This window comes from Bidens hawaiensis, unplaced genomic scaffold (assembly GCF_021521415.1).
Source record: "Bidens hawaiensis isolate Kalapana, Puna unplaced genomic scaffold, B.hawaiensis_p1.1 tig00025093_1, whole genome shotgun sequence".
NCBI classification, from domain to species: Eukaryota; Viridiplantae; Streptophyta; class Magnoliopsida; order Asterales; family Asteraceae; genus Bidens; species Bidens hawaiensis.
Window position 1 is genome coordinate 14,107 of NW_027493991.1, and position 71,659 is coordinate 85,765.

The following is a 71,659-nucleotide window of genomic DNA, read 5'->3' on the forward strand; positions in this document are numbered from 1 at the left end:
GTCATTTGAAAGTATATCTGAAAAAGTCAAAGTAACTATAGTCATAAAAGTAACCGTCTCATTTGAAATATAACTTTTTTGTTTAATGATTTATGTCAAAATACAAATACCTACTTTACCTAAAATAGAGGAAATAGATTTAAAGCCATTAAATCTTAACTTACAAGATAAATCATTACTGTAATCTAACCATTTTTCCCCTCTATTATTATTTTCAAGTAAAAATGTAGTCAGCCATCATTTCATAAGCATGACAAATTCTAGTAGGATTTATAATACAATTAATGCTAAAGAAGGTAGTATAAAAAATTACAAAATGCAAGGAGAATACTTTGATATAAAAAAGTTCTCTCGGAAAAACATATTAATAGATACAGGTGCAAATAAAAACTATATAAATTGTAAACTTTGTAAGAATTTTACCCACCCACCGGCCACTATAAGTGAAAAACCTTATTACCCAACCTAAAACTATTTATTTGTCGTATGTTGAACTTGAACTCAAGACCTAATATTTAAATGAAACTTTTGGCATATCAATATTTTGATTTTGCTATTAAAAAGTATTTTAATTTTGATATGAAGAAAAGTAAATATTTCAATCTGATTAATGTACAATAAGGAACTCAATATAAAATATAAGAAGCACCAAAACAATCCACAAAAATGACAAACATATAACTTTTACTAATAAAAAGTTTGGGTTGTAAAAACACTAAAAACAGTTCCGATTATTAAATATGTATTAGTATGTATTAATCTTAATGTTTAGTCAAACCTTAATCCTAATGAATGTAAATTAAAAAAAAAGCACATGTATATTAATTAAACAAATGTTAAGGTGCTTGATCAGAACACATCTTATATTTACTAATAAAAGTTTATGACATGTAAATACATTTACTGTGTATTCACGCGCACACATATATAACATTTTCGATACTTTTGAAATTTAATTTTTAGTTATTATCAAGAAAATCTGTTTAGAATGAAATAATTATTCTCGGAGGGAAAGTAAATAAGTTTATATCATAAATATAGAAAGGCTGACAACATAATATACACATAATTGTATTAGTTTTCAATAGTAAAAGGCAATTACATGTATTTGATAACCCAAATAAATTGTTTTAAACCTATGAATATATCTAGAATTAAGGAGATTAAAGATTTTAGAAGGGAAAACTTGATCACAAATCAATGAGACTGACATGTGGCAATCAGGATTTTCTTTTATTAGTAAAGTAAGATAAGAGATTTGTTAATCTTCAGTTTTATATGCAGTTTTTTAATCGGAAAATCTCGTATAGTATATGGGTCTCAGTCTAATAGATATAAAAAGAGCCCTAATTAATTTATAACTTCAGTCAATCAACTATTGAAACAACTATGCGTTTATAGCAAATAATGCTAGAGGAAGGTTTAAAAAATTCTATTTTGGTTACCTTTCGACTTATCTTAAATCTTAAAAACATATAAACGAAACATAGAGCTCACTGGTTGCTTCCTATCTTCTCTCAAGTCACCAGATTACTTTATTTGTAAATGGAGGCTTCACATGCCTTTGACACGAATTCACAGGTATGAGTATTACCAAACCCAGATAACTCTAAACGGGTTATAACATCTCATTATATTAAAAAATTTATCTCATCAAATATTTGATATGAAAATCCTATAATATAAGGATATACTAAAAAATAATATCCGATATAAAAAAATTATTTATAATTAAGCAACAATTTTATAGTAAAAAAAATAAGCAGATCACGAGTCTCACCAAATTCAGATGTCTTTTAAACGGTTGATAACATCTCATATACCTATTATATGAGAGGTGTTGATTATGCACTCCTTTTAAGTTAACATGTTACACTCCTCTTAAGTTAAGAGGTGTTTACTTTGCACTCCTCTTAAGTCAAGAGGTGTTTACTTTGCACTTCTTTTAAGTTAACAAGTTTTTAGTATGCACTCTTCTTAAGTTAACACGTGTTTAGTATGCAATATTAACTTGATTACTATTTTATGGAGTTATCATTTACTAATCAAATTCACAACAAATACTTCCAAAATTGCATTCATTTTGTGTCCCTACTATTAATACATTTATGTGATGGAATTGGAAGGAAAACGGGTCCAGAAAAATTTATTGTGGACGGATAAATATTGGTGTGTGTCACAATTGCACCTTTTTAGATTAATTCCATAAATCAATTCTGGGTTGGTGCATAGTGGTAACCGTTAGGGTGCCTCTCTTTTTCTTTATTGGGTCAAGGGTTCATCAATTGCCGGCTAAAATTTATGGTTGGTTTTTCTTGAGTTTGACTTAACTCACATATTTTTTAAGGGAAAATCCTCAAAATAGCCTATCTATAAAATGAGATTTCAACTTTGTCTTCTACACTTAATATTTCTAAAAATGGCCCTCTATAACTCATCTTTGACCATGTATTAGGAAATCTAACGCGTCTTTGACGACATGTTAGCATAACACGTCGTCAAAGACGCGTTGGATTTCCTAACATATGGTTAAAGACGCTAACACGTCATCAAAGACGCGTTAGATTTCCTAACACATGGTTAAAGATGAGTTAGGCCTCCAAACACGTAGTCAAAGATATGTTAGCATCAAACGCGTAGTCGAAGATATGCTAGCTTTTTTGTTTGTGTTTTTAATATTATATTTTTATAACTAGTTAACTTATATTTGTTTTTCTTTTATAACTTTTAATATATAAAAGTTTTATATTATTTCGAATATACCGACGAGAAATGCTTACTTTTACCTACTGACCGACATAAACTAACTCAAACTCGAGCCGTGCCAAATCAGTATCGAAATATTCAATAAAATTTGACCCCACTCGGTTTTAAATAAAATTTATGTCGGTCTGTAGATAAAAGTAAACATTTCTCGTCTGTATATTCGAAATAATATAAAATTTTATATATTAAAAGTTATAAAGGAAAAACAAATATAAGTAAAACTAGTTATAAAAATATAATATTAAAAAAACAAACAAAAAAACTAACATATCTTCGACTACACGTTTGATGCTAACATATCTTTGACTACGTGTTTGGAGGCCTAACTCATCTTTAACCATGTGTTAGGAAATCTAACGCGTCTTTGACGACGTGTTGGCGTCTTTAACCATGTGTTAGGAAATCCAACGCGTCTTTGACGACGTGTTATGGGGGCTAATATGTCGTCAAAGACGCGTTAAATTTCCTGCTACATGGTCAAAGATGAGTTAAAGAGAGCCATTTTTGGAAATATTAAGTTTAGGGGACAAAGTTGAAATCTCATTTTGTAGATGGGCTATTTTGGGGATTTTCCCTCCCATCTTTTAATCATACTATATTAAATCTCAGTGGCGAAGCTTGGACGAGTTCGTCGGGGATAGGGGGCTCAAATTTTAAGTTGAAAACGGGTATTTACACCACGTAAAAAAATTTTCTGACGAAAACAAATAAATTTACACAACTGCGCAAAAAAAAGGGAGGGAGGGGGTGTGCCCTCACTAACCTTCGCCCCTGTTAAAGCTACAACTTTGTTTACTCTACAAAACCTTCAACCACTTAAGAACGATCATCATTGAATATATGCCTAATTACCACAATGCTAAAATTTATAGTTAGGCCGTTAGGTGTGGTCAACGGCGAAGTATGGACGAAAAAAGGAAAGAGGAGGGAAGACTCAATACGTATAAAAAATTTCGGACGAAAAAAAAACGAAAACTTACACTACTGAGTGGGGTGTGGGGGGGGGGGGGGACTGAGATTTTTATTATGTAATGTTTTTAATTATTATTGTATAAAAACAATTAATGACATGATACTTTTCACATGGTGTGAAAAGTAAAACCATGTCTTTTTTTTTCTGGCTTCATGTGAAAGTGGTGTGAAAAAAAGGTTTTTATTACATAGTAGTATCCAAACCCTATGAACCACACCACCGGCACTGCGGCACACCTTATGGTCTTAGTCGAGGTTTCCTACATAAGTCTTCAAATTTGTTAATGGTAAACTATACAAGCTAATTGAAATTTTTAGATAGCGAACGAAAAAAACATAAACAAATTAAATAAAGGAATGCGAAGACATCTCAAATCCATTCATTTATGTTCGTCTACTTAAATGTTGTTGTTAGTTACTAGGTATGCAAATTGGTCAATCAGACATTAGCCCTCATCAATACGACCAAATTTTGATACCAGGCCTTGGTTATCCGTATGGAATTCTAAGGTTTGGATATTGTTGTTTATGTATAGTTGGTGCTCGATTATATTCATTTGTGTTTATCTATTTATGTTCGCTTAGAATGTTAACGAACAAACACATTTAATTTTTTAACGAACTACTACAAACAGAAAAGACCTTTGTACAAGTGTGCACATACATCCGTTTGTTCGGTTAAGTTAAATGCATAAACATGTATAAACTCTCGTCCATTTTCTTTAGGTTGATATACATGTTTAATTACTTGTACAAGTAAATTAAGTGCAAAAGACAAAAACTAGTAAAATGTCAATAAAATACAAACTTTGAAACGGTCTAACTTCTAAGAGCATTCCCATCCATTCCTCAATATTCAAATCCAAAATTACACTAAAAAACATTACATTTTCTCTGTTCTTTTTAATTAAATAATATTTTTTTCATATTTTTATCGTTATATTTTCTATTTCATTCACTTACAACCATTTTCAACAAATATTAAAAACTTATAGGGATGAATAATAACTTTTTAAATTTACAGAAAAACCACTGTATTTCTCTCTACTCCATTCACAACACCCTAAACTACTCTTTATATAAAAAAAATATCATTCACTAAATATGATAGGCAGGATATGAATACTGTAAGATCCAACTTATTAAATAAAATGAAAGAATATAAGATATACGTATTAGGTAAAAGTATTGAAATTTGTCTCTTCGAGTCAATAACATTGACGATTTCATTGAACCGTTGACCGGATAAAGTGACTCAACTATCAACTATGAAGAAAGGGGCTTGATATTAAATTCAACATTCATAATTATGTGTTAGAACTTACAAGTATTGGTATGTGAATACTACTTTTAGGTTCTTATCTTTAGTGGGTTTGTATTCACGCTTTTCTTCCCCTTTTTTATTTTCAACTTTGTTGAAATTTGAATAAATCAATATATTATTATAGTATTACCACTAAATTATAATAAGATTATCAATGTATTCTTTGAACTTGAAGATGACAAAAAAAACAAGAGAATAGAAAGATATATAAAATCAGTAACTTTCGATGTGTGTTATTTCATTGTTACATGTGGTAGATATATATACACTTTATAATTACTATTTAGGGGACAAAGGTAATTAATTAGCTTGAAAATCTTTCATCCATTCACATGGATAACACGTTTATAACATATATTACTTTGTTACATAAATAAAAGGATAGCAACCGAAAAAAGACCCAATATTTGTAAATCCAAAATATTTACCCAAATAGGCATCCAAGCTGCCAACTGACAGGTGGGGTTGGGTGTGCACGATTCGATTATGTTATTCCTGAGTCGAAACCAAATCATCGGTTAATCTACTTTATTAACCAATCGGATCTTGGTTAATCGGTTTGGTTTATTCTCTTAGTTTGTGGGCTTACTGGTGAGGTTCAGTTAATTTTGGTCAATAACTAACACCAAAGTTGGGCTAAAATTTTTGCTTACAAAACATGAAATTAAGGTATAAATACATGAAATTGAGGTGTATAAAAACTAGAAATATATAGTAACATCAATGGTTCAATTCGGTTAATTTCAGTTAGCCGAGGGTAAAAAGAAAACATATAATCGGCTTTTGGTAAATTCGGTTATCGGTTAATTTCGGTTTAGTTTCCTCGGTTTTCGGTTGGGTTTCGATTAAAGATTGGTTACAGCTCACCCCCACCGGTAGGGATGACAAACAAACCCAAATCCGCGAGTAAACCTAAAACTTTTAGCACAAGTACTTGGTATAGAATTAGTTTTCAAAAATTTAATGAGTATGGCACCAGTATGATAATATTAATCATATGATACCCGATCCAATCACCCAAAACATGACTCAAACTAAACCAGCAAACATTCTTTTTTTTTTATATCATTTGTTCTTGAGTAATAGAATAATCTACTAATTCATTAAACTTTAGTTTTTATATTTCTAATTACATTGGGTATGCAATTACATAGGTATTTGGAAATAACAAGAAATGCATTTGGAAATCCCATCACATAGTTTTTAACAAACTAGTGGATATACCCAATACCCGAAGGCATTCATACACAAGGGCGAAACTTAGTGAGTGCCCGGCACCCCCAGGCCCCCTGATTTTTTTTGCAGTAGTGTAAATTTACCCGGTTTCGACCGAAAAATTGTATGCGTAGTGTAGAAAATTTGAGCCTCCCCCCCCCCCCCCCCCCCCCCCGTTTATGATTTTTTAAGATGCATTTTGAATCCAGCCCCCGACGAACTCGTCCAAGCTTCGCCATTGTTCATGCGCGTGGTTTAAAAAGAGAGAACTACAATGAGCCACCAGTCAACTATTGTCTGTTAACCTACTAAACCAAATGACAATTAGTTAACCCCCTAACCCAGTTGTACCTTAAGAGACATACATTGGGTGATTATTAGAAAAACGGTTAAAGTATGCAAACCGAGGCCAGCGGTTTCTTAGTCTAAAGACATGAAGGTAAGTTGTTATAGTGTAAAAGCAGTTAAAGAAACGAAAACACACTCTTGAACACGTGGAACGGATCTGCTACTTCCCTTATTCAGCTGCTGTTGCCAATGAACAGCATTGCCTGTTCCTAAACTTGGAGAGTTTTGCTCCTTCTCTTGAATAAATGTTGCTTTTGGTTGCGGTTTCACAGGTGCTGGATCTAAAATGATTATATTTGACTTTGCATCTGCAGGTAAGCCAAAGCCAAAGTCAAAGTTAGTATTGGCTGGCTTGGAGCTTATACTCTTGATCTCATCAACTCGAGGGAAGCTCTTGGCTTTCTTTCTTATATGTTCAAATATTTTCTCGCCAGTTAATGTGGCAGATGAAACGTGTTTGTCTGGCTCACTTGATTCTTCACATGGATCAAAACCATCAGTGAGGTTTAGAAATTCTTCAGCGTCATCGAGTGCTATTTGTTTATAGTGTGTACGCTTTCTTATAAGATTTAATGTCTCTTTAGATGGCGAATATTCAATAGTTGGGTTGGCTGCAAAAAAAGGCAAGCTTTTGGCTTTTTCACGTATGTGGTCGAAAACGGTTCTTTCAGTAATGATTTTGCAATCATCATCACCATCACCATCAACAGCAGCAGCAGCAGCATTATCATCATAATCATTGTTGATCTCAACAATGGGCTCACCTGAGTCAACAGATTTTAAATGATACTAAACTTGAACCATAAATTATGTGTGTTTTCGTTGTGGTTTGTGTAGATAATCAGAAACTTTACCTTCATCTGAATCTTCATCCAGGAGTTTGAAACTCAGCCTGATCACCAAAAGGAAAATTGTTCAACAAATGAAGATGTGGCCAAATGGGCAGGTCAGTCAGGTTGACCAAAAACACACTTTCTCATATTTTTTAATAAATAACTAGTGTCAAATATGTTTACTAAAAACATCATATATTTTAAGAATCATCAAAATTTTAAATAAAATGATATAGAAGGTTTTCGCATTAAAAATATACTTTAGACAACTCTTGACACAATTTTTAAAGCTTTTTTTTTTTATTTTACGGGTCAATATTGCCACTTCTAAACAAAGGTGATACTAATGAGCTATATAGGTGAAGGACGAGAATGAGGCAGTTGACAGTTAAAAGCATACATGGAAGCTTCTTCGTTTTTCGATTTGGTTGACTTGTCGTGCTTGCCAGCTGAGATTTTAGGTGCATAATCATATTCAGGATCAATTATGCAAACATCGGCTGGCTGAGGCAAGGAGAACCTTTTTGTTCCATTTATATGATGGATATCGTAGCTAGTATTCTTCATTAGTATGGCTTTCTGATGTAAATCAATCCCAACTGCATGAACAGACAAAAGTAAAATTAATGAAATTACATAAATAAAGAAGTTGAGTATAAAACTTACTGAATCCTTCAAAAATCAGATCTGCCTTGACAGTCAGCTTTCCTTGCAGAGGGCTTGTAACTAGTATTGTTGCACTATATGGGCTGCACTCATATTAGCAAAAAACTAATTTGTAAAACAAAGATGATGAATAATGTAAAAATTAGCCAAGATAATGCTTAATACATAAGTTTTTATTTGGTGCCTTGGTGGAAAAGATGCATCTACTTACCTTGTAAATTCTTCCACTCTGCAGAAACAAATTGAAAAATGTTGTCAAGTCACCATTGCAACATAATGTGTCAAAACACCTCAAGTGTTAAACCATTGTCATAACAATTGTAGTTCAAGTTCTAGTTTTATTACCTTATCTTCTCGTGGAAAACTATCAAGTTGTCTTCCTCTACAGCAACAATCTATGAAAAACATTTCTTTAAAAGGTGCTGTTTAACAAGTATTATCTTGTAAAAATATTAGAGGCGCAAATAAGGTCATGTTTGGTAACGGGTCAAGACAAGTATTTTTTGATACTTTTTTTTCTCATAAATTCATTTGTTAAATATGATTGACTTTAACTTCTGAATAAAGCAATTTAGTAGGTTGTATGCCTTATAAAAAACACTTTGGCAACTTTAATTCGTTTGACTTTACCCACTTGACCTTTTAGAAATAAAACATAAACAGAACCAACATGTCCATTAGTTAACAGGTCAAGATTTCCACCTCTAAATAATATGTTCATAATCACATACCATATCAGCATAATGTCTTTTAGTTTGTGGCGACTGCGACAGTCTTGTTAATGTCACAGCCAGCTTTGACTTCCCATAGTTTGGACATGTGATCTCTTCAACCTTCATATCAACTTTTGGTGGAAGCGAAAGCAATGATTCCTTAATGTGGTTGCCAAATGGGAACTTTCGACCAGTAGCCATCTCTATTTTCCTTGGATCTGCTTCAGAAAGGGATTCAAATGACTTTACTCCCATAGATTGTAAAGCCTGAATATAAACAATAGGTCGGTGGATTATTAGACTACTAATTTATACACAAGATAAAAAAATAATTTTGCTGTACAGATCTTGAGGTTCATAGAGAGAACGAAACCTTTGATGTCACCATACCAATCCCAGGCAATTGTTTTAGCAGATATGGACTGTCTTCCCAGAGTTTTTGAAGCAAAGATTTTGCTAAAAGTATTGAATTTAAAGTCCCCTTGTAATTCTTTTTATGTATAAAATACTCTTTCATGCATTTCGCGATTCGACAACCATTTGAGCAAACAGAGTTCATGTCCTGTAAGTGACCAATTGTTATATGAAGCGATGATATGAAAACTATCAGAATTTTATAAGCTTATAGAGGTGAAAATTTTAACCAGTTTATGAATAAGAGTCAACTTGGGCTATAATTTTTTTTCTAATGGTTCAAATAACTTAAATTTAAAAAAAATGAGCCAAAATAGGTTATGGGTTGATCAGGTGAAATGTGTCTAACGGATCAAAAGTCACCTGAAGTGTATTCAGTGTAAAAATCCTCCTTAAATGTTATATTTCTAATATCTGACTTTTATTGTAATAAATATATTTCATATTCAACTACATAGTTATTTATGGAAGTCTAGAATGGATCAGAAATAAGTGCTTTGGGGTTGACCCTGACATGTTTTCACATGAACTAAAAGTTGCCCGTTTTGGCCCGTATTAGACTATGTTGGCTATAGTTTCAGTTTATTATTTTAAGTTCTATATTGTATAGGGTATCTAAGTGTATTTAGTATCTCTATATAATTGGTTGTAATTGTATCTCATAATATTCAATAATACTGATTATCTTTTCCTAACTGATTTGGTATCAGAGCCAAAATCAGCTTCTTTTTTTTTCTCTAACCCTAATCGGCTCAATCTGCCGCCCAGCCCCTACTGCCTCTTGCCGACGCAACTTCCGGCCAACATAATCTTCAATGGCAGCCATAATAACCTTCTCCAATCAAGAAAAGACTACCCACAACTCTCATAAATTCGCCTTTACCCTAAAGCCTACCAACTATGGCTACTGGAGGTCGATGATCGAATCCTTCCTGACATCACATAATCTATTTCATTATGTTGACGGTACAATTCCGTGTCCAGAACAGAAGGTAACCGTTGGAACTGCAACAACAGACAATCCTAGTTATACTCCCTGGATTTCTAACATGCTCATATCTGCACGTTGCTCATCTCCACTGTTTCTGAGGACTCGTACCAGCATTTTCAGGGCAAGACATCTCGTGAAGTCTGGTTATCTCTGGAACGGGCTTATGCACCAATCACTGCTTCTCATGAATTTACTCTCCGTAGCCAACTACTACGTATCACTATGAAGGGTGATAAGAAACCTATTGACTACCTCTGTAGGGTACAAGAATATGCCACTGCCCTTGCCAACATCGGAGAACCAGTAAAAGATAAAGAACTTGTTATGCTTACTCTTGCAGGGCTACGGGAAGAATACAACGGTCTAAAAGGAACACTATTGGGTCGTCAACCACCTGTCGTCTTTCATGAAATCTTTGCCTTATTAAATGACCATGATTTTGTGGTCACCAAACTTGTGCAAAACAACCCGCAAGCACTTCTTGCTGCTACCTCTACTCCCTCACAACAGCCCTACACTGCTCCTGGTCTCTTAAAATCTCAACCAACCCTTGAAAACAACAACTCCAAAATATCCAGCTGATGGCCTCTCAGTTGGGTCACCAATGACCCAACTGAATCCGAATCTTTCAGCACAACCACAAGTTTTTTTTGGATCTCGATCATACAACACAAATCGCGGTAACCGGAACAACCGTGGCCACTCTCGGGGCAACTCACGTGGCTCTCTCAACTCACGTCCTAGAGACAATGGTGGCAGCAGACAATTTTTATGGGCCTCCACTCAAAACACCGTGTATGATCACTGCAATCATTGTGGAATTGGGCATCTACCTTCTCAATGCCCAAATCAGCCCAATCAGTAGAATCGGCCCGCTCCACAGGCCAATTTTTCCGCCTTTTCGGATGGAGCTTCTTCTTGTGGAAGTGCTTGGAAACCCGACACGGGTGCAACCCATCATGCCACTCCAGACTTAACTAGCTTGGACAACTCTGAGGCATACTATGGTAATGATTCATTATTTGTTGGCAATGGTAATTCCATACCCATTTTACACATTGGCTCATCTAAATTCCACTCTTCACACAAAACCTTTAACCTTTCAGATATTCTTCATGTTCCTGAACTTAAACAAAATCTTTTATCTGTGTAAAAATTTTGTCTTGACAATAATGTATTCTTTGAATTTCACTCTTCTTATTTTGTTGTGAAGGACGAGTCTACACGCAGGTGCCTCCTCACGGGCCCCAGTGAACAGGGTTTGTACTCTATCCGCCTTCCACAACTCAAGTCTCTGCCCAAGGTTGCCTTCACTGCTGTCAAAGCTTCCTCGAATATTTGGCATCAACATTTGGGACATCCTCACGCTCAAGTCTTTAATTCTATTGTTTCTTATTGTTCTTTACCTATTTCGGACAAATTATCAAACACTTTATGTTCCTTTTGTCAAATGGGAAAATCAACTAAATTGCATTTACCTGATTCTAATTTTCGTGGTTATAATATCTTGGATCTTGTTTATTGTGATGTTTGGGGTCCGTCACCGGCACCATCGCTTGATGGTCACTGGTATTTCCTATTATGTGTTGATCATTGTACTCGATTTATGTGGTTTTATCCCTTAACTCAAAAATCGGATGTTTATGCTATATTAACAAACTTCATAACCATGGCTGAACGCCAATTTAACACTAAATTAAAATGCATCCAATCCGATTGGGGAGGTGAATTCCGCTCCCTCACCAACCTTTGTCGCAACCTTGGCATCATCCATCGCCGTTCTTGCCCACACACTAGCAAGCAAAACGGAATTGTGGAACGCCGACATCGGCACGTTGTTGAAATGGGTCTCTCTCTATTGGCTCATTCATGTCTTCCCCAACGTTTCTGGCACTTTGCCTTCGAAACAGCCGTTTATCTAATCAATCGGCTTCCCTCACGTGTCTCCTCTAACAAATCTCCATTTGAACACGTTTTTCACCGTAAACCTGATTACTCCTTTCTAAGAGTTTTTGGTTCTCAATGTTTTCCTTATCTCCGCCCATACAACCGTCACAAAATCGAGTTCCGTTCTACTCCTTGTGTCTTTCTTGGCTGTAGCCTTTCTCATCATGGCTATCGGTGTTTTGATCCTTCCACTGAGCGGATTTACATTGCTCGGCATGTTCGATTTAATGAACATGTCTTTCCGTATACACCTTCACCAAAGCCGAACCCATCTCCACCTACATCCTCCCCGTACATCTCTATCTTTCCTAATCCACCGCCCGGTTTCTCACCAGAACCTAACACACCAGCCCCGACCTCGTCCCCAGCCAACGAACCATCTCCACCACCTTCACCATCTCACCCGTCTCCTGCTAACCCTACCCCCACGGCCCAACCCTCTGCTGCCCAAACTGCCCAATCCTCGGCTGCCCAAACTGCCCAACCCTTGACTGCCCAAACAGCCCATCCCTCGGCTGCCCAACCTGCATCCACGGCTGCCCAACAACAACCCCCAGCCCCTCCCCCCTATGGATACTCGTTCAAGACCCCCCAACCTCAGACAACACCCTAAATGACCAGATCGATATAACCCGGCTGCTAACCTAGCCAAGACCACCTCCTCCTTACCCATTGAACCAACCAGCTTTACTATTGCCAACAAATATGCTGAATGGCGCCATGCTATGTCCGAAGAATTGGACGCGCTTCACAAAAATGGCACGTGGACTCTTGTGCCTCCTGTAACTAACGCTAATATTGTTGATTGTAAATGGGTTTACAGGTTAAAAACTGATGAACATGGTAACATCAGCAGGTTCAAAGCCAGATTGGTTGCGAAAGGCTTTCATCAACAACATGGCGTGGACTATCATGAGACGTTTAGTCCTGTAATCAAACCCGGCACAATTCGGACCATATTGTCCTTGGCTGTTACGAATAAATGGTCCCCGAGACAACTGGATATTCAGACTGCTTTTCTGCATGGTGATCTTGAGGAAACCGTCTATATGTGCCAACCGCAGGGGTTCGTTGATCCTACAAAACCGGATCATATTTGTTTTTTGCACAAATCCTTATATGGCCTCAAACAGGCTCCCCGTGCCTGGTTTAACAAACTGTCTGGTGCTCTTCATCAGTTGGGGTTCTTTGGGTCCAAAATTGACCCATCGTTGTTCATTCTCCATTCTCCGGGTTCTCTGGTTTATCTCCTAGTTTATGTGGATGACATCATCATCACCAGTAACAATCCTGACACGGTTGCTAAGCTCATTACCCGCCTCAATTCACTTTTTGCTCTTACAGATTTGGGGCAACTACATTATTTTCTCGGGGTGGAGGTTGTTCACAAGAAATCAGATTTGGTTCTTTCCCAACGAAAATATATTTGCACCATTTTACATCGGGCGGGTCAGGCTGACTACAAACCAATTTCCACTCCCATGCACACCTCTCATGTCTTACTTCCTGATGATAGTCCTCTCTTGGACGATCCCTCTCGGTATAGACAAACAGTTGGCGCCCTTCAGTACGCGACCTTACTCGTCCTGATATTGCGTTTGCAGTCAATCGGGTGTGTCAATTCATGCACGCTCCAACGGAAAATCACTGGGATGCTGTCAAACGCATCTTGCGTTATATATAGGGTACTATGAATCTGGGTCTTTGGTTTCGTCACAACACGGGCTATCGGCTACAAGCCTTCTCTGATTCTCATTGGACCACCAATGTGCAGGCCTTCTCTGATTCTGACTGGGCTGGTTGTCCCATCGACCGTCGCTCCACGGGGGGATTTGCTATATACTTGGGTTCAAACCTCATCTCCTGGTCAGCTCGCAAACAGCAAACAGTTTCTCGCTCCTCTACTGAATCAGAGTACAAGGCCATTGCAGATACTGTTGCAGAATTAATTTGGCTAAAGTCTCTTCTTCGTGAACTTGGCTTACACAGCGAGGCACTGACACTTTGGTGTGACAATCTTGGTGCCACATATCTCACCGCCAATCCGGTGTTTCATGCCCGTACTAAACATATCGAGGTTGACTACAACTTTGTTCGTGAACAGGTTACTCAAGGCCATCTCAATGTCAAGTTTATTTCAACCAATGATCAAATAGCTGATATCTTTACGAAGCCCTTGTCTTCTCAAAAGTTTGAGTTTTTACGGTCCAAGTTACAGATTGCTAACCGCCCTGAACTTGCGGGGGAATATTAGACTATGTCGGCTATAGTTTCAGTATATTTTAAGTTCTATATTGTACAAGGTATCTAAGTGTATTTAGTATCTCTATATAATTGGTTGTAATTGTATCTCATAATATTCAATAATACTGATTATCTTTTCCTAACTGATTGCCCGTTATCTAGCCTGACCTGTCCATTGTTCCACCTCTATAACATTATAACAAAAAATCTGACCTGTGTTAGAGACAAATCATGGGCTAAAGGATCTCCAGTCAAGCAATCGTTTGCCAAAATAAATAGTTTCTCTTCTCTGGTTTGTATGCGCTTTTTTATCTTCCCTCTATCTCCAAGTATGTGGAAACGAAGCCTACCATCTTTATCATTATTTATGTCATTTAAAAGCTTCTTCTCATTCCTCCTTAGCTGTATCCCTTCATTCCAGGAAATGAAGTCAGTTCCATGATATTATTTTCATTGCATAAAAGCAATTAAACATATACATACAGGAAATTTCCTCTGCACGACAAACAATATGAAGAGCGTCTTCTATGCTGCAATTTGATGGAGCTTTCATAATGTGTTTCATTGTGTCAAATTTTAAGTAGTATTTTGTCATCAACCTTGCAGGCTCTGTGAACAAGAAGGTGGAAATTTGTTAATATATATGTATAATGTATACATGGAATTTGTATGGCTATGGCTATAAAAATCTTTTGGCTTGAAGATACCAAGAGGCTTTAAGACAAAACCATCTTCATCAATCCAAATCATTTGATAGTCCGATAATTCATTAACTTTTTGAACACAGACATCTGCAGTATGTACATAAAATGAATCAAAAAACCGAGACGTGCAAACAAGAAAAGCTTATCTTTGTTTTGCAGTACCTTGCATATGCTTCTCAATATGGCTACCAGTTAATCCTTTCTTTATTGCATAATTTTGAGGGTTCTAAAATTGAAGTAAAAAAAGTCTCCAGAGTTATCCATTGAAAAAGAGTAACTTGATAGTTTCTGACTATATCAGATGAAAAAGAGTAACTTGATAGTTTCTGACTATATCAGATTAACAAACCTTTTTCATTCTCACATACAGATATGAGCATTTCATCCATTCTATTGCCATGTGTATATCTGGGACAGTCAACTGAACTATCTCTGCAGCTAGATGCTCAGTAACACATGGAAGTAGTCTGAAAAGAAAATGAAGCATATTAACTAGTCAGGTGGCATGAATCAAAGAAACAAACTTTTCAAAGACTGGGATGCAGACTTACTGAGATTCAACCAATTCGCATCCACCAAGTAGATTCTCATACAAATGGGCCTATCATGTTAAGTGAACATATAATCTATCAGAAAAAACGAAGTATATAATTTTTTTTTTATGATCATTGTCAGATGCTGAGATTCAACCAATTCACATCCACATAGCAGGTTCTTTCTCTCTATATTATTCTCCACACACACACACACAAAGGGACATTACCGTTTCTTTTCTTGTCATGATTATGACCATTCCGGTATCATCAAATGGTGGACGGCCTGCTCTCCCACACATCTGCATAGCCAAAAACATCTTAGTATGTTCTAATAGGGAAGTCTATCTGAAAATTAGAATGATGTGGAGATAAATGCTAGAAACAAATAGTTTAACAGTGAACTATATAAATAGGTGTCAAACCTGAAGTATCATTGATCTATCATATTCTGTGTACATCCCTTTCTCTTTGTTGCTGAAGAAAAAGGAAGGTACCATGTATGGAAGCAGTCAGGTGGTAAGAACGTTTCCCAAAAACCTAAGTAAAAGGAAGGTCAGTACATACTAGTATTGTGTGGATTTGATTATAACAGTATGTGTAGGTTAATCCCATGGGCAAGAGTGTTTGTGGTGCATAGAACTTGAAGATCGCCATTGAGAAATAGACCTTCAATCAAGCTGCGATCCTTAGGGGAAAGTCCACCATTGTGATAACCAACTGAACAATCACAATCATGACAGAAAGCTCAGACCGAATGAACACTGTGCAAACTTTATTAATGTTATTTTATTCATTTAAAGAAAGTGAATGAGCACTTGCCACCATAACAGATGTAAGATTGCATCTGTTTGTCACCGCATGAGAGTGAAGCTTCCCTTAACCTTTCTTGTTGTTTCCTGCTTTTGATGAAAGGGTTTGAATAACCGTGAGTCATAGCAGTCTGGGACAGCAGTTGTGCTGCTTCTTGCGCCCCCTTTCTGGTTGAACAAAATACCAGTGCAGACTTGCGACTAGAATATTGCATAAGGAGATCTGCATTCATGCTTTGGGAATCAAGATTTTTCTCTGTGTTCATTCTCCTTACCAAAAGACACTAAGGGCATAAGATTTTTGTAAGTCTCCACTCACCAAATAGGTAGTTTTGAAGTCTCTGAATCATAGAAGAAAGAAAATGAAAAGGGTCATTGACTTTTTAGTATTCAAGTTGATAAAAGATTGAATAAATAAAATCAGGGCAGGGAAACTTAAAAATAGAAAAACATTAAGTACTTGCCTTCTCAAACAGAAAGTCATTTTTGGCTGGGGTGTAACCTGCAAGCAAAGAGTTCAACAGTAAGTAAATGACAAAGCAACTAGCATATCCTGATTTGTATTTTCAGAATTTAATTAAGTAAAGATGCTTAAAAAACAATCATGAAGATATTAGGATATTGCGATTACCAAAAACCTTGGTAGTCAACTTTACAGGTCTCATTTCCTCACCAAACCTACACAAATGGTAAAACAGTTGGTTTCATTAACAAAGTTTAGCAGCCACCCATCAAGTAATATCGCATATACCTTTTAATCCCTTCGATTGGAACCATAAGCCATTCAGCTGCAAGAGACAAACATAGTCAACGACTACCTTATGGCCTAAATTACCAGAAAAAAGCTCCACTAGTTTAACACAATGGAGAACAAACAACATTACCAAGGTCATCAATATTGGGGATTGTTGCAGAAACAGCTAGGATACGCACATGTGCCAGTGGGCTTGTTTCTATTTGAGGACTGCGGCTGATCATTTTTATTCTACTAATTATTGCCTCCAAAGCAGCTCCACGAGGATCATTTAACAAATGAACTTCATCGATAAGTACTAGTGATATATCACTAAAAAAGCTTAGGCCACCATCTTTGATGCCAAACCTAGTCACCGAGTCAAACTTCTGCAGAAAAATAACTTTAATTATTATGCAAATGATGAAAAAAAAAGGAAGTAAATCTGTGTAGTATATATGACCTCAGGAGTAGTCAGGACAATGTCTGCTTCTTGTATATTTCTTATATTGTAAGATTCATTATCCCCAGTAAGCTCCAAGCAATTTATCCCCCATGACCCAAGCTTTTGGTTCCAACTCCTGAATTTCTCTTGTACCAAAGCCTTCGATGGGGATATATATATCTTCACACCAAAAGAAGATAAAGCTAATAAAGTAAAGCCATCACTCTTTGTAGCCATAAACTATTGAATCTAACACAATATGTGTTCATAATCACTATAGGATAGAGTTTCACTAACTAAGGGGTGATGACAATAGATTCTCATATATTAATCATAAACTTGTTAAGTACTTTTGGTGATGCCAGAATAAAAGCTTACTAGGCTGAGAAATATTTTGAAGATTATTGTGAAAAGAATTTATTTCCTAAAGCAGAAAAGGCAAAACCAGGTATGTAGCCTACTGTTTTCAGAGTTCCCTTTGTATGAACAAATTTTCCTTCCTGAGAGATGGACTTTGTCAGAAGTCTCAAGATGCATAACTCAAACAGCACCGTCTTGCCACTGCCGGTTGGCGCACAGATAACCATGTTGATGACGGATTGAAAACAAGCAGAAAAACATTCACTCTGTAGCGAGTTAAAATACCTGTATCTCAAAGGATACAGCAAACAAAAAACACTGATATGAGGCTTACTAATATAGAAACAGTAATTATTATTCTATTCTTGGAAATAAACTTGTCATAAGGTCGATCTTCAGCACTTAATTATCTCACTGCAGCTTGGAATAATTAGTTAAACCAGTGTTTAGGAAAACAAAATTGTAGAAACACAAAATGTAGGACTGAAGTGCCACAATTTGAGGCACAAACAATCAACCAAATCAGTGTTGTAGAACTCGCTAAGGATTAATCAGATTGGAATTTTAAAAGAATTTTTTGAAGCTATATGTATATATACATACAATACAAAATTTATCCAGATCTTATATATAATTTTTCAAACTTAATAATCAGATTGGATTATTAAGTATAACCTCTCAAATACTTCAAGTTTTGGACCAATTTTGACAGATTTTGACTCAAATTTGACTGAATTGGGCCAATTTTGAACCACTTTCGACGGACTACTGTGTCCTATTAGCTAAAATCGAATCGGTCACTCACCAATTACCGGTTAATCGCAACTAATCTGCAACTAATACCTGTTTTACAACACTGAAGCTAATATTGTGCATAAATTCAATTTCTAACAAGTGAGGTACCAATCAAGCGTGAAACTAAAAATCATAAATCTATAAACACCTAATTTCAAGTAGCAGATTCAGTATCGTCAAAGACATACCTGAAACTAAAAGTTGAACGAAACGGATCAGGTAGATCTGAGACCGACTTAAGCGCGTATGAATCCATAGACGACGAGTGCAATTGAACTGCGAATAAACGTGTTCGTACTGCACGTTACAATCAGCAATTGATCACGAACAACAAGTAATTGATCGATAGGAATGCACAAAACGAGTAGGATTTGCGGAATTGAAAAGCAAATGAAGCATGTGAGCGGAATATACCTGAACTGAAGACAGAATTTGAGTAGGTCGTGAAGGATGATCTATGGCGTGATTTCAGATCGAGATGATACAAATGGAGAATAGTAGTAGTGGAGATGATGCATGAAGAAGACGTTGGGAGATATTTACGTGGCGGGAGATATTTTGGTATTGGCCATTGGAAAATGGAAGTTTTGTTACTCAAATCGGTTTAAAAGTGAGCCTAGGTTTTGGGTTTATATGAGATCAAATATGTAAGTTTGTAAGAATTATGGGTGCAAACGAGCCCGAGCTCGACTAGGCTCAGGCTCGAGATCGGCTCATTTATCTTACACAGAGTTCGAACTCGAGTTTGGCTCGTTTCGAGCTCAATTTTCAAAGCTGGAGCTTGGATCGTGAGTGGATTCTCAAGCTCGAGCTTCGCTCGGTCTCGGCTTTTTTACTATTTATCAATTACTTATTATATAATTATAACTGTTTTTATATATTTTTCTATTATAATTTTATGTATAAAAAATATATATTATTTAGTTATTTTTATTTATTTTTCATAACATTGTATATATTAACTAATGATTAATAAATAATAAATATTTTAAAACATTATATAAATGATAGGCTCGTATAGACTCGCGAGGCTGCTCGAGCTCGATAAGTGAAGCTTGGGCTCGATTATTAAACGAGTTTACTTTTAGGCTTGAGCTCGATTAAGTTCAGTTCGATCGAGCTTTTTAACGAGCCGATCTCAAGTAGCTCGCATGCAGCTCGGCTCGTTTGCACCCCTAACTCTAATCAACAATCAATACAAATCCTATTTCTGGTTACCGACGGATCTAGAAAAATTTTTCACGACACATGGAAATTTATAGAGGACCGGTTTCTAAATTTTCTACGGATCGGCTTCAAAAACTTTAACGGGAGCGATCACAAAATTTGGGGGGGGGCTCGGAATTTTATGTATCTATAATACTAAATTTTGTTTTAAGGGGGACGCCCATGACCTAGTTTGATCGATTATATTTATACATTTATAATTACGTCCAACTTTGTACAATGAGTTATGTACCTTGTGCGTGTAGTGTTTATACGTTGCTTTCCCTAATTTTGGATTGTCAGTTGTCCTTGCCTCTTGTTTTATGCATATACAGATAATGTGACGTTTATGTGAAAGAGAGAGAAGACAAAGGGAGTCTTTCATTTAGGGGAACAAAACGCAAAGTGAGGAGAGGGAGAAAGAAAAAAGAAGAAAGGGAGGCAGAAGAACCTTGTATTTGAGTATGATTTTCATTATTCGCTTTAGATTTGAAATACAAATTCGCATTTGATTCAAATCAAGTTTCAATCACAGTTACAGTACTTAACAACCCAAATTTAGAAGAAAACCAATGTATAAGTACCATAATATTGGTTTGGGTCTATTTTAAACTTTAACCAACAATGACCAAAAGTTTCTGGAGGATTTTGAAAACCGTTTGGTTTTGTTAATTTGGTTTTAATTAATTAAGCTTGTTCTGTTCACAAAGAAAAAAACCAAAATTTTCAGCTTTGATTAAAAAAATTTTCAACTCACTTTATAAACTTTATACTTTTACTGAAATCTTAAATAAGAAAACAAGTATTTCTATTCGCGTGTTGTGGCTTAACGGGCTAATGCATTACATGTTTGAAAACTATTCTGCATTATGGCGGAAACATGACAGCAAGTCGGTAGGTATCAGTTCTATTCGCTGTGGTAAAACTTTTGTGGCACAAGTTTCATTACCAAATTTGAGGGGTCAAAACGTTAAGATGTTAGTTGAAATGCTAAGGTAGCGTTTGGTATGCATGAATTATAGGGGGAATGGAATGATTTATTACGTAAGAATGAAAAAAGTGGTGTTTTGTTGCTCAATGGAAAGGAATCATCTATTACACATGGAATCACATTCCATCAAAATCATTACTTCCGACCCCCTTCTTTTTTTTCATTCCATTCCTCCTTCACCCTATTTTATCTACAACACCATCACCACCTAACAACAACTACCATCGCCATCACCGACACCTTACCGCCACCATCGCCACCACCACCGCCTCCACCACCACCACCTTACCACCAGCGTAACCACCGCCACTGCCGTCGCCACCATTGTCGCTGTAACCACCAAAAACATTGTAACCGCCGCCGCCTGGCCATCACCGCCACCCTACCATCGCCATCACTACCAATGCTACCACCGCCACCCCCACCACCGTCGCCATTGCCACCACCATTTTCGTCACCGGAGCTAACACCACCACCATCGCCATTGTGATTTTTTTTTGTAAAAAAATTATTTTGAGATAGGAGTGTTTTTATTATTTCTATTTCAATCATACAATTTTTTAGGATATCAAACAAAATAAGTAATAATTCATTTCATTCCCATAAGTTAACCAAACAAGACAAAGGAATGGAATGATCCATTTCATTCCCTTGTCCATTCCATTCCTTCTTCCATTACATCCCCCTTTATTCCATTACCTTCAACCAAACATACCCTAAAAGTTTCATTACCAAAATCGATGGGCCAAAAAGTATATATATGAAACAAAAGTTCACTGGCCAAAAATCACATATCTAAAACTTTTGTGGCAAAAGTTTAATGAATCAGTGTTTGAGGCATTTTCTCGGTTACAAGACAAAGTGGCAATGATCTTATTTTAGTAGGGGATGTTCGGGTAAGCTTTTAAATTTGCTTATTTGTTATTTGAAAAGCAAAAGCCATATATGCATAAAAAAATAAACAGTCATACACTAATCATCCGAATTGGAAATCAAAAACTTGAAATTGAGCATCCATATTCAATACGAAAAGTCAAAAACCGAAGTCGAAAATGAAGTCAAATCGAATTTCAAGTTATTCGAGCCTCATTCGAATAGTGAACACCCAATGAAATTTGTAAGAGAATCTAAGTCATATTAATATTTTCCTCTTGTTCAAGTCACCGTTTTACGTCTTATTCTTACAATACAATGCACAAGACTATCGACAATTGAATACATCGATAAATCGTTCATCCATCAATAAAGGTATGATCAATAGTTTTCTAGTAATATATTGAATTATTAGCATATGATAAAAGGTAATAGCATAGAAAAGATACTATCCTAAACTCAGTTAATAGATACCTTAAATATTTAACTGATAAGTAAAAAAATTTAAAAATATATATATTTCTCATATAAGACTAATAAAAGAAAATGACTTATGTTATATAAACTATGACATTTATATCCAAAAATTACTATCCTGAACAACTTATGTGACAATTAAGAGTAAAGTGTCAAAATCGTCCCTAAGGTTTGATTAAATATGCGAATTTCGTCTAAATAGTTTATTTTTTGCTGTTGAACCATTGAGGTTTCTCATTTTTTGCCAATATCATCGAAATCACTAACAGCGCTAGTTTTTTTAACGTTAAATGAAGGGTAAATCCGTCTTTCAAGTTTTTTTTTGTTATTGTATTGTTTTTTACCCACTTTATACTTATATATTCTTTTTAATTTTTATTCTATCTTTAAATCCTTATACCCAAACGCAATCATCATTCACGATCGGCAAACTTGATTCCTTATGCCCACCAACAAATCAGAAACCAACAATTTCTTGTTTTCTTCGGTAGCAATCAGGATTGATATGTTTTGGAGCAAATCGGAAAACCACAATTCCGGTGAACACCAATCGATTTACATTTTAGGGCAAATTGGAAAACCAAAGAAAGCAGATCTGAAACTGTTAGCATGCTCAAAGTTTGCTATCGATTGGAGCAACAACAAAACGTAGATATGTGGTCGTTGAAGTAACGAAACAAATTTGTTGTGAAATGATATCTGAATCGAATTAGGAGCAAAAGTTTGTAGGATCCGCTGCTGTCAATGACGGATTCCGAATAGATTCCGTTCACACTTAATCCGCTATTGACAATAGGGGATTACATTATACACGTTCCTAACCCAGTTAACAAACCCCACTAACCAAACTAACCTAACTATAAACAACCAACCTAACTATATCAATGACGGATTAGGAAGAAAAACTTATTTATAAAAAACCTAATCCGCTTTTGAGAATGGCGGATTAGGAAATAATTTTTTTTTAAACAAAACCTAAACCGCTCTTGCAAATGGCGGATTAGGAGTTACGAATTAATGGCAGCTTGTGTTTGCTATGTTCATCGTCTTCTTCTTCTTCATAAACAGCTCACACGGGTCCATTGGCAGTAGGCATGTGAAACCTTTATACTTTTCAGCCTTGCATGTGAACAGATAAGGGAATCCAAGGCAACCTTACAATAATGGCCTTGCATGCATGCAGCTTTACAGCCTTGCATATGGCAGCTAATGGACACCATCACCATTCAATGTTTACAGCTTTACAGTACAATAATGGATGCAGTACAACACATATCTCTCACTTGTTCTCAGCCATTTGATCTAGTTAGGTTGGTTGTTTATAGTTAGGTTAGTTTGGTTAGTGGGGTTTGTTAACTGGGTTAGAAACGTGTATAATGTAATCCGCTATTGTCAATAGCGGATTAAGTGTGAACGGAATCTATTCGTAATCCGTCATTGACAGCAGCGGATCCTACAAACTTTTGCTCCTAATCCGCTATTCTCAATAGCGGATACACCAAAATCCTTTTTTTTTTCTTGACTTCCCCGTTAACCTAATTTTTTTCCTAATTCACACAATTTCAAAAAAAATTCTTATTAAAGGTATACCCTTTCCCGGCGAGCATCAGATGGTGGTCTTGAGGGTCTGTTGGGAGAGACGGTGAGTGGTTCAGGTGTGAGACGGTGATGTGGAGGATGACGAGGGCTCAGCGGCATGCTGGTTGTGTTGTAGTGGCGGTGGCGGTAGCTGTGGTTGTGTGGTGTCCGGTCATGGGATGGGCTTAACAAACTAACAATGGTGGTGACTGGTTACCATATCTGATACTATAAAACTTTTTGAATTTTGAATTGAGTTTACATTTCTTTGTATATATGAGTTATTTTAATTTAATTTGATGTAACTTAGTTAATTATAGGTTGTATATATTTGTATTTTTTTTTAAACACTAAAATAAACAATGGAATAAACTAATAGGAAAAAGACTAAAATACCCTGACTTAACATGAAAAAACTAACGGAGTTAGTGATTTGGACGATATTGGCAAGAAATGAGAAACCTCAATGGCTCAGCTGCAAAAAATAAACTATTTGGACGAAATTCGCATATTTGATCAAACCTCCGGGAAGATTTTAGCACTTTACTCGACAATTAAAAAAATATATATATACTTAGAACCCATCTTTTGCCATATTATTTGAAAAGTTATTGTGGAATTAGTTACGAATACATAAAATATTTATGAATCATCTATATCATTTTGATAAAGACAAGATGGATAAGCTATTTTCCATCCGACTATTTCGAAGTATGATCCCAACAGTCAAAAACTCAGAACTAATAATCTGTGAAGATGGCATTAGCTAATGAATATAACAACTAAACTTTACTACTTACAGCTGTTTCTAGTATTTGTAGAGCTCTGCTCCTAAATCCAGAAAGAGCAGACCGCAAAGACGTAACTTCAAAAACCCACCAACCACCCAAAATTCCAACTAGAGTGTACTTCTGATCTCCGATTCAACCTTAGCAATGCACAACACCATGTAATCCTCAACTTCAACTTCTTTTGCGTACAATGACTGCATTATATTAATGATTGTCACATTAAAAGAAACAGACAGGTAGCAAAACGGATGTGTACGAAGATACACGAACACTATTTTATCTAATATTAGAAATAATGTACAAATTAAATATGATTACAAACATAAGATACAGTATTGTGCTAAGCATTGTAGAAAACCAAGTGCTTAAAGCCTGAAACACTAACCTTGAATTTGTGTAAGAAGGGGTGTCGGCCCCTGTATTGTTGCTGCAACTGAAATATTGGCAGAATAAATTAAAAAAGTTAAAAGCAATATTGTTAAATATGGGCCGAACATCCAAGATTAGATCCACAATTTGTGGTAGTGCATATGCTTTCTAATTATTATTTAATTACATTTCAAATGCAGCCTGGTATACGATGATACGAGTATGTACGTAACAGAGTAAGTTGTGATTCGTTCTGACCTGGTCAATGAATACATAAACTGAGAAAGGGCTGGGTTTTGTGCTGAGAAGAGCAAGCATCACTTTAACTCCGAGAACAACAGGATAATTCCAATTCATCCACACCATTAACAGTAGAGCAATAGGCACCATCAGTTTCTTGGCAAAGATCATGAAATTGTGTGGATTGCCATCAGGCTCTGATTCTCGCAACATCCCTATGCTGTGGTGGTCTGCTGGGCCGGCATATCCTTCAACATTATCATAGATTTAGAAGTACAAACATATAGTTGTCAGTCACAATGGGTAGGTCGGGTAACTTGCCAAAAATGGTTAATGAGGCGTTCATTAAGCATTAACAAGCCTAAAGTTAACTGCTTACCGTCCATACAATGTGCAAAACGTGGCCGGAGTAAGAAAGATCCCAGTACAGCTGACACGTATAACAGTCTCCCTATGTTAAAGTCGTGTCCTGATTATCCCATATATGTAGCAGCTTGTTAGCATAGATCGACCCCTTTGGTTCCATAAACATTAAGATTCGATTCATTAATAACAGATAAGTAGACAATTAATATAGTTTGAAACCTTCATTCTGGCAAAAAATAAAGAGCAGTAAATTTCAATGCACAAGTAACTAGAAAAACGCATTTCTGTAATCATAAAGCATTAACTAGTGACCTTGAAAACAAATTAAAGTTGCTACATCCCTGCTTCTCTTAAACAATAATCAGCTCCATCTATGCTAAGTTTTGAGTTAAAAATAAGAGGTGCGCATCTATAGAATATCAGCATCCTCAATGCAAAAAAGACAGGCCGCAAACAAATCACACTCAATTATCTAGGGGTGTGCACGAGGTGGTTTGGTTCAGCTTTGAGCCCTAACCGGAACCAAATCTGAAACTGAACAATTGGTTAATTGCTTGGTTCAGTTAAGTCGGTTAATTAGGTTAAGGTTTCAGTGAAATGTTCGTGAACCGTTCAGCGGGAAGTTCTTTTATGTCATTTATAGACGAATGAACATGAGCACATGTTGTGTTTGTTCATTTATGTTCGTTTATGCTCGCTTACATATTAAATAAAAAATAATTAAATATCATCTGGACGAGCCATCTACTTGATGTTTTATATTTATTTGTTTGTGTGTCATTTAAGCATTAATTTATGTTCGTTTACGTTTGATCATATATGCTTGTTTATCTCTGTTCAATTATGTTCGTGAACTGTTAGTTTAGATTTTAAACGAACGGATTTTAAACAAACGAACACGAACATGTTCATTTTTTAAACGAACAAACACTTACACAAATATTTGTCCTGCGAAGTAATGGTAACTAAATTCAAATTCAAATTCAAATTCAAATTCAAATTCAAATGCAAGTAACTGTCAATCTACTATAAACATAAACCTGATTAAGCTTAACAACTCAGAACAGAACCTCACGTACTCCATAAACAACATAACAATATCATACTCGATTGGATGTGTTTCAAGTCAAATAAGCCGAAAAACTGACCTGAAGCATAGGATTTGGTGATATGAACATATCTAGCGATCAAGGGACGAGTGGATGGTGATTTGAAAACCCTAAGCAAACGGTTTAACGGTTGAATTGTTGTTCGACAAGTAATCGAGGCGAGAAGAGATGTCGACGTGCTTCGAGCCCTAATCGAAGTTTTATATAATTTACTATAAAATGATTACAATAAAGTGGCAGGCAAACGGGCAACAAGCTGCGCAGCAACCCCCTTTTGAACAGCAAAGCCAATCCTGCTAAAAACGAAGCTTTGGGACCTAGAAGCTGAAGAGGTTCCGTGTACGACGCGCTGAACCCTACTCAAAAATTTCACAGCCTCTGGAGCCAGAAAACCAAATGTATCAAAGGCAAATGGTAGAAAGACATGTTGATTATCTAAACAAGCTTTCTCGTGTTTAACAACTTTGCCCGATTCAGCCTTCAACGCAGCCTGACCCACAACAAACCCACGGTCCCTGAGCCCTAATTACCCGAAATATTCCTATTGCCTGCGCCATCACGAGCACAACTTAGGAATGAATTATTGCCATTTCAATCATTTCATCTTCAATAATAGATGCTAATTAAAAATTACTAAAAATCAGTGTTATAAAAACCCGTTTGTATGTGCGGTTGAATAGGTGATACCGGTTGGTATATTTGAGCGTTTTGTTAAAATATCGAAACGGCGGTGTTTTCTAGATTACCAGTTTAAACAGCAAACCAATTCTAACCCAAGCAATTTTTTATATTTTGTGGCCCGTATTTTTTAAAATTTACTTTTAACCTTGTGATTAGCATCAAAATGAGTAAACTTTTGGATTATTTTTCAAAAAACGAATGCTTTTGTAATATTTTTTTATTAATGATTAACTTTTGGATTATATTTTATTATGAAATCATATAATTTTGGGTTATCTTTTAGTTAAAGTTATATTTATATGATATTACAAGGTAAACTATCAACTCGGTTGAACCTCCAAGTACAATCCGGTTCAACCAGTTATACCATATTTTATCTCAAAACTGGTATGAGTTAAATATTTGTTTTTAAAACATTGCTAAAAACTGAATATGTTATGAATTACTATTGAAGATAAAAAATTCACATTTTTAACCTACTTGTTAATCTTACCTATCAATGTAATATATGGCTTTCATAAAAGTCATATTATATAAAAGTTATAAAAGAAAATTAGTTAGGGATCAACTCGGTACCGACCGAATATCACAAAAATTAGTATGAAAATGCTCGTTACAAAATTTGGTAAAATACTGGTATAATACTTATCCCAATACCTCAAAAGGTTGGTACCAGTTTGATACTGATGCCATTTGTTCATCCCTGTATCGAATAAAAACAGAAAAATAAAAAGTCGTGACAAGCGCGATAAAAGTTATAACGAAAGGGGCAACTTTATAGAATAGTAACGAACTTTCAAAAGTGTTTCAATTAGGTCACTCAACTTTAAAAAGTATTCCAATCAAGTCACTCAACTTTCATTTTTGATTAAATTTAAGGTTTTAATATGTTTTTTTAGCCTTTTTCTTTTTTGTTTCTCATAGGAAATCTTTTTATCTTTTTTTTAAGCTGATGCCGAGTGGTGACGTGAATTTTATTTTTTATTTTTAAATTTTAATATGTTAACGTTTTTTTAAATTTTTTAAATTTACCTAGATATATTGCAAATTCCGACCCCCATGTAACATTCGTTACTTTTCAAACCCGAAAACCCGACCCATTTTAAATTTTCGGTTTTGGTTTAAAACAAATATTATAATCAATCTCATTTGAATCCGTTAACCCGATCCATTGGGTCGTTTCAATGTATTTATTTATTTACTTTTATTTGTTTATCGCTATTAAAGTGTTTCCCGATGTTCGAAGTTCATTGTTCGCACTTTTAATATTTCTTTCAATCAATTTTTTTTAGTTAATCGATCCTCAAGCTACCGGGATAATACGAAAATAACATGAATATACCTTCATATACTTTTAGCAAATTTGATAACTTAAAGGTTCATTACTTCATTAGTGTAAATATAAACTTTATTATAGTTTTAATAGATTTTAATATAACTTGAATCTTGAGGGACCTAAATTGTAAATTACTTAAAATATAATAAAATAAATTAAATCAATCCCACCCCCCCCCCCCCCGCCCCGCCCAATCCCATCCACGTTTTTCCGATGAGATATTCCGGTCGCCGGGTCGGCGCCGGAGAATTAGTAAAGCCCACTTTCGATTTTCGTTTGACCCGTTAAATGATCCTAACTTAATTTGGCATCGATAACTAACGTATATTGACTAATTAATTATGTTATAGCGACTTTACCGACCATTAAAGACCGTTAAACCCGCCGGATTTTCGGCCAAACTAATTAACTCGAATTAACGAATGTACGTTGCAACTGATAGTATAAATAGCACTAGAACTTCAATCTAAACTCGCTCATCACCTTCAATTTCACTATAATACCCGCTGTAACATGGATTCTAGCCGCCAAGTCGCATTTTCCGGCCACCTTGTTCATCCCCTTTCCGGCACCAAATCAGGTAATTAAAATATGTTTTTGAACAATTTTCACGCGATAATCAAAACCCCTAATGTACTTATCACAAACATGGAACGAATTAAACGAATTGAATCTTACGGTTTTGATTAAGAAGATGAACTTTAACTTGTGTATCTAAATATCCTTTTCTGATTTCTAAACGAATTGAAGCTTGGCCTGATGGTTAGTACATTTGGTTAAGGATCATCAGATCCGGGTTTGAACACGGGTCCATGCACTCTCTTTGTTATTTTTTTCCAACTTCTTTTATATATTAAAATCATTTAAAATTTCAAAATAAAATCATTAAAAATAGTAATAAAAATATTCACACTTTTGTATCCCTAATTCTCTCTCAAGCCCTAAACGAATAATTGAATCCATTCTCTCAAGCCCTAATCACACTCTGTAAGCCCTAATTCTGTAAAGGTAGTTGAACAAAGCAGTTATGGCGCCGCCGATGTGGAGGTAACCGGCGGGAGACGGAGCGAATCGAACAAGGACTTGTCGGTCGTACACAATGTTGTTGTCGTCTGAAATTGATGCGGGTATTGACAACGTCAGTTTCGAACAATGGAGATACTAACAAAAAAAGTGTTGCTAGTTTTGTGGGTTTGTACTGACGGATGGAGTAGCCTTGACGATGGGAGAGTTAATTGAGTGCCCTAGCCGGCGTTGATGCCAATTCCGGAGAGAGTCGCCATTTTCATCATCTACAGCTACAAGAACAATTGACAGTGAATTGTGATTTGTGAGTTGTGACTAGACCGGTTTGTAGTGTAATGGAATCGATTATTCAATTAGGACTTGAGAGAGAATCGGGAATACCGATTAGGACTTGACGGCCTATTTGACGGCGAAGGCGGACTCGTCGGAGAAGTCAACGGCGATGCTGATGCGGCGTTGGGCGGTGGTGGTGGGAGTGGCGGTGGGACGGTGGTGTGGGGAGGTGGCTGCCACGTAACATTTTTTGCCAACTCAGATGGACACATCAGCAAAAACATAACGGAGTTAGTACTCCGTTAGTCGCGGACTGATGTAAGAAACCAATGTTAAAGTTGGGATCGTTGCCAGCCAAAATAAAAGTTGGGACCAGCGTCGACAAAAATTAAATAGTTGGGACCAATAAAAACCAATTTTCATAATAATAATAATAATAATAATAATAATAATAGTCTTGAAATAAACATGTCTCATGTGGTATAGCTTAATAGGTGTTTTTAGTCCCTTATCCATAGTGCATGTCGCAAACAATTAAGGTGATGTTTGTTTTTCTGAAAAAGACCTGTGTGGGCTCTTTTGTCTGCGCCGCACATACATTGTCATTTGCAGACTGTTTGTTTCTCAAAGATGTTTCATTAAAAACGTTTGCGCAAGCTCTTCTTGATGCAGACTTGGTCCATCCACTTCTGAGATCTTCTAAGGTCTGCAGAGGGTTAAAACATCATATCCTACCAACACCCACTGTCTACCACCACCACCCACCGTTCACCACCACCACCACCACTGTCCACCACCACCATCGTCCGCCACCCACCACCACTGCCCACCCACCACCGTCTGCCACCCCCACCGTCCGTCACCACCACCGTCTACCACCATCATCCACCACCACCAATGTCCACCATCCACCACCGCCTTCTACCACCACCACCGTTCACCACCACCACCCACCACTACCACTATCACCATCCACCACCACCAACTACTAACACAGTTTCTACATCGCTACTAGTTTGTTTTAGCAATCTACAAACGTTAAAAAAACAAACAGTCTGCTTCTAACCAACTGAAAAGGTTTGGTCAACATCTTCTTTCATTTTACCTCTTAAAAACACCGAAAAAAAATGTACCAAATTTAAAACTTTAAAAAAGTAGAAGGAATTTAAATGTTATTTGTTGGCCTGTAACACCTTCTTCCCGTGGAGAAATTGACCATCAACAACACATACACATACATACACATAACACTCATAACCATAACGTGTGTTCCGCCATTTTTGTGACGATTAGGTACACTCGAATGCAGCATATATTATTATTATTATTATTATATTGTGTCCATAAACGCATACTTCTAACCCTAACTGCCAATTTCTATTGACGGAGGCTATTTTCTCACATCTTCTCGTCTTATATGTGTTAGTTGATCCATTGATTCGTCTAATTCAATGCTAACTTGAAATTACTTGCCTGTGAGACTCTGTAGTTCGATATATAGGCTTCAGTGTTTATAATCTGAAATTTTCCAAGTTTTTAGGGCTTTTTTGGTTAATTTTGACTTTTAATTTTGTGTGATCATTTTATTTCATTTGTATGAATGTATGACGCCTGCCATTTAACTAAGTCAGTATATGATGATTGATAGATTTACAATACTCATTCTAACGTCATACTTCTACGTCTAGAATGCTTAGTGATTCTCCTTATGTTTCGATGTAATAACTAATTACTTTGTAAATAGAATTATTATTATCATTATTAAAGAAAAAGCCGTTACGGTATGAGCACTTCACATCTTACCTTGAAGTATATGTGATAGGCTAGTCGAGGTGTCGTATCGTATTGTTATAGCTCTATTCACATGTAAATTCAAGGTTGTCAGAATTGTAAAATTCGTTTTGGTTTTGAACGTAAATGTTTTGAATCGTTGGTGAAGTTTTTCTAAAATTTGGATGCATGTGCTGTGTCAAAATTTGTTACCATATTTGTGTTACCTATTGTATGGGAGAGTTTTTCAACGTCTTTATTGCACGGGTTATGGAATTGAATACATGTTCTGTTTCTTCTTCTGTATTTGAGTAATCTCTTTTTTCTTTGTTTCTGTTATGTTTTTCAAACTTGAAAATTTGAGCTGCATGCTTTCACTAATCATAATTTAAAGAAGAAATAAGTTGGGAAGTGTTTTGCTGTAGTTTTTGTTTTTCTTAACCAAATGTAACTTTGGTTTAATTTTCTTTAAACTTTTATCATTTGCAGCATACTCTTTGTGTGGTTTTCATTGTCTCCTCTCTACGAATTCTTTGATACTTGGCTGTCCTTTTAGTAACGCTTAATGGAGCTTAGAGTTTCATCCTTAAGGCTACGCATGCCACATGAAAGTTATCCTGACGATAAAGAAATTAGTGATGAGGATGATGATCGCAACCCTAAGCATCGTAGAAGGGATCACACGAGATCTCGATTATTAGAGGATGAAGTTACAGGACACTTATATACAAAATCATACATAAGGGGAAGTAAATCCTTTCCAAACGGGCGTCTTCGTGGAGGAACTGGTTCTCAGTTTAATGAAACATGGAAAAAGTGTAGTTTTAATACTCTGGATGAAGAGATTTCTGTGAAGTTTAACCAAAAAGGACCTCAAGTTTCTAGGGGATTTTCAGATGTAAACCAGAAAAGTAGGTCAAACCAATCATTTTCTGGCCACCCTAATGCAGTTAGGGGTTTAGCAACGGTTTCGAATTCTCAAGGTCAATCCTGGAGCCCATTTGGATTGGTTCGAGGAATTAAAAATGGTGGTATGGATATGTTTCACCCTATTGGCTCACAAGGAACATAGAGACTTGCAAGACAAAGGTGTCAGGACTTTGAGGAACAAGGTTTTTGTCTAAGAGGTGACATGTGCCCAATGGAGCATGGGACAAACCGTATTGTTGTAGAAGATGTTCAGGTATGTTATTTTATTTAACCCAATGTGCAAATTGGTCCTTTGGAATATATGCTTCATGACAGTAAAATTTTTGGACCTTACAAATGCTTGGTGGTCTTTTTTTCTAATTACAGAGCCTTTCACAGTTCAATCTTCCTATATCACTTGCTAGTGCAATTCTATCTATAGAACCAGTTGGGACAGGATCTACACCTGCAACTAGTGTCGTGACAAATGCGTTATCCAACAACAAAGGCCCACATGGAAAAAATATCAAGTATGGAGTTGGTGACATTGATTCAGCTGCTGACTTTTATGATCCTGATCAGCCTCTATGGAGCAATGGTTCACATACATCAACTGGGCTTCAACATTTAAGTCATCCAGATGTTGGAAAAGATGATTCTTTGCTGGATCATGGTTTATCTGGTGATCTTCTTGTTGGTCAATCTGATGGCTCTGATGATGAACTTGTAACCTCTAGTAGGGCTGCAAGATCACTGAAAACAAGATCTTCTGTACAGGGTAGAATAACAAGAAAGAATGGAATTTTCAAAGCCGCCCCTTCAAATTTCTTGCAAGATGAGACGATGTTGAATCGTACTCAGAGTGGAAATAGATGTATGAACCGTAAGCCTTCACAAAAAGCGCAACTTACATTATTTGTTAATGGGATTCCTCATCAGAATAACAAAAGAGAGCTTCTACTTTCACATTTTCAAAAATTTGGAAAGGTTATCGATATCTCTATTCCTTTAAATAGTGAGCATGCATTTGTTCAGTTCTCTAAAAGCGAAGAAGCAGAAGCTGCTCTTATGGCACCTGATGCTGTAATGAGTAATCGCTTTATTAAGCTGTTTTGGGCTAATCGTGACATCATACACTATAACCAAACAGTTAGTGCCCATGGATTGAAAGTTTCTTCTATTGCCAACAAAGTATTGCATAATAACAAAGGCTTGCATGCCCCTGTATCTGCTTCTGATCACCCAAAGCCTATTGTTGTGGAGGGCAAAGAAGTAAATCCACCTTTGCAGAAGAAGCTGGAGAGTTTGGAGCTTTTGAAGGAGGAACTTAGGAAAAAACAAGAAACGCTTGACCAGAAAAGGAATGACTTCCGGCGCAAGCTGGCTAAACTTGAGAAACAAGTAAGTTTTGATTTTATACAAACTTTATTAACCATGTTATAATTTGTTAGTTTACATGGAAGTACTCTTTTCTGCAGGCTACAAGTCCAAAAGGTGAAGTAGCATCTGAACAGCTTTCTAAAAAGCAGAAGTTGGGGATTCTTGCTGATTCCGTAAAGGCCACATCCCCAAGTGGCGGTGGTGGTGGTCTTGATGCTGTTGTACCATCAGTACAAGATGAAGTGGCAGGTACTACTAGCAACGTGGGACCCTCTGGGAAGCAAAGTTTCAAAACAAATCTTGCATTAGTACTTCCAGAATCTTCAAGCTTGAAATCATCTTCACTTTCATTGATCAATCTTGGATCACCTGTTGGCAATAATCGGTTCAAACTGGATAATCGTCCAACTGCGTTTAAGGTTGTTCCACCTCTACCGAATGGTCTTTCTAGGGTAAGCTTCCATTGTCAGTTTCTCCACTTTTACATCTGAATTGAGATTGCCTCTATTTTTCTAGATCTTGTTGAATGGGTTGATGACAATTTGTGAAGTAGAATACCTAATGCTGAAATTGGTTGTGCAGGTTTCCATGTTGAAGGAACACTTTGCACCATATGGCGATCTTTCAAAGGTGCAAGTAGATGACATCGACCCCAAAACATCCAATGTTACAGCTCAGATATATTTTAGAACGCACCATGCAGCTGAGAAGGCATTTTTGGGCGGTAAATCCTGGAAAGGTCACAATTTGCAATTTGTGTGGCTAAATTCTACCGATTCCAGGATAGATGATGTTGCTAAACAAACTCATAAAGATTCTCCTAAAGTTACCGCCCAACAATCATACACATCTGGAGATGGAGATTCTGAGGATACCGAAAGAGCAGCTGTTAAGGATCACACGGAACCTTATGAAACTCATCAATCTAATTGCATTAGTGTTGCCGAATAAACCTTATAAAGGATGACACAGTGTACAGTACAGTGAAGTAAATGGTATATCAGCTACTTTAGTTGCCGTAGGGCAATAGCTCAATTTTGTTGTTCATGCTTGCAGTTTGTAAAGGGGATTCTTAACTGCTAGTTTGGATGCTTTGTTCGGTTAGCCATGTCTTCTTATTTGTCAGGTCCGTCACGAATCAAGGACTATATTGAAAATTTGATTACATGATTTTAGTTGTGTATCGCCGCCTTCTGTCTGCGGTCCGGTTCAACACAAATTTTAGGCTGTCGACCAAACCAGCCGCTTTTATCAGTTTCACGGTTTAACATTTGCTTGTTTGAATTGATTTTTTTTATTTCTTTTGAAAATCATTATTTTGTATCAAAGATAGTTACAATTATAATGTTTTCACAAACTACATATTATAAAATTGAAAAAAAAAAAACCAAATATGAAAAGCTAAACGCTGGTTCCATATGTGCCGCCAGCGGGTTGTAAGTTTCAAACCTGGCCAAACAGTTAAATCATCAAAGCTGAACCGTTTGAATCTCAAACCGGCTAAGCAAGTTACACAACTTTCTTCGGGTTGGACAGTATTTGTTCCATCGTGTCACAATAACCATCTCTAAATGGTTGATCATGAAGAATAAAACAGATCTTAGTAATTCATCATTTCTATAAGCAACTATAATTAGTGTTCATCTGTAACCATGTAACAAAAAACATAAATCTACTAGTGTACATACACGCCAGAGCAAGTTCAGGGGACGGTCATGTTGGCGAGCATAAGCCGCTGTTCGGGAGGCAGATGGTCTTTGAAAGCAACACAGGCATGATGCATCACCTTTAACAGAAACGCACTCGTGTCTTTCTCTGACTCATCAAGCAAACCTTGGCTCGAAACGTCAATAACATTGGTAACATATTCGTATATACGCTTAGTTGATGTCCATATAAGCGAAACCACCGAATCGGCCACTACCGCCCAGTTACTATCATCTAACAGTAGAGACGTAAGGGTTACGGGTAGGTCACTCAATACTGTATCAGCTTTCACAATCAGAAGTGGCATATACTTGGACAAGCTACCACATAGCAAACTAATAAACTGCATTGCCTGCAATAGAATTTAGAATAAACTGCATCCCATGAGATTGATAACTACTTTACGTATAATATGTTGATTTAAGAGGCTCAAAAAATATAGAAATATATTTAATGTGGATTTAAATTTCCCTTTTCAGGTAATTATAGCGTGTGACTAAAGAATTATTACTTACTGTCGTTGGGTAACTTGTGACACAACTAATTTCAGCAGCAGCAACAAGCCACTGTCGTTTGACACTTTCTTCAGCATGCTGCAAAGCCATCACTACTTCAACCAAAACATCCCATATATCTGCATCAATATATACAAAACCATTATACATACACACACAATTATATATGCATACAAGTTCAAACGGCAGGTATTAGAACACTGACCAACAGATCTGAAGTTTAGTATGTAAGCTTTTAGTTTTGACAGTTCGATTAGCGAAATAGAACCAATCTCTGCCAGTCTTGCTCTAGCTATCATCTTTTTCTTTGCATCAAGAAACTGATGACTTTCCTGACTGAAACTTGTCTCTGGAATCTGTACATGGTAACAACCGAATAAACTTAGGATATAAAATGACAATAAGGCCAAAATTTCAAAATCTTGATAATCTGTGGAAAATATAATATATGGCTTTATAACAGATCTATTTAGTAGGTTGTATTAATTAAAGTACACAAGTAAATTGATTGAATCTACAAAATGGAAAGATACATCACCTGCAAAAAATGTGACAACCAGTCGGCACGAGCCTTCCCTAGACAACTTACTGCTTCAGACCACTCCTCCCTTTCGTAAGTCCAGTTATTTTCTGAAAACCTTAACCCCGAAAATTCTGCCAGCAGTGAAAAGAGCAACTCCATGCAATTCTCAAATTTAGGCATAAGTTTTTCACAATCAAGACAAGCTTCTTCTAAACACAAGCGAACACCCTTCCAGAAAGATGTTCTTAACAGGCTTTTCTGTTCAGGATTATAAACTTTATCAGAGGAAAAAGGTGACTGTACAAAACTCACCACATCATCAAATAACTTTTCAAGTCTAGATCCAGAGAATATCTTTAACGTGTGTGGCAGGTGAGAAAGTATGCACAGCTGCAGGTTCATTTCAAGCATTTTGAATCTCGAGAGGTCAAACAGCTCATCAAGGAAAGTAAGCAAAGCATCAAAGTTGCTGCCATGAACCAAAGAGAATACTAAACATTCCTCCCTTAGTTTTCGGTTTTCATGCTTATATTCTCCTTGTGATATTTCAGAAACCTGTTCCTCGTATCTCATGCACCTTCTAATGATTGGCCCCCATTCAAGCTGTGGCAACCTTGGAGCATTGGTAAGACATCTCAAAACAGTTGCAACTGTGTTGACGTGCGAACTTGTAGCAGTCTGATAGCAAACAAGTGAGCAAAAAAGTATTAATGTCAAACAGAAAAGTATTTATTAAATTTCAAAAATAATATTTTCACGAGGATATATGCATAAAAATTATTAATACTTTAAGCTTCCAAACAGTTTAGGTTAACAACCATTTATTTAGATGGAAGTTGAGGCTTAAAGTATAATAAAGATAGGTTAATAAAGATAGGTTACGCACCCGAGAGAAGTTCAGATTCATTAGCCACAGGCTAAGTTTCATGACTATGCTATCCTCAGGGAATGATTGGGATGCAGAATTAGGTTTTGCTCTGTCTTCATTGTGAAGATCACTAGACCATATGTAATGTCTAAGAAAATAAACTGCCCAAGATGCGTAGTGTTGCAGTTGTTTGTCATCAGAATGTTGAGCAACAAGGAAGATATCTTGTATTAATGATGTCAAAGTATGCTCCATAACAGAATTTGAGAATAAAGGACCAGTAATATATGAAGATTCCTGTTAGAAAACCAGTTAGCAATAAAGTTCAGTTATAAAGAAGCTACAAAATGCAACTCATACATCGACAACGCTGGAAAACTTAAGGTAGCAAAACGCTGAAACAGACAGGTCAAAACAAGCCGGGTTAAGTCGACCTGCCAACTCTTAACATCTCTTTTTTTAGAAAAATCATTAATAACTGGTGGGTTAATTAGGATAACAAAAAAAACAATTGTTATATTAATAATCTAAAACTTTGTAACTTAGGAGGCTCATAATAGAATTTGGGCAACTTTCAAGATTCAGCCCGTTCAAATTGATTTAGCCCATTTGACCCATTTAAAATGAAACAAGCCAAAATGGATCCGTTCAAAAGTAAACGGGTCGAAATTTGCACATTTAAATGTACCTTATGTTTGGAATTAGATGAAGTAAAGGATAAAGGGCAGTGAAGAAACAAGGTCCCACCCCCCGCTCCTAATGCATTTACAACTCCAAGCATTGCACCCAAATGCATTAAAGGCGGCTGAGGATTTGAGTAGATTTTCTTAAACATATCTAGCAAATCCCTAACACACTTGGCATCAAGTGAATGGATCCCTTCATTTAAAACACATCCAAGAAAATTTCCTGCTCCAGCACAAGATGCCATCAACAAGCTCTGACGGAAGGTTCCAGAACTTTTGGTAGAAACCAGTTCATTAATGAGGTCATGATACCCACTCACAAGATATTCCAGCTCAGAACCATTAATCAATTCTACTTTCTGGGAAAATGATACTACAAATGGAATTGCAAGACAAGCCCCTGTTGATAAAACTGGTTCTAAGGGATTCTCAAGAGAAATCCATGATGTAACTAGGTTTTTTATCTTCTTAACTGCATCTATACGCCCTGTTCTGTATATTGCAGTAACAGAACTTCCTAAACCAATGATAAGTCCTGAAACACCCCATATATCTTCATCTACATAATCAGAACTTTGGTTAAAAACGTTTGAAGAAATATCTGGATCAGTAGTGTTTGTTACTTGGGGGAAGTATTCAGTTAGGGTTTGAAGAATGGTAGTTGAAGATTGTGCATACTGATCTATTAACCGACATAAAGTCCTAACAATCTTTCCAAGTAATTCGGTTTCATGTGTCTCGTAAGATTCTTTATTCAAATGGTGGTCATCTCCTGCTTGAAAACGTGTAAGAAGATCTTGACATGAATAACCTAAAGCAACTCCACAAGCCCCTCTTACCAAAGTACTTTTACTTGTACATGCAACCTACAAATATGTGTTAATAACTTATCATTTAATATTCTTTTTATAACAAACGGAGACGTTGAAGGTCTATGAAAAGGGTCAGAGATGTTAGTACCTCAAGAAGTGCATTGACGTTTTGAAACTTTTGTTTGTGATCAGTTACATGCAAGCAACTTGAGATAATTCCAAGAGAAATTGCAGCTGACCACTGTCGATATTCATGTTCATGCTGAAATAGCCAGCTCAGCAGAAACTTTGAGGCACTTGCTTTTGAAGCATGTGCAGATGGGAGAAGAACCTGCCACGTCACAACACTAAACAAATTACCGGCAGTAATCATATGCTAATCAAGTACTAGAAAGAAGAAACAAGAATACGTTTTCTGTTTGGTCGGCTATGTTTTGCTTTTGATTTGTTTTTTTTTTTCAACTTATGTGTTACTGTATTTTGGTATAGTTTTAGTTTTAGTTAGCTATTGAAAGGTTGTATTCAGTTGGTTTCCAATTGTAGAATTGTAGTTCAGTATTAATAAATATTTTTTGACAACTTAAAAAAAGAAGAAAAATGGTGTCTCCAATTCTGAGTAAAGCAGCAGGGTAACATTTACCAGACAAAGTGCACCCACAGCAAGTCCAATATTCTCAGCAGACCTAGGTATAGATTTCTCAGCTATTTGTATCATACACTGCATGAACATCGTTACAAATAAGAATATCAAATGATAAAGGTTTGGGTAGTGGAGTAATATATAAAAAATAGATGAAAAGTTGAACCTTGAGAATATCATCTGCCGCTTTGGAAGTTGTATCCAGCACACTAGAGGATGCCTTAACATTCATTAATGTTATGCAACCCTGTAGCCAACGTTTCAGAAACGGTTTCCAAGATTGCAGTGACAGAAGTGCAACTATTATATTCCTTGACAGCTGTAGTGAAGCAGCTATCTCCACTAATGCATTCTCGTATCTGCCATGTAAATCGTGCAAGGCCTGAAACTAAGAATTGCAAATGTAACAACATGGTGATAATATAATGATGACAGTATCACAACTATACTGCATGTTTTACCTTCGATCCTCCTTGATTATTTTCACCTTTTGCACTGAAAGAAAAATGAAATAGAGCTGCGCCTGGTAGTTCTCTTAATTTACTATTAGGTCCTGCAAGTAAGATGGTAATACAGCTTAAGCACACATGTTGTATATGCATACACACTTATTTTTGCATTTTATGCATAAACAGCATAATTACAAATATTTTCATATTCATACCTGAAAGGCCAATAACCCGAGGAAAGACATCTAGCAATTTCTCAATCTTATTGGCTGGTGCCCTTTTCTCCTTTACCAGTCTTCGCCTTGTGCTGGGAATAAATTAGAACAAAACAAGAAGCATGTCTCAGAAACATGATATATGATCACATAACACTCAAAAGTTCAAAGAAAACATGTCTTAACATGTGTTCTTGTGTTATTATCTTCGTTTCAAATTTCTCCATGGCCTCAAGAACCTTGAGATCAACCTCAGAAACAAGCATCTCTATGTTCTTGTCCCTGAAATTCGGCAAGAACTGTTGAATATGAGGTACCTAAAAAATGTCATAAGGTTCAACAAAAACAACTCAGCCAACACTAATCTAGAATAGAGGCTGTTAAATGGGTCAAATGGTACATCATTGACTTTTCATAAAATCAGACTAGAAATATACCTCATAACGAGTTAATGCCTCAAAAGCAGTTACTCTAGCATCTGCCCATGAAGGGATATGACAAGAGCTTTTGGACGTCGCAACTTCCCATAGTATATGCAAAACATGTGTTGCATATTCTGGATATGCTTCAGCATCCATTGCACCCCATCTTAAAAGCAAGCATGTGCTACACAGAAATGAAGTTCAAAATTGTTAGTTAAAACAACTTTTTAAACGCATATACACTAAGTCGTTTGGACTTACTTCTTTGCAACAATTGGATCTGTAGAGTAGCTAGAGACATACTTTGCTATGACGCCCCAAGCAGTATAAAAATCTGGATAACATTTAGAATAAATATTTTCAAAAATCAGCTGATCTAAATATCTAATAATAAACATAATCTCTCAAATCATATAAAAACAAAGAAGCACACCATCACTCGTGCCTTCAACACTCACAGCATTTAATTCATCAATCAAGTAGGTCTTACCAATCACATCAGCTTCACATAGAAGGGAAAGGCTTTGAATACCAAGAGCTTTAATTATAGCATCTGTGCTCTCAATGCATGCCTACAAATTGCATGAAAAAATTAGAGAGCAGAAAAATATATTTCTGGAAAAATCAAGGAGAAATTAGTTACAAGCCCGCCCTACTTCGACAGACAAAATAATGTCTACACCCCTGTCAGGATTTTTTTGGCAAACATCCCGAATAGTAACAGCCGTGCTTATACAAATACTTCTCTCGTACTTGAACAGAGTGAATGCTTCTGGAAGTAATAAGCCCTTACAAGAAAATAAAATTCATAGTAAAGTGGTAATGTAAGAAAACTGTAAGAAAATAGGCAAGAATAGTGGATGCTTCCGGAAGTAAGCCAAACCTGCAAACTTCCAAAAACACGGTCGCTAATCTCCCAAGTCTTACAAAGCAAACGCAAAGCAGTAGCATATAACACTCTAGAACACAATAAGCCAAGAAAAATGCTAATTTAAATAGACAACAATCATAGAATTTGATACCAACAACATTGATACTAAATATTCACAATTGTGAATACAAAAACGAAAGAATATATGTACATGTAACATACGGATTTGCATCTTTTTGAAGCATTGGTAAGAATGTCTGAACTACAAGTGGTATCATTGCAGGATGTGACACAAGTGAGGGAAGCATTTTTAAAAGTTTTAGCTGCAGCAATCGCTATAAGATTAATAGAAGTAGCAATTAAAGTTAAAGAAAAAAGGCTAATAAGATGTAGCATACCAATATGTCATGGAAGTCTATTTCTTCAGATTTACCAGAAAATACGTTATGGTAAAACAAAATTACTAGAAATAACGGAACACCAAGTTTGGGATCCATATTGCCAGTAACAGCTAGGAGATCTATTGCAGAGTCCCCCAATATAGGATGTACAATTAGAACACTGGCAATTGCACCAAGCAGTGGCGGAATTTCTACAATATATAAATATTAAATTCTGTTATTAAAATCATTAACAAATGATATCTTGGCAAAGAGAAAAACCAGTATTACTATGTAGAAAGATCTCCTGTGACTGAGATTTAGGAAGGGGTGATTTTTGAATCTCAACCATCCATTTACAATAGTCTGTTACTGAGGTTGTCCAAGTTTTCACAGAATTCTGTTTTTCTTCTACAGCTTTATCATCAAATGATACCCATTGTAGATAAAAGGAACCAGATAAGGAAGTTTGATCCTGAAATAACAGCAGTCCATGGTTACATACTCAGATGTCTGTCCCATTGCAACATGATGAAGCAAAAATGCAATGCTATGAAGATATTGTGTTTGAAGAAATTAAAATGATTGCATATCCCCTGAAACGGGAGTAAATAACTTCACCTGAAACCACAAATGACGGAAGACCCTAAATATGATGTCTTCCAATCTGCTGACACGTGGAAACCTTTCTTCCATAAGCAATTCATTTATGGGAGTAACCAAGAAACTAGCAGAGAGCTTTCCTAATATAACAAGCAACTCAGAAGCTGCTTCTTTAACATATTTGGAAGGAGATGACATAAGATTGATGGCAGGGAAAACAAATAAAATCTCTTCATGCAAATCAATCATCGTTTCTGCAAGTGTAGAATCAATATCAGCTGAATAAAAAGCACAAAAAAGATGTATCTCGAAAGTGTAACATAAAACAACTTTTTACTCTCAGTAAGCTAGCAAACACCTTTTAGCAAGTGTTTCTGTAAGCTTATTGCATTCTAAAAAGAGCACATAAGTGGGTCAGAAAAATCTGAGCATATTTACCATTTCTGTTTTTCCACTTTATAAGATCGAGAACCAACTTTAGTACTGATAATTGTATGTGTTCCAGCTCTGACTGAACGAGACTAACAAACAATGACAACATCACAGATGATACTTCAGGTATAAATTTCAAACCAAGCTCTGCCTGCACAACTATTAAACGCCTTGACACATCAAATATGCACTCTTCTCCACCAGAATACTTGTGAATATCTGTGCACAGTGAAAACACCATCTCTAAAAGTTCTGCTCCGCATAATTGTGCTTCATGAATCAGCTGGTTGTCAAAGATAAATCAAACACAAAACTTTATAACTTTTCATGTTTATTCAAGCTCAAAGATTTTTCTTAAGTAGTAACACCATTTCAATATGCATATATATATTCAAGGAAAAATACCATAAAAAGCCAACTATTATTTTTATAAAAGTCCCTGAACAATTTTTTACACGTAAAAGTCCCTGTACATGCTAATTTTGAGCACAATCATGAAAAAAATATTTTAAACAAATGTTTTGTTCATGAATGAACGAGATCAAAAACACATGTTTTATTCATTAATTTATGTTCGTGCGCGTCCATTTATGTTCGTTTAAATTTTAATAAATGCATAATTATTTATATTTATATAAATATAAACATAAATACATATGTTTGGATGAATTGTGATGTATTAGACTTGTTCGTTTGTGTTCATTGGCTATGCAGTCGATATCGCCCATATATCATCGATATATCGGTTATCAGTCCCTTGGTAAAATATCGTGCAAAATATCAGTTATAACATCGGTCCCGATATTATCGGCAATATTGGCCGATATATCACAATTTTCCCGATATCAGATTTTTAAGCCTTAATTGTCAGATTTTTTGTTCGTTTTTGTTTTTTAATAATAATAGTGTTCATTTAAGCTTGTTTGTTTATGTTCATTTGTGCTTGTTTACGTTCATGAACTATTTGTTTAATTTTAAATGGATGAACATGAATGAATACGAACATGCACATTATCTAAATGAACAAACACGAACAAATAAAAAAGTTGTTCGACTATGTGTTCGTGTTGAGTCAAAGTTAAATGAACAAACACGAACGTACCCTCGTTTGTGTTTGTTCGGTTCATTTGCATACCTATGACGATATCCATTTGTTAACAACTATGATTCACAGTATTCGTACCAAACTTTTAAATCCAACAAGGAAACTCAGTATTGTAAAAAATGCTTGCATCTTATCATTTGTAATTTTAAGATGATGACTTTGAGTTATATGAAATCAGTGGTTTGTTCTTTAAGTTAAAAAAAATTCCATGGGTGTGTTCAAAATCAGCATGTACAGGGACTTTCATGTGCAAAAAAATGTGGAGGAACTTTTATAGGAAAAAACTGAAAGTGTATTGGTTTTTATTATGGTATTTTCCCTTCAATATACAATCATCATCTAATCTAAGTTCAATTGACATACCACACCATTACCAGCCAATTGGCTTAAAACCGCAACAAATGCATCCACTATAGTCCCCATGAGGTAAGAAACATTAGTCACGTCCTATGAAAACATTATCAGGAAAGAAATCAGTATGCGAAACTATTATGATGAAAAGATTAACAAAATCAAACACAGCCTAGAAATTTCAAAAAGATATTTTCATCCGGTATGTTTGTTAGCCAACAATTACTATACACACTATTTTATGAACTTTCACATTGACTTACTTCTGCACTACCGCAATGAATATACTTCAAGCATCTGATCAACAGCTTGAAAACAGGAATGGCATCGTGAGAAAACGAACAACACAGTGAAGCAATCGAAGATAAAAGATTCCTCGCAAACGAAGCCGTTGTCGCCGATGGCGACATTTGTACGACCAAAAAGTTTAAAAACGGTCTCAAGAATTCGCAAACTGCTTCCATTCCCAAATGCCTATTCTGCATAATAAACAAAACCACCTGCCGCACGAGCTCCGATTGAACCTCCATTCGCGAAGAAACAATCTAACAGCCATCAAACACCAACACATCATAAACTTAAGCAACAATATTAAATTAAATTGATAATCAAATTAATAATATTCAAAACATATTGTAAATCAATCTCGGTGGTATCTCGGTGGTATCTCGGTTATCAGTCCTCATGTGAAATATCGGTCATAATATCGGTACCAATAATATCAGCGATATTGACCGACATATCACCTATATTGCTGATATCAGTGTTTTAAGTCTTAATTTTTAACTTTTCGTGTTTAATGTTGGTGTTTCGAGTCTTAATCAGTTACTTGCTACAATTGTTAGTGTTGCAAAAGGTTAGTTTGTTAACAGTAAGAGAATATACCGAATTGCTAGCGTTAAAGTGCCACATATATAAATTCAGCATGATATTAAAATTACCGATATCTCAGCGATAACCAATATATCAAATATTGGTCCTCAACCGATATCAGGTATTTTTCCGCACTAATGCTTAGATTTATACCTTAACAAAAGGATGAGCCTCGGGCGATTGAAACCGAAGCCGAAACACAGCAATATCATTTTGAAACCCTAATTGAACGAGAAACCCTAAACCTTTAACGAAAACATTAACAAAACGCGAATCGGAGCCTTCAAGAGCTGACTGGAGCTCCAATAACCCTCTCGAAACCTCCAATTTGGAGTCTCTTACGAGCAGGCAAAGCTCTCGGACTGATTGATCGACAACTGCCGGTGAATTTGAGTTGAGGCATTGAGCAACGGCGAGTAATCCGGAGTCGGATTCGGGTCCGGTAGATGACCGGATGTTGTTGAATATGGATATAACGGCGAGTTTCTGGAGTGATGGTTGAGGTACACGTGTTCTCTCGAGGTAAAGGTTAAATGAGTCCATGGTGGTGGTTGTTGACGGAATATTCGCCGGCGAGAGTATGTGGCGTTACCGGTTGAGGACGGTTCGCATATGAAGTGGTTTATGGATGATCCAAACCGGTTTTTTTAGCCGAAATCGGTTTCGGGTTAAACCAGGCCGGTGTTCGGTAACCGGTTAGAAGCATTGGAAACTAGATGCTGATGTAACTGGTTGGGATCGGTTCCAAACCAGTTCGCAAGTTTGAATTAAAAAAAAAAGAGTCTAGACGTTTGATTGTTTGAATATAATTAAATGTTAAAGCTGTGCATTTAATGTGAAAACCGGTTTTACACATAATAATGTCCACTGATAGAAGCATTAGAAACTAGAAACTAGTGACACATCTTTAGATTTTAGCTGAAAACTACACAAATCATGATTTGAAACAATGGTTATGTAAAAAAATGAAAGGTCATTAAAAAATATATAGTTAAAGACCAAAATAAGTTGGGCTGAGCCCAAGTTCAAAATGCTAAAAACATTAATCGTCCTTTCAATTTTCAAATGAGACCAAAATCAATTGGTGTTTGTCTAATTTTGTAAGTTATCGGGAGCTATATAATAAAGCATCATTATTTTGCATAAACCCTAACACAGTCAAACCATTCGGGGGTGTTTGGGTGAGCTTTTAAAACTTGATTATTTGCTTGTTGAAAAGCAAAATGTGTTTGGTAAAGTTCCTCTAAAAGCTTCAAATTGAAGCTTTTCAAAAATTGCTTTTGCTTTTCAAAAAACAAATAAGCAAAAAAGCAATTTTAAAAGCTCAGCCAAACACCCCCGAAACCAAACCAGAACCAAGCCATTATTAACAGTTCAGCTTACGACTTCAAACGGTTTAACCTAAAAAACCGTGAAAAACCGGTCCCCTTAGTTTAATTTAGAAGAACCCGAACCCGCACCCACACATCCAGAGACTCGCCCATGGCCCTACTACTCGCACCGGTTTAGAACAGTCTAGTCTAAAACCCTGCAGGCTAGCAAAAACCTAAACCTAGAAAATTGAATTAATCTGATAACAATATTGCATTGCAGATTGAGATTGAATGAGGAAGACATCGTCGGTGTCGGAGCTGAACGATGGAATCATCCGCAGCATGTCAACTGGGGCTCTCTTCTCAGATTTCGTCAGTATTTCATTCAAACTTAGCCTATATATATATATATATATATATATATATATATATATATATATATATATAGTTTTAGGATCAAATACATTTTATTCTTAACACGAAAACAGTGAGAACCAATTTCTTGTTATTATTATGTTTGCTTTTATAAGTGTTTGCTGTTATGTTTTGTTCGTATTTGCTGATTTTCGATTATGAGACGTTATAACTATTTGTTGATTTACATTTTGTTATTATTATTAGGGTTTTTTTTTTCTTATGGTGTTATAAGTATTTGCTGGTATTATTTTGTTGCTAATTTTGATTATTTTATTGTTATTATTAGGGCTTTTTTTGTTATTATAAAGCACTGCTTATGCAGATTGGTATTGTAGCTGATATTCTTAACTGTTTCAGGTCGGAAAGATAAATGCACTTGATTTTCATCGTACTGCCGATCTATTGGTAACAACCGGGGAGGATGATTCCGTTCGCCTGTATGACATAGCAAATGCCAAGTAACTGTTCTATCTATTTCATTTTATCATTATTTTTATTTAACATTTAATAATCTTTATAAAATTAGTAATTGATAACTTCATAGACAAATACATCCTAATCTTCATATTTATTTGTGAACCTGTATATGTTGTTATTACAGTTTGTACAGAATATCTTGAAAGAGCTAAAATTTGATATTTTCAATGAGGCTGTTTTGGTCTGTTTTCTTTGATATAATAATAAAGTTATAAAGATGCTGTTTGTAGAAATCTGACTAGTTTATATATATGCTAAATTTTCATCCACAAACTAATCACAGGTTACTAAAAACTACACATCACAAGAAACACGGTGCCGATCGCATATGTTTTACCCACCACCCTAGTTCTGTCATATGCTCTTCAACGCGCAATTTGGATTCAGGTGCAGGTATGTGGGTCCCATTTTGAAGTTACGTACTTATTGGGTGGGACCTTTTGTATTTTTCAATGATTAAATACTTGCTATTTTTCGTTTCTCCTTTTTCAGAGTCTCTGCGCTATCTATCCATGTATGACAATCGTTGCCTCCGTTACTTCAAGGGGCATAAAGATAGGTTAGTTTTTTTATCAACTTGACGTTTTAATCTTTACAAGAACATGCCGGTCTGAAAATTTGAATGATTAATGAGATAAATTACACATCTTGATGGACAAGTTTCTTGATAAGGTTTCCAAAAACAAAACAGAGCTTTAAAGGACACATGCCAAATAGGGTTGAAAGTTGCCAAGAATGTACTTTGAATGCATAAAATCTTCTAAATCGTTTTATTCACAATTTGGATTTCTATTGAATTAATTAATATAGTTTGTAACCATATTGGACACGCACTGACTACTTAATAAAATTGGTAGGGTTGGACATTATCCAACCCATTTTGACCCGTACCAATATTCACCCATTTTAACTTGTTGCCAAGCCACCTATATTTCCACGTCTGCTTTTTCGTGATAAGAGGCTAGTTCCACATGGTAATGGGGAAGACCAAAGTACATTTTTTGTCTCAAGACAGAATTTTGTGCATAATATCTAACTTTGGAATTTATTTTTAAACTGTACTTGCATTATAATTGACTGATATCAAATATAAGCTACTAATTAATTTTTCTGACTTTGGGTGTAGGGTTGTGTCCTTATGTACATCTCCAGTTGATGACAGTTTCATGTCTGGTTCTCTTGATCACTCGGTCAGGATATGGGATTTGCGTGTGAATGCCTGCCAGGTTGGTGTTTAAGCTTTATTGTTAGATATTGTGATTTGAGTTGAATTTAGTTAACAAATATTGAACTTTATTCAGTTTCTTAGCTTAGGTTTATTAGGTTTCCACTCAACCAATATTGGGCATCACTATATCATGAGTTTAATCTAGTTAACCAATATCTGTATATAAATAGGTCAAAGTTGCCACCTCTACAGTATACATTTAACTGGGGTTGAAGTGTAGTCATGTCAGTTTGATCTGTTTGCATGTCAGCCTGTATTTCTTTTATATTTCACTCAAAAGTTCACTAGTTATAAGAATATATGCCTTGTAAAAGATGGAAGTCAAATATCAAAATTATAAACATGCCAATAAGTCTGTGAATTGAAGAATATTAGGCAAATCAGTTTCTATCAAATAATCACAAATTTTTCTTAAGTAGATTTATGGTATTGATTCAGGGAATTTTACATCTAAGAGGTAGACCTACAGTTGCTTATGATCAACAAGGCCTTGTGTTTGCTGTATCAATGGAAGGAGGTGCTATCAAGTTATTTGATTCACGGTCATATGATAAGGTTCTCATCTAACATTTCTGAGAAGAATTAAAAAAAATTAGAATCTTTCATTCTTACACCTGAATACGATCATCATTTATGTAGGGCCCATTTGACACATTTCTTGTGGGAGGAGATATGGCTGAGATCTGGGATATAAAATTTAGCAATGATGGTAAATCAATGCTGTTGACTACCAAAAGTAACAGCGTATATGTTCTGGATGCATATAATGGCGAGAAGGTTAGCAATTTATTTTCTGTGTTTATATATGTGTCTATCTTTGTTTATCAGGTTTTCTTATGCAGAGATGTGGATTTAGTGTGGATGCTTCTCCGAACACAACAATTGAGGCCACATTTACGCCTGATGGCCAATATGTGGTTTCAGGTATATTTTCTTGCTTGCATTAAGTTTGACTCTGTGTGATATTACAACTGTTTTCAATATCATATTACCTTGCAGGCTCTGGAGATGGAACGTTGAATGCTTGGAGTATCTCCACCGGGAGCAAGGTATTATTACAACTTCTCTCATTTTTAGTTTTCTAATAATTCATGCAAGCAAAAATGGAAAGTCTACCTTCTGCCATATGATACAGTCCTTGGTTTACATATGTAAAGCGGGCCCTTCAGAGTATTTTTGTTTTAATTACATTATGGTCCATAAATAAAGGTGGCAGTTTTGACCCGCTAAATAGGTAGAATTTATTATAGCTTGAAAATGCTTATTTTTGATGCATAGAACTCCCAGAAAAATTTTAGTTCAAAATTCAAGATTATCATTGAAATATTACAGTTTGTTTGTAATCATATTTGACACTAGTTCTGTATGGAAATTTTAAAATTTTGGACAAAAAGTGTTTCAGGTCAACATATATGATTACAAAAAAAAAGTCAAAAACCACGTTATAATAAACTTTTGAGTAGCATAACGTAGAAGGTTGTATGCATTAGTAGCGTGCATAGGCCGACACTTGAATACTTGATCTGTTTTACTTTTAGGCTTTTAGCTAACTTTTTATTTAATTCATGTTATCTGTAAAATTATAAGTGGTCTTTGCCATTAACTAAAATGCGGTTGACAGGTGGCGAGTTGGGACAGCAACATAGGTGTTGCATCATGCTTGAAATGGGCGCCTCGTCGGGTCATGTTTGCTGCTGCGTCTAAGGGGGTTCTTACTTTTTGGATACCAAAAGATACAAATTCAACTGCTGCTAGTTTTGAAAGATAGTATCTGAAGTCAACTTCATAATTTTATAAGTGGATGATGCAGAAGGGAGCTTAGTACCAAACTGTACAGTATTGGTTCGGTCCCAAAACTGCGCTGTGAACAAGGCTTGAACTTTGGGTTTATGACTCAATCCGAATTTGTGAACAAAATGGTGTTCCGAAGTGGGACGAGACTAGGGTTTATAGTCTCCAGCTCGGTCTATCTGTTGTGTATCAACTCTCACCTTTATGTGAAAAACTTCTGATGTTGCATCACCAAATTTATTCATTTTGCTATGTTGCTTTCGGCGAAATGCCTAAAACATATGTTGGTTATTATGTGAACATAAATTTGAAAAATAGCACGGCATTTCACTTTTAAGAGTGGACGGGGCAGTCAACTTGCTGCCCATGCGAGTAAGCGAGTACCCCGTAGCACCCCGCCCCAGCCTTCTTGTCCAAGTGAGTAGTTGTGGTGGGTGCTATAGCTCGTGGCGAGCATGAGTAAATTGACACTACCCACTCGTTCATACAAATTTTTGCAAAGTTATTTTACTATAATGAAAAAACTTATTATTCCTAAGCCACTCGCACATTATTTGTAAAATTTCCAAAATAGGCCAATGAGGAGAGAGAATCCTCTTTTGATCCAAAATTTGAAAATTTTCCCAAAATGATCCATTAAAAATTCGTAGGCGTTACATTTGGATTCTCGCCAATAGTTTTTGCTAGCCACTAGTTTTTTTGACACGTGTTAAAAGTCTAACCCCCACCCGTGAGATTTCAAAGGAAATCCCGTCTGACACGTGAGATTTCAAAGAAAGTCCGTCTGACCTGTGAGCTTTGATACCAAAACCGTCTCATCCGTGAGTTTCTGAAAAAAGTTGAATCCACCTCATTTCACCATTGATTCACCACCGATACTTGCCAAATGAGCTATGTGCATTTATTTTTCTTAAACAAAATAACAAATCATGATTTTTCTTTTTATTATTTATCATCAAATGCTTAATTAAAACAATTATACAAAAAACATTCAAATTGAGCACAATTCGAGCAAACTTGCAATGTATTTTTTTCTATGGATAGGAAGGATACTCCAAAAATGCCGCATCTCTTTTCTTCATATAAAGATATTAATATTTGCATCACTATCTTGGTTTTTAGAGGCTACAGAAAGAATGAGCAACAAAGTTATAAAAAATATGAACATATTTTCACAAGTTTAACTTGTCAAAATTCATAGAATTGCCATCATTATTATCATCATGACAAATTTCGCAACCTTCATAACAAGGCATTCGTTTCAACGAGTGTTTTATGTTCTTCTCTAACCAATCCAATCGTCTCTCAAAACTAAGCACCGCAGCATGCATACTCCTGACATCAAGTTGAGCCACCCGCGCACACGAACGCAATAAAATATAATAATCTGTGTGCGCAGCATAAACATACGCCCCAGTCCCCTTTTTCCTTGTGTAATGTAAGTAATCGTGTCTTTTCACTCTTCGCCTTGGAGAGATGTAACAAAATTTATTCTCTTCCATGTTGGATCTCATTCGCCTTATTTCTCTATCTTTGTGGCACTCCTTAGGGTCGAGGGTAACTCGGTCATTTTCATCTTTAGGTTTCTTGGTCTTGGTCGTTTTGCTTTGTGAATGATCTCGAGGTCTCTTGTGGAGACTACTCGGGGTAAACAAATCTAACTCAGATGGTTTATGATCCTACAATGAGCCACCGAAAAAGGAATCAAACAAATGTAAACTTATCAAGATTTCACATACAAATTTCTTTGTGCATATATGTGTGCGTATAGGGCGTAGGTTTATGTTAAGAAGGAAATCATATAAAAAAAAACAAATGCGTTGGCGTACCATTATATATTTTTAAACGCAGTGTTATGTACACACATACATATTATATATATATATGTGTGTGTGTGTGCATAAATATAGAAGTGTGTTCAATACATATTATCTTTTGTAAGTAGAGAACTGAGAGAACCGCATAAGCATTTATATGTTATGTACGTCACATATACACACGCACATAACTATACACGTGTTGAAATGAATAAATACGAATGCATACCTCTTTCTTCTGATAAAAATTCCAAAGGTCCTCTATTATCTTATCTTCCTCTTGATCCTCAAATGGCAATTCCACACCAGCAAAAACAACATCTTTACAATATTCAAGATATTTTTCCAAATCCATACCATGATCTACCAAACACAAACAATGCAATATGTTAAACAACCTAAAAATATAAACCAGCACCACATATTGGTAGTTAAACAAATACGTGACAAAATTAAACGCAAATCACGGGCTTTTTGATATATGTAGCATCTTACCACTTGTATCAATGAGTTCATTGTATTTTGAATGAAGTAAAACCAAAATCTCTGTAGCATCCAAGTCCTTATTACAAGGCTCTGCAGCAGAATCATCAACATCCGATTGGCTGCTACTTTGTTGCACCAACTTATCAGCGTTATCGACTTTTGGCTTTTTTCCATCTTCTCTTTTAACCGCACAAGACAAAGAAGTTTCCCACTTCCCAAACCCATGAATATTGTAAAGAATTCTAATAGAAACTATAAGTATTGACAATACAAAAGCACGTGTAGGAAGCCTGAACTCGTTTGCAGACAGCCACAGCTCGGGTGGCATAGACCACTCGTATATCCGGCACGCGTGAGGGAGAATAGTATCAACTGGAAGAGATAGCTGTTTGAGATAGCGCAAAGCAATTCCATAAAAGTTAACCGGTGGTAATTCTAACCCTATTTGTTTGGCAATAGAAGCTGCCAATGACTCAAGGTTTTGAACGGAAATAGTTTGTAAAGGTCTAAACATACGGCTTGAACTTAAGGGGCATGCGTTAGACGGGGGTCCAATTAGTTTTTCAATTTCAACAAAAGCAGCAAAATAAGGAAGTTTTCCTTCAAGTGTCCACTTTATTATATCGGTTGATAAGATGGGCTCTCGTGTCAAGTGGCATGCTAAAAAGGAAATTACTAAAGAGTAAGATAAAGGTATTGTATTGCTCACTGATTTGTACCATATCATTACCGATCGTTTACCAAGTAAATTATGAGGCTCAGATTTATGCTCAGACCTAATCCTAACACCTTCTGTTTCCCCTGAGATGAAATAAGAGTATGCTGGTTAGTTAATAAGTAGAAAACTACTGAAAATGACAAAAATAGTCTGCATATAAAACTTAAGATATTTAACAACTTTTGATATTTAATCAATCAAAACTAGGACCGCAAATGAGCCATGCCGCTTGTGAGCTACTCGAGATCGGCTCGTTAAAAGCTCCAATCGAGCTGAGCTTAAACGGGCTGGAGTCTAATATTAAGTTTGTTAAATAACCGAACACGAGCTCGAGGCGGCTCGCGAGCCTAAACGAACCTCTTAGTTATTAATTTTTATTTAACATAGTAAATATATATTTATATGATAATTACTATTGCATATAACATTATGATAAAATAACAAAATAATAAATATTATGTTATGTAAAAAAACTATAATTAAGATACATATAAAATTTAATTAATAAAGTATATAAATTAATTAATGTTAATTAGACTAGTCATCCTTTATGTTTATACCAAAATTCAAGTTTCGTCCTTAAACTAATGAAATATCGATAATCATCCTATATGTTCACATCCGTTTACACCTTCTTACCTTTCCACTAGCGAGCGTTAAATTTGTCCGTTAAGTCCAGTCATGTTCAGCGCAAATGAGGGCATTGTGGTCTTTATAATTATTTATTATTAGTTAATAAATAAAAAACGAGCCAAGCTCAAGCTTTAAAGATAGAGCTTGAAACAAACCAAGCTAGAGGCTCTCTTAAGTTAAACAAGCTGAGCCCGAGCCTAATCAAGCTTGGGCTCAACTCAACTTGGCTCGTTTACACCCCTAGTCAAAAGTCAAAAACTTGTTCGGGATTCAGTCAACAAGAAACTTAGCCAAAGCTAACACTTGATATATGCATATCTCATCATACCTTGCACTTGAGATTCTGATTCATTAATAGCCTCATCAGCCCAATCATCAGAAAAAAGCTTAGTTGATGCCACAAATCTCAACCAAATTGACTCGATCATGCCTACAATTACAGGACACACATTAAACTGTTCAACCAAAGCCTTGATCTGCAATTCAATCATTATCTGGACTCCCATCACATATCTCATCCTAATTTCCGAATAATAATCTTCATAACCCAATGTTCTAGGCCCTGTTGCAAAATCCGCAGGCTCAGTGGGACCCACCCCATCACCTGCTTCAGCATCATCATCATCCTGTTGGGTCCTTAGGGTTTCCCAAAACTGTGAAAGGGGTTGGGATTGTGTGACGGGCTCGGATTTAACAACTGTCCGCCTTTGAATAGTAGCCCCTGCATTCTCGTTGTTCAAAAACATCTCATCATTATCGACAGCAGTGTCCCTGATTTCATCGGTTTGGGCCCCGCATCGCTGGCAGTAATAATAGCCGTCTGAACCATCGTCCATCCCCACATACCCACACATTTGGCATTCCAAAGCCAATCCATTAGCCATCTATAAAAATCAATAGAAACTTTAAAACTCTTTACTTCAAATGATAAGAAAAAGGCATTGAATAATGAAATAGATCACGACAAAGCATGAGGTGATTGAAGTAAAAGAAGATAGATGACATTTGTATATGATCACGTGAACGCAACGTAATGTAAAGATAAAAACATGTAATTTCTTGTTTTGCAAAGGATTCGTGGTTAACATTGTTAAAGAGCATTTGCATATCATTATAACTAGTCACACATAAAAACAATTAAAGGTAGCCAAGGCTTCCCATCAACTCATGTTAACAGATACAACGAACCTACGCAGTTAATGCGGAAAAATATCGGATATCGGTCGATGACTGATATTTGAGATATCGGTTATCGCGGTGAGATATCGGTAATTTTAATATCATATATAGCACTTTAACACTAACAATTCAGTATACTCTCATACTATTAACAAATTATCCTTTTGCAACTTGCAAAACACTAACAATTGTAGCAAGTAGGAACTGATTAAGACTCAAAACACCAGCATTAAACACTAAAAGTTGAAAATTAAGACGTAAAACACTGATATCGTGAATATCGGTCAAATATCGCCGATATTATCGGTACCGATCTTTGACCGATATTTCACATGAAGACCGATAACCAAGATATCACCGATATACCACCGAGATACCACTGAGATTGACTGCATAGCAATGAACATAGAGATTAAAATTTAAAAGGAGTGATCATATTGTAGCAAAGGCAGGCAATAGTTGAAGAATATAATAACAATAATAATAATAATAATAACTGCAAATAATAAACATGTGTTAACCTAATTGAAGTAAAAGCTAGGTAGGTTAGACTGATTAAAATTAAAAAAAAAAAGAAAAAACAAGTCCCGATTGAAGCAAGTGTAATATAGTAATTAAAAATGGTTATGAGGTCCAGGTTTAACCTAATTAGGGATGAAATTAAAAGGAAGAAAAAACTTACAGAAGCAGAGTGTAGAGGATAATTGAATAATCGACGGCGGTCAACGCTGGCGGCGATACGAAGACAGAGTGAGTTTTAGTTGCGGGAAGAGGACGGGTCAATATTTAACATTTTAGTTATATATATGTACATATATATATATGTGTGTATATATATATATATATAGTAAGGTTAAAATGAAAACTCATTTGAGTTGTGAAAACCACGAAAACCCTATGTAACATCGTTCTTTTTTTTTTGTTACATATAATATATGTTGTAACATTTAATACAAAACATCGAAACATAAAAAAAAATGTTTTGCTATTTTTTAATATTTTTATATATGTTTTCAGGAGAGAGAAAAGTTATATTTATATTTACATTTTTTATTCACTTTAATTGTGGACCACAAGATTTAAACATTAATTAAAAACATGTGGTTGAAAATGAGTTTATAAAGTTTTCACAACTCAAGTGGGTTTTCATTTTATACTTAACCTATATATACATATATATATATACATATATATATATATAAAAGATACACATATTCACCACTCGGTTTATTAGCAGTTTAGCACAGCACCGTACCACTAGATTAGAGTAAAACGTGACGGTTCGATTAAAGTAGCTTACACGTTAACAACCACGAGTACATTTTTAAGCAAATAAACTGACACAAGTATGTTGTAATATCAAAGTAGTGGGGACGACTTAGAGGCGAGGTAACTGGTAATAAACTAGTTGTATTGACTAGCTGATGTTGCAAACTACTTGGTCCGGCTAGTCTTTTGTAAAACTGACCGGGACGGCATATTTCGTGAGCCAAACTACTCTCGTCAGTTAGTTTGTAAACTACTCGTCCTTTTGAACATTTAAGATATACTCGTCGCGATGAAAACATCTATGCAGTAGTCAAGGGCGTTATTACCGAGACATGCGTCTTCTTTGCTCGTCGCGACTAAATGAATATGGAACGTGCTCTTTTCAGTTAGTTTATGGCCATATGATGTATTTTTAGTGGTTTTGTAAACTACTCGTTTCGTTGTACAAATTATTCGTCTCGACTAGTTTTTAATACATATTTTTGGAAATATAATGGGAAATGTATCAAAAACTTAATATTGATTTTTAGAATACCTATTTTGAAAGTTTTTCCATTCTAAAACAATAAGCATACGACAAGCTTTATCAAATTGTATATATATATAATTTAGCAAGGATTCTTTGCATATATGGTTGTACATCGTGCATCTAGGTTTGTACATTTCTTCACATGATTTTTACAAATCTAAGTCAACAAGTGGGTCTATCCCTTCCTTAGAATTTTTGTTTGCGGTTTTATTAGTTTTCTCTTTTTTCAGTTTTTGTCTTGTACGGTTTTAACACCTTTGGTATGTCAATAGTGTCTGGTTGGATGGATAGCGGGTTTTGGATTTGCATGTTCAATTGTCCAAACATAACTCATATATTTATTCCTATTGTACCGTCACAATTTTTGCAAATTTCAATTTTTAACATTTCGTCTAAATTTTCCAAGTTGACACGCTGCAACGTGTATGTTTGATTCAACAATTTTAGGTTTATTTTTTTCTGTTTAATTGCCCGATCATAAAGCATAGATCCTAAGTCAACTTAGTTATCCTGAGGTTTACAATTCGGTCTATTTTTTGTGTGTTAACACGCCGCAACGGGTATGCGTGGTTCAACGCTTTTACTTCTACTTTTGGTTAATGGTTCACGAAAGTTTCTGGTTGCCGGAGAGGGAATAGTATCGAAGGCGGTGATGGTGACTTCATGTTTCCGAGTGGAGTGTACGTATAATTCGTATCTCATAATTTTGTCTTTTTGTATCAAATCATTAACAATAGTTAATGAATGTATATTTAAAAGTTGCAGATTATTTCTAAGTCTATTATAATTTTGTATTCTATATAAAATCATGCGGTTTATAAATCCGTCTAGCCAGTGATAATTTGTATAAATATAAGTTGTACATCTATATGACAACTCATCAAATTCTAATCATTATCATTTTCAACTAAAGTAACTTAAATATAAAGAATAACTTAATCAAAGAAACATGTTTACACCCCCGCGCCACGTGAAGGTGTTAATACTAGCTATTATTATTTTTTTAACGATCACCAAAAATTATATGAAGACTAGCAAAACGCTAGAAAATAATACAAACATCAATAGCAAACGAGCTTGTGGTAGAGTGGTAAGGGAGGTATTTGGTGTTTCATGTGACCAAGGTTCAATTTCTACCCCCATCATTTAGTTTCGGCCGCACTTGGCGATGATGGGATACTAGGCGAATAGGTGACGTTCGCTAGTTGCATCCTTGAATTGAACCGGTTTTACCTCACTGCATTGTCGTGTCTTCGGGCGAGTGTTCATGGGCGTTGGCCTTAGATGAGGGGGTTTTCCCCTATCAAAAGACGAATGTATCCTGATGTGGTAAATTTAGTCAGTAGCCCATTTGAAGGATTCGTTGGTCGTTCAAAAAATAAAAAGTAAAAAACACAAACACCAACGCCACGACAACAACATACAAAACACCTCAAAAACAACACAAATTTCAACTCAATTATTCAACTTTAAGCCGACACCAATCTTCCACGTTAGGCCTCTTTTCTTCCCCCTATTTTCAACCCAAATGTAACCAAACACATTTATTTCCCCCACTAGCCCCAAGACTTGAACCGTCATCCCACTATGCACAACATCATTCCTTTTTTTCCACAAACACAAAATCGTTATTAAGCAAAGAGCATGGAACACCTTGGCCTTCTCTTTCGACAACCTCGAGTACTCGTAGGCATTCAATAAATCCCGAAAACTAAACAAGAAGAAAACGGGTACCTTACACCAAAGATACAGGGCACTCCATAAGGTTTGTGCCAAGGCACACAAGATGAAGATGTGTTCAACCGATTCCTCCAATTGACCACAAAAAGGACATAGGCTCGAGACCACCGGGATATTCCTCTTTTCCAAGGCATATATGTTGGCAACCGGGCAAGGGCTGCCCGCCAAGCCACAAAGCCAACCTTTATTGGGAACCAAGCGATTCTAATCAAACTCAACATCCGATGGTAAACTAAGGGTTATAAACATCATTTCGAAACTTAACGGGTAAGCGATTTGTGGACTGACTCATATGTATTATTACTGTGAATCAAACACACTTAATGCCAGCAGAAGTCGTTGGAGCGACAATGTTACGTTGGAAGTTTTAATCTGTTTCTTCTACAACAGGTAACAATCACATACCTCTCTTTGTTTTTTAATTTTATAGTTGTAATTTTGTGTACATTTCACTTATTTAAAATAATGTTTAACAGATGTTTCATACATTTCACTCAAGCACACAATACATATATGCAAAATAATACCGCGCCAAACTTTTGCTCACATTGCTTCTTAATTACACCATGATCTATCTTGCTAACCGATCACTTGATCTTTCGCTTTTGGTGATGGTGATTTTGTCGGCGAAGACTTGCCCGTTATGGCTTTCTTCACCTTGGCGATTGAATGCTTGACCTTCGAACCAACACCTGATAATATATTATGAGATTTCTTATGAGCCTTGACTTCTATGTCCTTTGATGCTTCTACCATAACTGGCGCATCAGAGCATGAACCCGTTTTGTCATCGTCTTCATTATCCTCGTCTTCTTCATATTCTTCATCTGTTTTAGCTCCGGTTTCTTCTTTCTCCACTTGCTGATCTTTTGTCACTTCTAACGTTTCTTTTGCTGGTTCCTGCAATACAATCTTAGCCGACTCAGACTTGTCTTTTTGATCTATGGAAACCGGAGCCGTGTCCGGTTTCCAATGTGCAACGGGCTCGTCTTGCTTGCTTGATGAATCTATTTTCTCAGCTAATATTTTGCTCTCGGTGCTGGAAGTCTTGAAGTCCTCTGCAGCTGCAATACCAATAGTATTTGGTGCATCAAGTTCCAATGATTCCTGCAAAAGGTTATATATTGTATTAGGGGTAAAGTTAAAATACTAAGGGAGACAAAAATGAGAAGTGTGAGAAAGATCATAACTCAAAATATAAATAAAAAACAAAAAAAATTAAAAAAACCAAAATGTCAAAAAAAACGACGAAAAGACAATGCCGAAAATGAACAAACAACACAATGACAAATAAAAAAAAAGACACAACAGGTCACAAAATATAACACAATGCCGAATAAAATATAACACAATGTTGAGTAATATAACACAATATCTAGAAAAAAAGACACAATCAATGACGAAAATAAACACAAAACACAATGATAAATAAAAAGACACAATGATGTTTTTTTCCTCAACATTATGTCTTTTTCGAGTTTTATTTATTTATTTATTTATTTTAGACTGAGAAAGACGGTGGAAACATTTTTGCGTTTTTACATTTTTCGTTTTTTATTAAATTTTGAATTGTGATTTTTTTTATTAATTTTTCGTTGTTTTTTTAGGGATTTTTTTTTGGCTAGAAATTCTTCTTGTATTTCTCATTTTTGTCCTGAATAAGTTGACCCTTGTATTAGTTGTGGAAATTGCCATTTGTCTAACTTTGTTGTAATAATGTCTTTTGGCCTGCATCGCTTTCTTTTGTTTTCGACTTTTCGTGATACATTATTCAGTCAACGATGATGTTACCTGCTTCACGCCAGAACTCTCTTCCATCGGTTTGCTTTGGCCACATGTTGACTCGAGCGGGACTTCAGCCGTCTTATTATTTGCTTTGTCAGCTGCTGCATCTATGACAGATGGAGCCTCAAGGTCCACACTTCCAAATTCTAGTTCCCTTGTTGAAGTTTTCACCTGTTTGAAGAGAATATCAAATATGAATCCACAATGGAATAAACAGAAAATGAAACTGAACTTGCAGTATGATGTGGAAGAAAAATGCATACATCTTCGGTTTCATGATCAAGATCCTTCTCATGCTTTTGAACATGTATGCCATCTTTCTCTAGTGATGGTAGAATTATTGGATCTTCGTGTTTCGTTAGAAGAATTTCAGGGGAAGCGTCCGGAAGATTGTCTGTCAAAGTTGCAGAAACTTCTCTACACTCCGGGACTATTGCAGTCGCTATTTCAGAATCTTCAGTGAGCTTTGTAGAACTCAATATCGAATCATACATGGTTTTTGCCGAGTCACCGCCTAGTGTTTCTTTCTCCTTGTTTGTCACCATACCCTCCAATTTGAATTCCGAAGCAACATTTTCACTTTCTTCATTTGGTCCTTTAACGACAGCGAGTGTTTCATCTTTTACATTGAGGCTGTCAGCAATAAATTTCGGTTCTTCTGTATCTTCAACCGAATCTTTTGTCTCTAGAAGCTCATCAGGCCTTGAACTGGACTCGTCAATCTGTTTGATGAGAACTTTTGTGAGCAAATTCTAGGAAAAAACAACCTTATTACAAAATATAATGTTTTAACATTAGACCAGACCTTTATATCCTCTACGTCTGCCTGGATTTCTGCTTTCACTTCTGCGACTTCAGTGTTTGCATCTGCTATTGGCTTTGAGTATTCTATCTGCTATTAATTTTCATTTCAAAATTAGTATATTAATATATGAAGAGAGTTTGAGTTATAGTTTTCTTCTTACTGACCTCATTTGCCAACTCCTTTTGATCTGGTGTTGATGTATTATTGAGTTCTGCAGGACCGTAATCTTTCTCTGAAGCCTGCCTTTCAATTTCATTTATTTCCCTTTCTTTTTCTGTCTCCACAGTAACCTGCTTGATCCATATGATATCGGTACGTAAGCAAACCTTTCTATTAATTAGTGAACACGAAAATCTTATCACCTAGTATGATTTTTTATTTACCTCGTCCGACAAGATGATATTCTTTGTTGTCTCATTTTCAGGTGCAAGTGTAACTTCCTCTTCCAATTTGGATACCGAAGTCTGGTCATTTGTTATGTTTTCACATGTGATTTCTGATTGTTTACTGACCTCTTCGGTTAAAGCCTTTTCTTCTATGATTAAGTCACTGCTCTTTGCTTCATCACTCTTAGTCGGTGCTTCCGTGACAATTTCCTGTTCATTATCTGGTGCACTTGAAATTTCATCAGTTTTGGTGTCTTGTTCTTCCACACAGTTTTCATTTGCATACTCAGCTGTCGCCAAGACAACACGCTCTTCCTTCACTTTTGAGTCTTCAGAATCCGCAACTTCTAGAGATGAAATCCCTTCTTCCTTTGGTTCTTGATCAACATCAGTTGCAGCTTTTGGCACACAACCGATATCTTCTTGTCCTATGTGGCCATCTACACTCACTTCTGTCACTTCAGGCTTTTCAGCAGGTATTGAATCCGAGTTTGATATCTGCTTTAAAATTTTCATGTTAATATCTAAAGACATGAAGAGAATATAATTCAATATTTTTGTTAATCTAAACTTACCTCATGTACGAGCTCCTTTTGATTTTCGGCTAATTTCTTCTCAAGTTCTGGAGAATAACTATCTTCCTCAATAATCTTTTCTTTGAAGTCGTTTATTTCCTTTTCTTTTTCTATCTCCAAAGGCACCTGTTCAATCTATATAACTTACATGTAAGCAGGCATCTTGGATGACATGATATATAAAAAGTTGAGTTAAAATGCCGTCTGACCTCATAACTTGAAATCTCTTTTGTTACAATCCCAATATCTGTTGCGGAAACAGCGCACTCTTCTTTCATCTTTGAATCTTCTGATTTGGGAATCACTTCAGGAATATGCTCTTCAGAGACAAATTGAAGATCTTCTGAATTTTTTGTATCGTCTGTTGAAGTTTCTAGTGATGCGGAGGGCGTTACATCTTCTTGTGGTTCCACTGCTGTTGTTTTATTTAAGTCACTAATTTTTTCCTCAGATACTTCATCTTGACTGTCATTTTGTTCTTCATTCTCATTTGCAATTCCATCTGAAAAGCACTTCTCTTCTTTAGTAATATTTTTGTTTATCTGCTCTACACTTTCATTAGATAAATCATCATCCTTCGTGATCTTGTGTTCTGTATTTTCACTTATGGTTTCTGTTAGACATGCCTCGCTCTCATCGACATTTTGTTCCGTGGTTTGTTCAAGCTCCTTTGACACCTGGTTAACATGTTTGTTTAGTATGGTAATATTTTAATTTATCTTTATCATAAAATAAAAATGGAAGGCAATTTTCCAACATACCTTTTCAGTCAAGACGGCCTCATCTTTGATCTCGGTTCTATCTTCTATACTGTCAGCTTGGTTTTTCGCTTCTAGTTCAGATTCTATTTCCTTGTTCCCTCCATCTGCTTCTTCTTCTTTAATACTTTCTTCAACGGTTTCTGAAGAAGAGTATACATGTTTGGTGACACTCTCTTCATGTTGTTCTATTTCGTCTTTTGTTTCATTCTCACTTTGCTCACTTGCCTATATGAAGTATGTATGTTTACTTGTTTAGTATATAAGAAGAATGAAAGAAACGAAACACGATAACATGCATATAGAGGCTAAAGATTAATGCATTGTGAGATATAGTTGAAATGATACCCGCGTAAAAATTTTTGGGATAATTAGAAGGAACTTAGGATGAACATAAGTTACCTCTTCAGCATGAATTGGTTTGTCCTCTACTTCTTGACCAATTGCTGTTTCTTTTGCATCCTCATTGTATGCATCCCGCGAGCTTACAACATCATCCCTGCCACCTTGGATTTCTGCTACTGATAATTCTTGTTCCTTTTCATTGCCTGTAGCCTCTTCATTCGTTTCTTTATTTTCTATAGTTTCTTCTTTCGGTTCTGTTTGTGCTAAGCTGCAAACATCCTCTAGTTTCTATTCTAACAACCGTAATATTTGCCAAAATAAAACAAATCACCAAAGTCAATAACCATCCACCAATATCTCCTGGAATCACTCTTTACCACGTTTAATTCAAATTGAATAGTCAAAGATTAGTTGTAACTTACCGTATTTATCTCCTTGTAACTAGTCTAGTTTTCCTATTTATAATGTTGTAAATTTGTTAATGAAATTAAGAGAGAGTTTTTATTCTTTCATGGTATCACCCTCAAGATCCTTCTCCCTGTAACTCACTTCCATTGTTCATCCTCTTCCTTCTCATCATCATGTCCATCAATACCTCTTCCTCCTCCTCTAACACCACCGAAACTAAGCTACCCATGGCCACTATTTTCCACATGCTCACCATCAAGCTCTCCTCCACCAACTACCTATATTGGCAAAACCAACTACTTCCTCTTCTCGCTAATCAAAATCTACTCAGTCATGTTGATGGCTCACTCTCCCCACCACCCAAAACCATTACCGTCGCCTCCGTTGCGCAACCTAATCCCGCTTTCACGGCCTGGTCGATCTCCGATCAGCAGGCCATTCTTATCCTTAACTCCTCTCTCACCGAAGAAGCTGTTGCTGAAATCCTTGGTCTAACCACGGCTCGACAAATCTGGACCGCCCTTGAAGCAGCCTATAGCAATACTTCTCTTGAACGGATGCATTTGCTCCGAGACAACCTTCGTCGCATGACAAAAGGATCCTCCACCGTGGTTGATTATGGTCGCCGCTTCAAAGCCATTTGCGATCAACTCTCGGCCATTGGTCATCCCGTTACGGACACAGACAAAACCCACTGGTTCCTTTGTGGCCTTGGTTCCACTTTTGAAAGTTGGTCCACTGCCATTCGTACCACCCGTGATCCGCTCCCCTTCCGCGATTTACTCACTAAAGCAGAAAGCCAAGAGCAATTTCTCTTGGCTATCAATCCTCCTTCTACCCCTTCAGTTGCCTTTGTTGCCCAGAACAATCAAGAACGAAACACTTCCTCCTCCCAAAACCGTGGTTTCCGCCGAGGACAGACCACCGGTTCCTATAACCGAGGCAAACAATCAAGCTCCTCAAACAACTCCTCTTCCAACGCCCCTCGTCGTCCTCCCCACTGCCAACTCTGCCGAACAAATGGTCACTATGCAAACAAGTGTCCAAAGCTCTCATCTTTTGTTGCATCAGCCTCTGGTAATGAAGATATTGCTCGTGCCTTTCACGCTCAATGTCATGTTCAAAACGAGGATGCTCCGGACTGGGCTGCCGACACTGGGGCAGATAGACACATGACCGATGACACTGGTAATTTAACGTCTTTTACTCCTTGCAAAGGCAAGTCGTCGGTCACCTTCGGTAATGGTCAGTCTTTGCCTGTTACTCATAAGGGCCATGTCTCTTTAACCAAACATGTTAAATTGAATGATGTTTTGGTTGTTCCATCTTTAACTCGTAACCTTCTATCCATTAGCAAGTTGACAAATGATTTTCCCGTTGATGTTCTTTTCTCTAATTCTTTTTTTGTGATTCAGGACCGGAAAACAAGCCAACCTCTCGCTCAAGGTCGGTGTGAAAACGGTCTTTACGTGCTTCGGGACAAGTCTTGCTTACGTTGCTTCTTGTTGGTGCATAGTGTCAGTAGTTCATAATCTAGTGTCTGTAATCGAGTCTGTAATGTTTAATTATGTTTTGTATGTTTAAGCGAAGTTACTGACAAGTTCGCTTAACAGGCGAACTTGTTAGTCAAGCGAAGTTATGGACAACTTCGCCTGAACATGCCAGGCGAAGTTGTCGTGTATTTATATACCAGCTTAAGGCTTGGTTTAGAGTTAGTCGTTTTAAGTTCGTTTCAGTAGTTCGAGTTCATAGTAACGTGAGGACGAGAGTCTGTAACGGTGATATTACATCACGTGTTTGAGTTATAATATAACGTGTGTTCGTGTTTCGTGTGTTTGTGTGACTCGTGTTCTATACTCGTAACGATCTACGCAGGGATTCCGCACCTGAGTAGACCGAGATATCTCGTGCGATCCGTCCAGGGAACCTACAATTGGTATCAGAGCATTTGCTCGATTGTGTGGTTCAGGATATTCACGCGGGTGTAGAATTCGTCCCGTTTCGACTATTCGCGGGACGTGTTTTCTGTGTTTTTGAGTCAATCTTACCTCCTACCATCGTGTTCAAGCCTTTGCACCGTCAAAAACCTCGTAAAATCCAGATTTCAGATCTGCAAAAACGTCCGTGTTCATCAGGCGAAGTTGCCGTCAGGATACGTAGGGTTTCGGCGAAGATATAAGGTTAAGCGAAGTTATCCACAACTTCGCCTACCTTCTCAAGTTCGCCTAACTCAGCGAAGTTCTCTACAACTTCGCCTATCTCCTAAGTTCGCTTACCTTAAGCGAAGTTAATCATCAGCGAAGTTCTTCAACGAAGTTAATCAGCGGCGAAGTTAAGGCTTAAGCGAAGTTATCCGTAACTTCGCCTACAGTACTTTTCAGAAAATTTTTTGATTTTTTTCGGGTTTCTTACTTTTCGGGAAAGATGTCGTCGATTAACATCTCTGAGTTAGTGAAGATGGAAGTTGAAGCGGGGTCAGCTACTAAGGCCCCAAGATTGCTGAAGGGAACTGATTTCGTTGCATGGAAGGATCGGTTCATACAATATGTCAAGTACCAGGATGCGAAGATGTGGGTATGCATCCAGGATGGTTATATTCCACCAGTTATGGAGTATGAAGGTCGTGATCAAATAAAAAAATATAGCAAAATGGAAGAAGAAGAGAAAAAGATGTATGAGGCCGAGAGCAAGGCTCATGCTGCTATTACTATGGCTCTTCCATAAGAGATCCTTCATACGTTTAGAAAGTACACGTCAGCACGAGAGCTTTGGGAAGCTCTTGAGAACAGATTTGAAGGGAATGTAGGAATCCGTGCTTCAAAGATAAAATTGCTCAAAACCCAGTTCTCAGTCTTCAAGTATTTGAAGAATGAATCTTTAGATGATATTATCACTCGATATTACCATCTGATGACTGAATTGAGCAACTATTCAATTTCCTACCGAGAAGAAGAAATAGTTGAGAAGCTTCTAGATGCTCTCCCACCAAAATGGGAGATGTACACTGTGCTGATGAGGGAAGACAAAGACTTTCCCACATATGATCTAGAAACGACAGTCAACAAGCTCAGAACCTTTGAGCTTAACATGGTCAGAAAAGAAACACCTATGGATCAGGTTCAAGATCCAGGTATGTATGGAGCTAAAGTCAACACTAGCTCAGGATCGAAGACTGAATCTGCTGCCTACTACTCGAAGGGAGAGTCGGGCGCAAACTCATCACATGAGGGTCACGTGTCAGTCAACACAAATGGTGATGTTTGCTATGTAGCAGGTGGATCGAGTGGTTCTCAACCCCAGGTAAGCAAGAGTAGTTGCTCTCCAAGTACTCCCAGCAACAACTACTCCAAGATGCCTATGAGTGTCAAGTCTTCTGAAGAGCAGTTTGGTCTCTATGCTTCTTTTATTGCTTCCTATGAGAACTACATTCAAGGGAAGGTTGTTGATCCAGCTATGTTGGATGAAGATTATGACCAGATTGATGCTGATGATCTGGAGGAAATGGATCTGCAATGGCAGATGGCCATGATTGTAAGAAGAGTGAAGCGTTTTATGAGGAAGACCGGAAGAAAGTTTGTCGGTGGAAAGCCAGGGTTTGACAAGGCAAAGGTGAGATGCTACAATTGTCAGCAAAACGGTCACTTTGCAAAGGAATGTAGGAATGAGCGTGTGGAACGAAGTCAGGGCAGGTCTCCACATCAAAGTGGGGGTTCTAAAGATTATAGTGCAATGATGTCCAGAGAAGATGGTGAATACAACTGGAACCTGCTTTCTAAAGAAACTTTTGAGCAGGCAAATTTGGCAAAGGTAGAAACTGAAGAAAGTGAGAAGGTTACCGGAGAGGAAAAAGCTCTTATGGCAGACGTTAATGACCAGCTCTCCGAGGTATGTTCTAAACTTACATGCTCTAAATGTGAAAACTTGTCTGAGCAATTAGCAACTATAACCGATCAGTATGGTAGGTTGGATGCTGAATTTAAAACCTTAAAAGAAGATCATCATTTTACAAAAGCAAGAGAAAATAGCTATAAAGTCAAAATAAAAGCTTGTGAAAAAGATGTTAAAAGTTTAAAAACAAAACTTGCTGAAAAAATTGAAGTGATTGATTTAAGTTATGAAGTTTTGGAAGAAAAAACCAAACTAATTGCTGATAGAGAAAAACAAATTGCTGATCACCAGGTAAAAGTGGTGGAACTGAATAGAAAACTAGAGCAGTTCAGAAATTCTTCTGCTATTCTTGATCACCTTGTTAGTGATCAAGGTTCCTCTGCTAAGAGAGGAGGAATCGGTTATCATGAGGTTCCACCACCTTATAATCACAATTACACTTTTAACCCTAGTGTTCAGAAATCTGTTGATTTTGAGGTTGCTCAGACAGTACCAGTTAAAGTAACTTGTAAAGAACCAAATGTTAGTGGAGGCGAAACAAGTTCGCCTGCTTCAAGTGTTAAAATTTCTGATTCAAGTCCAGTCTCATCGGATTCGGATAAGTCATCCGAGTCTGGTAAGGCAAAAGAGGAGGTGGTACTGCCCAATGGTGGAGAGAAAGATAAGACGAATAAAAAGAGTACTCCACTAAACCCGTACGTCCCACCATATGTGAGACGAACGGGCGGTAATCAGGCCTCGACATCTAAAACACCGGTTGATAAAAAGGTTGAATATAGGTGCTGTTTTAGGTGTAATCAATTAGGGCACCTTGTTGCAGATTGCCCTCTGAAGCAGCGATTCAGACGTGCAAGGCCTACTATAACTGAGAATAAGCCTAATAGTTATTATCATGCTGCTAAAAATGAAAACCATTTAAAATTCAAAAATGTGACTAATTCAGGTTTTCATAGAAACAAATCTCAGTTTTACACTGCTAATAACCAAACCACAAGCTATAATTCTTTCAATTCACAAAGGTTTGGAAGGCCTCACAATCAATCTTCAATGAGATATCCTAATGGGACTTACAGGAATTATCGAGATACTAACTTTGGAAAGCCAAAGTTTGGGATGTATAGATCCAAGACCAATTGGTCTTGGGTCCCTAAATTCTAATCTTTTGCTTTATTGTGCAGGAACAGTTGAACAGGGCTGCCAACAATCTTTGGGTTGTAGATAGCGGCTGTTCCCGGCACATGACGGGTAACAAATACTTGTTACACGATTTAAAACCTGTTCAAGGAGGGAGAGTGAGCTTTGCCGGTGAAAGTGGTGGCAAGATTACAGGAATGGGAACGGTGTCAAACGGAAAGATGACATTGGAGAAAGTTAATTTTGTGGAAGAATTGAAGCACAATTTGCTGAGTGTGTCGCAGATCTGTGATAAGGAGTACACTGTTCACTTTACAAAGAATGAGGCGATTGTGTTGCAACCTGGTTTTCAGATACCAGAGGAGTGGATTGTGATGAAGGCTCCACGTGAGAGGAATACATATGTTATGGATATGAGGTCGACTGAAATGGCCACGGAAGAATCATGCCTTATGACAAAAGCGAGCGAATCGGAGTCCGAATTGTGGCATAGGAGAATGGGACATATTCATCTTCGGAAGATGAACCACATTGTCAGGAATGGACTTGTGCTGGGCGTTCCCTTGAAGAATTTCAATTTTGAAGATAAATGTATAGCGTGCAAGAAGGGAAAGCAGCACAAGAAATCCCATCTCACCAAGAAAGTCAATTCAATTGCCAGTACTCTAGAATTGCTTCACATGGATCTCTTCGGTCCCGTGAATGCAAAAAGTCTAGGAGGTACTTCTTATTGCTTGGTGATCACTGATGACTACTCACGATATTCGTGGGTGTATTTCCTGAAATCAAAAGACGAAACGGCTCAGATGGTGAAGAATTTGATTACCAAAGTTGAGAACGTTATGGATAAAAGGGTTAAGTTCATCAGGAGTGACAATGGAACGGAGTTCAAGAATTTTGAGATGGAGATCTTCTGCCTTCAGAGAGGGATTGAACACCAATACAGCGCTCCGTATACACCGCAACAGAATGGAGTGGCTGAAAGGAAGAACAGAACATTAATTGAAGGAGCCAGAACAATGCTGGCTGATTCAAAGCTTCCTGTGGTGTTTTGGGCTGAAGCTGTTGCTACAGCCTGTTATGTTCTGAATAGAGTCTTAACTGTTAAAAGACTTGGTAAAACGTGTTATGAGCTTATGCATGGGAGAAAGCCCAACTTGAGTGGTCTTGAACCATTCGGGTCCCCTTGTTCGATTTTGAAGACAAATTCTAAATTTGGTGAAGTAGCCGATGAAGGAATCTTAGTCGGTTATGTTGTTGGGACTCCCAACAAACATGTCTTCAATACATCGACCAGCAAGGTTGAGGTGGTGTGTAACACCGATATCACAAGTTACCAACCGCCAAAACCAAGCAACGGACCTGCTGAGTTTTTCGACTATGTTAAACTTTTTAAGTCTTTTAACATACCGTATTTGGATATTGCTGAAGAAGAAGAGAGAGTTGCTACGAAGATGATCCTTGATGAGGAAGAAAACCTATTGCAAAGACAGCTGATCGATAAATGTCAACCTTCCTCATCAAATGCTATCGATACCCCTGCTGCCTCGACTGAAAAAGAATTTTTCAATCCATTTCACTCTCAGCATGAAACAACCATTGACGAGCTATCTTCTAACTTGGAAGACAATTTGCATGTCGGTTCTGTTCCGACCACGAGAATTCATAAAGATCACCCTTTGGAGAATGTGATTGGTGATGTGTCCTCCGGTGTACAAACAAGACGTAGTTTGAATGAGCACACCTGTGTTTACACAAGCATCAAGGAGACAGGGATAATCAACGAATGCTTGTACACCTGCTTTATCAGCCAGATTGAACCGAAGAATTATCAAATGGCTCTCAAGGACAGCTCGTGGGTCAAAGCTATGCAAGAAGAGTTGGCTCAATTCAAGAAAATGGAAGTTTGGGCTTTGGTTGAAAAACCGAAGCATGTGCATGCGATAGGCACAAAATGGGTGTTTAAGTGCAAGAGATATGAGAAAGGGATTATCATAAGAAACAAGGCGAGGCTAGTCGTTAAAGGTTTTAATCAACAAGAGGGGATTGATTATAATGAAGTGTTCGCTCCTGTCGCAAGGTTGGAAGCCATTAGATTGTTTTTGGCGTTCGCTGCTTATAAGAAGATGAAGGTATTTCAGTTGGATGTGAAGAGTGCGTTTCTGAATGGGAAAGTTGATGAGGTAGTGTATGTTGAGCAACCTCCGGGTTTTCCTGACCCAGACTTTCCTGATCACGTGTACAAGTTAAGCAAGGCATTGTATGGACTACATCAGGCACCTCGTGCCTGGTATTCAACTTTATCAGATTACTTGCTTGAAAATGGGTTTGAAAGA

The 71,659-nt window shown here is 36.5% G+C and overlaps 4 protein-coding genes, 1 long non-coding RNA gene and 2 pseudogenes across 7 annotated transcripts; 2 read left to right on the forward strand and 5 right to left on the reverse strand.

Annotated features, from left to right (window-relative positions):
• Positions 1-6,616: 6,616 nt before the first annotated feature.
• On the reverse strand, positions 6,617-19,074 carry LOC143570817 (ATP-dependent DNA helicase homolog MER3-like; annotated as a pseudogene). Its single transcript, XR_013141998.1, has 26 exons — positions 19,004-19,074; positions 18,122-18,305; positions 17,679-17,840; positions 17,367-17,604; positions 17,234-17,270; positions 17,114-17,160; positions 16,947-16,984; positions 16,802-16,823; positions 16,493-16,705; positions 16,238-16,390; positions 16,096-16,147; positions 15,901-15,972; positions 15,689-15,738; positions 15,487-15,604; positions 15,300-15,363; positions 15,141-15,224; positions 14,917-15,042; positions 14,647-14,843; positions 9,211-9,399; positions 8,856-9,104; positions 8,470-8,519; positions 8,336-8,353; positions 8,125-8,207; positions 7,859-8,057; positions 7,480-7,517; positions 6,617-7,389 (listed from the first exon to the last, which is right to left on the reverse strand). The product of XR_013141998.1 is annotated as an ATP-dependent DNA helicase homolog MER3-like (transcript).
• Positions 19,075-24,623: 5,549 nt separating this feature from the next.
• Positions 24,624-26,950, reverse strand: LOC143570818 (uncharacterized). Its single transcript, XM_077056365.1, has 5 exons — positions 26,855-26,950; positions 25,720-25,809; positions 25,359-25,588; positions 25,117-25,164; positions 24,624-24,925 (listed from the first exon to the last, which is right to left on the reverse strand). Exons 2-5 carry the CDS (start codon positions 25,724-25,726, stop codon positions 24,839-24,841), a joined length of 372 nt encoding a protein of 123 aa, XP_076912480.1. The 5' UTR covers positions 25,727-25,809; positions 26,855-26,950; the 3' UTR covers positions 24,624-24,838.
• A 5,512-nt stretch (positions 26,951-32,462) lies between these two features.
• LOC143570819 (zinc finger CCCH domain-containing protein 41-like) lies at positions 32,463-35,370 on the forward strand (annotated as a pseudogene). Its single transcript, XR_013141999.1, has 5 exons — positions 32,463-33,084; positions 33,198-34,211; positions 34,289-34,642; positions 34,773-35,185; positions 35,247-35,370. The product of XR_013141999.1 is annotated as a zinc finger CCCH domain-containing protein 41-like (transcript).
• Positions 35,371-35,798: 428 nt separating this feature from the next.
• LOC143570832 (protein RST1-like) lies at positions 35,799-46,185 on the reverse strand. The gene is made up of 25 exons (XM_077056376.1): positions 45,796-46,185; positions 45,033-45,314; positions 44,782-44,865; positions 43,320-43,596; positions 42,900-43,135; positions 42,570-42,753; positions 42,297-42,490; positions 42,121-42,221; positions 41,911-41,986; positions 41,684-41,815; positions 41,518-41,599; positions 41,289-41,361; positions 41,043-41,211; positions 40,792-40,922; positions 40,606-40,697; positions 40,403-40,494; positions 40,108-40,323; positions 39,942-40,019; positions 39,450-39,632; positions 38,492-39,355; positions 37,822-38,100; positions 36,951-37,613; positions 36,618-36,768; positions 36,413-36,531; positions 35,799-36,249 (listed from the first exon to the last, which is right to left on the reverse strand). Exons 1-25 carry the CDS (start codon positions 46,183-46,185, stop codon positions 35,893-35,895), a joined length of 5,505 nt encoding a protein of 1,834 aa, XP_076912491.1. The 3' UTR covers positions 35,799-35,892.
• A 1,061-nt stretch (positions 46,186-47,246) lies between these two features.
• On the forward strand, positions 47,247-50,849 carry LOC143570820 (protein ANTHESIS POMOTING FACTOR 1-like). The gene is made up of 10 exons (XM_077056366.1): positions 47,247-47,327; positions 47,730-47,830; positions 48,133-48,242; positions 48,342-48,408; positions 48,976-49,075; positions 49,516-49,632; positions 49,717-49,854; positions 49,920-50,001; positions 50,077-50,126; positions 50,699-50,849. The coding sequence occupies exons 1-10, from the start codon at positions 47,247-47,249 to the stop codon at positions 50,843-50,845; spliced, it is 993 nt and encodes a 330-aa protein (XP_076912481.1). The 3' UTR covers positions 50,846-50,849.
• A 1,191-nt stretch (positions 50,850-52,040) lies between these two features.
• On the reverse strand, positions 52,041-56,394 carry LOC143570821 (TATA box-binding protein-associated factor RNA polymerase I subunit B-like). The gene is made up of 5 exons (XM_077056367.1): positions 56,384-56,394; positions 54,851-55,406; positions 53,181-53,972; positions 52,915-53,048; positions 52,041-52,547 (listed from the first exon to the last, which is right to left on the reverse strand). Exons 2-5 carry the CDS (start codon positions 55,404-55,406, stop codon positions 52,041-52,043), a joined length of 1,989 nt encoding a protein of 662 aa, XP_076912482.1. The 5' UTR covers positions 56,384-56,394.
• Positions 56,395-61,828: 5,434 nt separating this feature from the next.
• Positions 61,829-62,250, reverse strand: LOC143570822 (uncharacterized). Its single transcript, XR_013142000.1, has 3 exons — positions 62,213-62,250; positions 61,994-62,119; positions 61,829-61,916 (listed from the first exon to the last, which is right to left on the reverse strand). It is a non-coding gene; the product is annotated as an uncharacterized LOC143570822 (long non-coding RNA).
• Between the last annotated feature and the right edge of the window lie 9,409 nt (positions 62,251-71,659).

What these genes read in the sequence shown, in the direction of transcription:
- LOC143570818 (XM_077056365.1), bottom strand. An exon ending in TTTATGTATTCATTGACCAG is followed by an intron (nt 25,165 to 25,358) that starts GTCAGAACGAAT and finishes CCAATATTTCAG; the next exon opens with TTGCAGCAACAATACAGGGG. An exon ending in CCTTCTTACACAAATTCAAG is followed by an intron (nt 24,926 to 25,116) that starts GTTAGTGTTTCA and finishes AATATAATGCAG; the next exon opens with TCATTGTACGCAAAAGAAGT.
- LOC143570832 (XM_077056376.1), bottom strand. Translation starts at nt 46,185, where the DNA reads ATGGACTCATTTAACCTTTACCTCGAGAGAACACGTGTACCTCAACCA. An exon ending in ATGTGAAGCTGATGTGATTG is followed by an intron (nt 41,362 to 41,517) that starts GTAAGACCTACT and finishes AATGTTATCCAG; the next exon opens with ATTTTTATACTGCTTGGGGC. An exon ending in GGTTGTCACATTTTTTGCAG is followed by an intron (nt 36,769 to 36,950) that starts GTGATGTATCTT and finishes TACCATGTACAG; the next exon opens with ATTCCAGAGACAAGTTTCAG.
- LOC143570820 (XM_077056366.1), top strand. Translation starts at nt 47,247, where the DNA reads ATGAGGAAGACATCGTCGGTGTCGGAGCTGAACGATGGAATCATCCGC. An exon ending in CAATTTGGATTCAGGTGCAG is followed by an intron (nt 48,243 to 48,341) that starts GTATGTGGGTCC and finishes CTCCTTTTTCAG; the next exon opens with AGTCTCTGCGCTATCTATCC. An exon ending in ATGCATATAATGGCGAGAAG is followed by an intron (nt 49,855 to 49,919) that starts GTTAGCAATTTA and finishes TTTCTTATGCAG; the next exon opens with AGATGTGGATTTAGTGTGGA.
- LOC143570821 (XM_077056367.1), bottom strand. Translation starts at nt 55,406, where the DNA reads ATGGCTAATGGATTGGCTTTGGAATGCCAAATGTGTGGGTATGTGGGG. An exon ending in ATCAGAATCTCAAGTGCAAG is followed by an intron (nt 53,973 to 54,850) that starts GTATGATGAGAT and finishes ATTTCATCTCAG; the next exon opens with GGGAAACAGAAGGTGTTAGG. An exon ending in ATTTTTATCAGAAGAAAGAG is followed by an intron (nt 52,548 to 52,914) that starts GTATGCATTCGT and finishes GGCTCATTGTAG; the next exon opens with GATCATAAACCATCTGAGTT.